This window comes from Pteronotus mesoamericanus, unplaced genomic scaffold (assembly GCF_021234165.1).
Source record: "Pteronotus mesoamericanus isolate MK-2021 breed Mesoamerican mustached bat unplaced genomic scaffold, CSHL_Meso_final scaffold_85, whole genome shotgun sequence".
Classification (NCBI taxonomy): Eukaryota; Metazoa; Chordata; class Mammalia; order Chiroptera; family Mormoopidae; genus Pteronotus; species Pteronotus mesoamericanus.
The window spans coordinates 56,694,939-56,767,027 of record NW_026555329.1 but is presented as its reverse complement, the minus strand read 5'-3'; the positions used below and the strand labels follow the sequence as shown (position 1 = coordinate 56,767,027).

The 72,089-nt window shown below is 36.5% G+C and overlaps 3 pseudogenes; all 3 read left to right on the top strand.

Moving 5' to 3' along the window:
• The first annotated feature begins 10,562 nt into the window (after positions 1-10,562).
• Positions 10,563-12,382, top strand: LOC129063209 (SWI/SNF-related matrix-associated actin-dependent regulator of chromatin subfamily E member 1-related-like; annotated as a pseudogene).
• Positions 12,383-29,678: 17,296 nt separating this feature from the next.
• Positions 29,679-33,891, top strand: LOC129063208 (general vesicular transport factor p115-like; annotated as a pseudogene).
• Positions 33,892-67,525: 33,634 nt separating this feature from the next.
• Positions 67,526-69,191, top strand: LOC129063206 (E3 ubiquitin-protein ligase ZNF598-like; annotated as a pseudogene).
• The last annotated feature ends 2,898 nt before the right edge of the window (positions 69,192-72,089 follow it).

The window sequence follows — 72,089 nt, the reverse complement described above, 5'->3', positions numbered from 1 at the left end:
AATATTACATCAATATCAATTTGTTAATACATTCTATTGTTTTTTATTGATCTTTAAACAGAAAGAAGGGGAGAAAGAGAAAGGGAGAGAGAGACCAAGAGAAACATCAAATTGTTGCTTCACCTGTTTATGTACCCACTAGTTGATTCCTGCATGTGTCCTGATCCTGCAACCCTGGTTCATGGGGATAACATTCTAACCAGTTGAGCCACTACTCAAGTACATTCTATCATTGATGGATACTTGGGTTATTCCAGTTTTTATCTCCTAATAAATAAAGCTTCTGTGAACATTATTGTTTATATCTTTTGGCCAAAATTCTCATTTATTAATCTTGGGAATACACTCAGAAGTGAAATTGTTTTTAGTTTGGTTGGTATAAATTTAATAAATATTGACAGATACTCTTTCAGAGTGATTATTTTAGCTGGCTATTCTTAAATACATAATTAAATGGCATCACTGACTTCTTCTACATTGGGATCTTTATATTATTATGTATACTGGAAATAGTCTCATTTTTATGTATATTGAAAGTAGAGAAGTCTTTTTTCGGCACTATCTCTTTCTAGGTGAAGTAAATTATAAGTTCAAGCCAGATACAAGGCTAATAATACCTGGGATGAGGGTGGGGAAGCAGGGGTGCTCTGTGGAAGACCCTGACAACAAATGGTTGCTATTTATTTGATGCTAAGGCAGAATTACAAAGTGTTCTAGAGCAAGGGTGAGCAAAATTTCTTTAACAGGATAGGTAGTGTATATTTTCAGCTTTATGGTCTTTGACACAATTACTCAATTTTATTTATGGACAATAAGCTTGAATTTCATAAAATTTTCATGTGTCACAAAATATTATTCTACTTTTTATTTTTGTACAGCCATTTAAAATGTAATGCCATTCTAATCTCTCAAGCTATACAAAAAAAAAAAAAAAGTGCCTTGCCAGTTTTAATCCACAGGCTGTAGCTGGCTGACCTAGAACAAGGAATCTAGCTAAACTCTTGGCTTCTGTTGTTCTGTTATCAGACTTCCCCTCATTTTTTAAATTGAAGAAAAATATACAAAGTAAAAAAAGGAAAAATACATTTTTTATTCCTTGTTATAAATGTGCATGATAAGGAGAAACATTAGACACATTCAAGAAGGTATTTGATATTCTTAGACAATAAGCCCTGAGTTTGTTGTAAATATTAAGACCTTCCACATCAAAGTGGTGTCTTATAAGGAATGGAGAAAGCCCATGATGTACTTAATCAGTGTTTATAAAAATAAATAAATATGCTTTGAGATTAATAATTTGTCAACAATATGTATGGATTTATAAAAGAAGCTAATATTTCATAAAAATTTTGTCACTTATTGAAAATATTTGAATTTGATTTTTAACATACATTGTATTACCTAGATCTTTTCTTTTGGCCTCCATTGAAAGACCACAAATTGAGTAATAAAGAAGTACAATCTCACCTTACTTACAGTAAAATGATTTCAATAAAGGTTTATTAAATTATTGCCATATGCAGCTAAGCGCTGGAGGGAATTTAAAAAATCACCAAATGATCAAGTGTCAGTTACCCATTTTAGACACATGCTCCCATTCTCTCTCCATATATATATATGGAGAGAGAGAGAGAGAAAGAGAGCAAGAGAGATTGTATTTCTCAATGTATTTATTGGAACCAACTAAGGTTTACTTATTGCATTCAGCTGTTAGATCTCTTCAGTCTTTTCATCTAGAACAATCCTCTACCATTTTTTCTTTTTTTGTTTTTGGTCATAACTAATATTTTGGTCATATTATATATTAAAATCTATAAGAGAAAATTATTGAAAAATGATACACATATTGTATTTTTTTAGAAACCGCTCCATGTTTTCCATTAGCTTTTGGTTATAAACTCTGTAAACTGATATTTAGAGTCTAGATAAAACTCAGGTTTATTCATGGCAAGAATACTTCTTAGGTGAATGCTTGGAGGCTTCATATTGTTTTACTTATAAAAAACATACAATTTTAGGTTGACACATGAATTAATAATGCTGTGTTTGATAATTTGATTTAATGTAAGGATTCTTAATTTACTGAGATCAATATTTGTAATTTTATTTTTTTTCTAGGAAATTATTTAATTAATCAAGCTTATTTTAAAAATACATATGTAGTTATGTTCCGTTAACCTATGTGTCTGTTTTTATGCCAGTACCAGGCTGTTTTTGATTGCCATGGCCTTGTAGTACAGTTTGATATTAGGTAGTATAACTCCTCCAAATTTGTTCTTTCTCAGGATCATTTTTGCTATACGGGGCTTTCTGTGGTTCCATATAAATTTTTGAAATATTTGTTCCAGTTTTGTGAAATGCATCATTGAAATCTTGATAAGAATTGCATTGTAAATTTAGATTGGTTTTTGTAGCATGGACATTTTAATGATGTTAATTCTTCCTGTGTTTATGAACATAGTATGCACTTCCAATTATTTGTATCTTCTTCAATTTCTTTCTTTAGTATCATAATTTTCTGAGCACAGGTCTTTTACATCCTTGGTTAGATTAATTCCTAGCTATTTTATTCTTTTTGAAGCAATTGTGAATGGGATTGTCTTCTAAATTTCTTTTTCTGGTAGTTAATTAAGACACTACAAAAAAATTAGGCTAATATCCCTGATAAAAATAGATGCTAAAATCCTTAACAAAGTATTAGCAAACTGAATATAGCAATAGATCAAAAAGATCATACGCCATGATCAAGTGGGATTTATTCCAGGAATGCAAGGTTGGTAGAACATTCACAAATCAATAAATATAATACGCCACATCAACAAAATAAAGGATAAAAACCACATGATCATATCAATAGATGTAAGAAAAAATTGATAAAATCCAACACCTACTTATAATAAAAACTCTCAGCAAAATGGAAATAGAAGGAACATATCTAATCACAACTAAGGTCATATATGACAAACCCACTGCCAGCATCATAGTCAACAAGCAAAAACTAGAAGCATTGTCCTTGAGATTGGGAATCTTGAGACAAGGGTGTCCACTTTCACCTTTTTTATTCAACATAGTACTGGAAGTTTTAGCCATAGTAATCAGACTAAAAGAAATAAAAACATCCAAATTGGAGAGGAAGAAACAAAATTGTATTTGTAGATGACATAATACTGTACATAGAGGACCACAAAAATAATGGAACAGAATAGAGAGCGCAAAAATAAACCCTCACATTTATACTCAATTAATATTTGACAAAGGAAGAAAGCACATACAGTGAGCTAATGATAGTTTATTCATTGGGAAAATTAGACAGATACATGCAGAAAAATGAAGCTAGGTTACCTTCTTATACCACACACAAAAATAATTTCAAAATGGGTTAAAGACTTAACTATTAGACCTGTTATCATAAAAATTTTAGAAGAAAACCAGGCAGTAGAATTTCAAACATTGCTCATTGCAGTATTTTATCTGCTATATCTCTTCAGGCAAGGGAATAAAAGAAAAAATAAACAAATGAGACTACATCCAACTAATTTTTTTTGCACAGCAAAGGAAACAATCAACAAAATAAAACAAGCCAAGGAATGGTAGAGCGTATTTGTTGATACATTGGATAAGAGGATGATATCCAAAACTTATAAAGAACTTATATATCTCAACACCAAAAACCCAAACAATTCAATTTTAAAAAATGGGCAAAGGACCTGAGTCGACACATCTCCAAACAAGACAAACAGATAACCAATCAACACATGAAAAGTTACTCAGCCTCACTAATCATCAGAGAAATGCAAATTAAAACCACAATTAGATATCACCTCACACTGGTCAGAACAGCTATCTGCAAAAAATCAACAAAAACAAGTGCTGGTGAGGATGTGGAGAAAGGGAAACTATTTTGAACTGTTGGTGGAAATGCAGATTGGTGCAGCCACTGTGGAAAGCAGTATAGAAATACCTCAAAAATTTTAAATGGAATTGGTTTTTGAACCAGTGATCCCATTATAGGAATATATCTGAAAAAAAACAAAATACTAACTCAAAACATCATTAAGCACCCCTATGTTCATTGCAGAGTTATTCACAATCACCAAGATATGGAAGCAGCCCAACTGTCCATCAGTAGATGAGTGGGAAAAACAACTATGGGATATTTACATAAATGGAATACTACTTGGCCATAAAAGAGAAGAAAATTTTACACTTTGCCACAGTATGAATGGACCTAGAGAACATTATACTAAAAGAAATAAGCCAGTCAGAGAAAAATAAATATCACGTGACTTCACTTATGTGTGGAATCTAATGAACAAACTGAACAAACAAGCAAAATAGAGACAGACTCATAGATAGCAAGCTGACAGTTATGGTTTGGTTAAGGAGTGGAGGGATTGAGCAAAAAGGAGAAAGGACTCATGGACATGGTTAACAGCATGGTGAATACAGAAGGGGGAGAGGGTATAAGGGGGATAAATGATAAAAGAAAACCTACAATAAAAAAATGAGAAGAAATGCATACATAGTTATGCACATTTGTTTAATAAAGTATTAAATATCCCATACCTCATTAGCTAATTCCTCCTTGGCATGTCTAATTTGGCATTTGGGGAGTATTTTCTTTTTTGTTGATAGGTTCATAATTATTTTACTTGGATAAATATCTTTCAGAAAAATCATTTACAACTAATTATTTCTACTATTTTCCACTAATTAGTTTTTATTTTATCTTTGTTTTTTTTTCTTCTGTTTTCTTTGAATTTATTACATTTTATGTTTTATATGGTTTCATGTTGAGACTTCAGTTTAATCATCTTAAAACTATTACATATTTAGATACAAATATTTAAAATGTTCCTATCCTGGCCTGGCCAGGGGTAGGTTTAAAGCATAATCCTTTACACCAAAAGTTCATGGGTTCCATTTGTGATTAGAGCGCATACCTAGGCTGCAGATTCGACCACCATTAGGGGTGCATATGGGAGACAACTGATAAATGTTCTCCAACACATTAATGTTCCTCTCTCTCTCTCCCTCTTCCCCTTTCAAATCAATAAACATATCCTCAAACAAGGTATTAAAAGAAAGCTTTCCTATCTCACTGATCATAACTTTGATTAAAACTCACAGATATTAAATATTCAGTGTTTTTATTATTAGCATGCTTTAGAAATTCTGAAATTCTGCAGTTTGGTTAATTTTAGAGTTTGTCCCAAGAGTTGCATATAGAATCATTAATTTCTCAGTGAAATTATTTTAATAAGATATTCTAATCATCATAAATTAAGCAACATATATTTTAAACAAACTTTTTTTAGAATAGAATTGTATTAACAAAAAAGTTGTGATGATAGTACACAGAATACTCATATATCCAACACATGATTCCCCTTATTTTAACATCTTCCTTTATATGGTACATCTATTACAATAAAGGAGGCAATGTTAACACATTTATTCAATATTAAAGTATTTCTGACTCTAAAATATTTACAATATTCTTTTTTCCTAGAAAATTTAATGCTTTTATCTTTTTAAATTTTTAAAAATATTTTATTTATTTATTTTTAGAGAGGAGAAGGGAGGAAGAAATGCTGGTTTACAAGCCAGCATTCAATCCACTGAGCCATACCAGCAAGGAGGAAAACTGGGTGCTTTCATTAGCATAGAGAAGTTAACCAGTATTTTATCAATATGCTCCTTCTCTCTACAATTGGACAGGAAATAATCTCCCAGCTTCAAAGGAAAATGAAAATCAAGGATTTTTTCTAAATAATTCAGAACTTCTATTTGGAAAATAGATCATAAATCAAGGAATGACAAATGCTTGAAAGTTCCCTAAATTTTTTCAATTATTCATCTTTGATTTTTTTTGTGAGTTCGTGAAGAGTTCTTGAGTATGAAATTTCAAAATATGTGAGCCTTTTGTTCTCTTACCTGTTTGACTGTTCACCTATATACTAGGATGTGACAGAAAAGTTCTTTTTCTAGACATACTTAGCTTGGTTGGATATTCAAAGAGCATAATTTTCTTTTCTCTATGGGCAGCAATGAGAGCTTTACATAGCAGAATTTTACTAGAGCACAAGTCCGCACTTCAAGTAAAATGTATTTGCTCCCCTTGTTTCTCTGTCAAGTTTAATTATGCAAATACTAGTGAATGAAACTAAACTTCCTGTGTATTCCTGTCTGTTACTTTTGCCTCTCTAAAAATGTTCTAAAGATTCCTGTGGAAATGTTTAGATAAGAGTAATAACAACTAAAAAAAAAGAAAAGAAAAGAATTATAAACTCTTTCAATCTAAACAGGGTTTATTAAATGTGCTATATGCCTATCCCCGTTTCAGGTACTACATAGTATTTAAAAATATTTCTGACTTGAACACTTTGCCTTTGAGTACTTAAGTATTTATGCAAAAGATATAAAGTGTCCAAAAATGTGTTTCAGATTATGGACACTAAGAATACCAGAGAGGAAAATAATTAGAAACCAATCATTAAAAATATGGACTCTCATCGTCAGTCACTGCATACATCATATGATCAAAACAGTACACTGAACTTGAGGGAGACACCAATGCTATTTACTGTATAATAATTTGGATTTAAATATATTCTATAATTGGTATGTAACACATGAGTTCTGGGAAACAAATGGACAAAAGTGCAAAAATTAAGTTTCTATAGGTTTGTAGGAGAAAGTATACTTAACTAAAATATAACTTTACTATTGTGCAACTATGACAAATGAGTAGGACTTTAACTGTGGAAAAAAATTAAGGAATGACATACAGAGATTAAAATGACATAGTTTAAGGGTTTAAGATACCACTAAGGGATTGTTTTAGAAAAATTGTTTGATATGACTAAAAATTTAGGAGAAATTATACATGATAAAGTTATATTGACTATAGACCACAGCATTCATTATTATAGTCAGCATGAATATTAAATTAAGTGTATCTGAAACTGGAGTATGTAGACTCATTTTGATAGTGTTATTGTGATGTGTTTTTCCAGAAAATTAAAATTAGAGAGCCAGCTCTGAAAATAATATAAAATATAAACGGGAGAGACAGGAACCATGTTAATCTGTTATTCATAAATACATTTTTTGTACAATAAGGTGTTTAAGGAAATGCTAATTTCTTGATATGTTAATAAGCGCTATATTAGATGAAAATAAAATGAGATACATTACAAGGATGTATGGATTATATAACAAAATAAATAAAATTTGTGTGGTCAAATAAGTTTGGTTGAACTACTGAATTACTAAAATGTTAGCAAAATTCTTCACGAGAATATAAACTAAAGCAGATTTTTTCAAAATGAGATTATTTCCTGGCTGGCATGGTTTAGTTGGTTGGAGTGTCTCTCACTCTCTCAAAACAATGAAAAAAAAATGTCTTTGGGTGAGGATTTTAAAAAAATACAACATAAGATTATTTTATGCAAAATTCCTATAATGTGTACATTTCCAAATATACTTTTGGAAGAGCATCTCAAAGAAATTATCATTTGATGTTTCTGTCCTACCTTTCACCCAACTCTAGAAATGTCACAAGGAACTCTTTTAATTCCTCAGTACTTTAGGAAACTTCAGCAGACACTATGCTTTAACCCTCAAGACCTCCTCCTCAGAATTTAAGAAATTACACTTTATTTACAGCATGTACTGACCTATTTGCAAAAACTAGGAGCTACTGTTGCCTACAAATTTTTGGTGGTGTAAAAACATATTGAGTATGATAGAATAGAGTATCCATCACATTTCTTCTCACTCAAAGTGGGTTTAATGTGTCTCTTTCTCATTTTTTCTTTTATTACAAGATACTTGACATTAAGTGTACTGAACACATTTAATGGGTATGATTTGATTAGTTTGGACATGTGCATACATTTCAAGATATCAGCATCACAATGAAAATATTAAATATATTCAACACATCCCCAAATTTCCTTTTGCCCTTCTTTTTGGAGTAAGAACATTTGAAAAAATTTTTGAATTGCACAGTACAGTATGGTTAATTGTAGGTATCATGCTATACAGCAGATTTCCAGGAGTTAATTCATCTAACATAATTAAACTTAATACCCATTGAAAAATAACTCCCCATTTACTCTTTCGCTATCCCAAGGCAACCACTGTGATGAGCTAAAGGAGCTCATCATCACTAAACCATTATGATATTAAATGTTAAAAGGACTTATTTAAGGAAAACATCAAAACTATGAACATTAAAATAGAAACAAATTCACAACTATCAACAACTGAATCTAGAAAAAACAAACTAAGCAAAGAGCCAGAACAGGAACAGAATTATAAAAATGGAGATCACTTGGAGAGTTATCAGCTGGGAGGGAGAAGGGGGGAAAGGGGGAGAAAGGGGGAAAAGGTACAGGGATTAAGAAGCATAAATTGGTAGGTACAAAATAGACAGGGGAATGACCCAGTGATTCCCTACTGGGACTTTACCCTAAGAACCCCAAAACCCCAATTCAAAAGAACCTATGCACCCCAATGTTCATAGCAGCACAATTTACAATAGTTAAGTGTTGGAAGCAACTTAAATGTGCATCAGTAGATGAGTGGATCAAAAAACTATGGTACATTTACACAATGGAGTACTATGCAGGAGAAAGAAAAAAAGAACTACTACATTTAGCCACAGCATGGATGGAACTAGAGAGCATTATGTTAATCGAAATAAGCCAGGAGGCAAAAGACAAATACCATATGATCTCGCCTATAAGTAGAACCGAACCAGCAAAACAAATAAGCAAGGAAAATATGACCAGCAACATTGAAAGGAAAAAGAAATCAACAGAGACAAGAGGGAAGGAGGGAGGTGGGGGGCAGGGAAAGGGAAGGGAAGGATCAACTCAAGGAACATATATCAAGGACTTACGGACAAAGCCAAAGTGGGGAAGGATTGAGGGAGGGAGGGGGAAGGGGGGCAGGGGAAAGTGGTGGTGGGAAGGTGGAAACAAATGCATTTGAACAAGAAAATAAATTCAAAAAATTCTAAAATTAAAAAAAGAAAAAGAATATAGGAAATGGAGAAGTCAAAGAACTTACATGTGTGACCCATGGGCATAAACAAAGGAGGTGGGGATTGCTGGAGAGAATGGGGTTATCAGGCCAAAGGGGGCAAAAGGGGAAAATTGGGACAACTGTAATGGCATAATCAATAAAATATATTAAAAATAAAAATAAAAGACATTGTGAATATTCACAAAAAAATATGCTATGGACTTGGAGTGCAGATTTCTCTTCAAAATCCTGATTTCAATTCTTTATTTTAAAAATTTTATTTATTCATTTTTAGAGAGAGGGGAAACACAGGAGAAAGAGAAGGAGAGAAGCATCAATGTGTGGTTGCCTCTTGTGTGTCCCCTACTGGGGACCTGGCCCACCACCCAGGCTGGAGCTCTGACTGGGAATTAAACTGTCAGCCCTTAGGTTTGCATGCCAATGCTCAATCCACTGAGTCACACTAGCCAAAGCTGATTTCAGCTCTTTTGCTTATATACCCAGAAGTGGGAATCTGGACAAATTGGACCCTTGTACCTTTGGTGGGAATGTAAACTGGTGCAATAGCTATGGAAAATAGTATGTAAGTTCCTCAAAAAATTAAATCTAGAACTACTATATATCGCTCTCTTATTGAAGAACACTCAATATGGCATAGGCAACAGAGGAGGAAAATTTTTTTTAAAAAAAGGACAAAGGGTATTAAGAAAAAAATAGAGTAATTAGATAATTTCATGAATCAACATCTGAAGCAGGGCCCAGCATTTAAAGAGCATAATGAGTATAAGGGAGTGAAAACACTATCCATACAAATTAAATAATAGAGATGATATATTTAAAAATTACTTTTCTTGTTCTTCCAATGCCCTAAGTATGCCATATTCCTTTCCTCTCTGTATCACTGTATATAGGACTCTATGCTAAATAAATCTGTCATATTGGGGCAAATTCCAGTAAGTATCACCTTTCCCAGAATACTGCATCAAGGAATATGACTTCTGTTTTTGTGTGCTATAATTTAAGCTACCATAATGGGAATTTGATCAATTGGATGGGATAAACTAGGTAACCCTTGGATGAGAAAATATTTTGTGAAAGAATGTTCATTGAAGAAATGCACATAAACCAAGATACAGTTGTTTTCACATTTTTTCAAAGTCAATGTCATGACTTGGGAATCAGTTCCTAATGTTTTACTTAGATTATAAAGCATATATCAGTTATTTACTTAGAAATATTTATTTTATCTGTATCTGAGTTTGTGTCTCTTCACATATTCTGAGGAAGAGTTTCATTTTATATTCATACAAGCTACACTTGAGGATAGACTAATAGTCTCTACTAAGTCATTCTGTGGGGAGAAACTGTGCTTGTTATAATTCACCTATATTGGGCTTTTCATTCTCTGAAGAATTTTAACTGAATGTTAAATTTGAGAAAGTGGAACAAGTTTTTTAAAAAGTAGAATTATATAAAAAGTAGGCAGAATTAATTCTTCAGGGATGCACAGAACATAATATGAAACAATGTGGCATAAACAGAAGAACACTGGGACAGACAAAAGCAAGCAGCAGCAGCCTGACTCTGTTTGAAGGAAAACACTGTGCCTGCAAGGGTAAGAAAAAGTTCTTCTGCAGATAAAAACAGGAACTCCTGGCAGAGTCTAATAATTTGTCAAATGGCTCACAAGTGTGCCAGAACAGAAGTGACACCTGGACATGGTGTATTTTATCACAGTGTACATACAAGACATAATAATAGCAACTCAAACCATCAGTTAAAGAACAAATATATAATTAAAATATAAATAAAATTATATATTCATATGAAGTACATTAAATCAGCCCTGTTATCCTAGTTAATTTTTTTAGATTTTTGTTCTATACCATATATTTGTATAACATGATATACTTAACATGTTACATGACATAACTGCAATATAATGTTATCTTTCACTAGATGTAAACTCTGTAAGTTCCAGGGCCCATGACTACTTACCTGATGTTTAGAAATGTTCGATTAATATGTACTGAATGAATGAATACTGCCTCACCTATTTTAGCTCTCATACAATTTTCTTCCACATTCAGGGGTTAGAGGAAAATTAGGAAGAAATAATTCTTCACATAATGTACTCATTCTCTCCCAACTACTTTCAGTTTATTTTTATATATAAAATTAAATAATGATTATAGAATATATTTGGAACATAATGAGGAGTTAGTTTCCTCTCACTTTAAAAAAGAAACAATTAAGTGTTGGAAGGTCACAGCAGCCAGAGAGTCAGGCAAGTTTCTTTGAAGGTGCAGCCAGGAGCAGCATGTTCAAGCTCCAAGCAGCTGGCGTAGCCCCAAGCAGCCAGGTGGCACCTCGCTGGCAAACAGCAGGGCTCTTATCACAGGGGCTTCCTGGTAGCTGTCAATCAAGAGTGCGAGGAGGACCCACGGGCCTTCAAGATAGGTTTCCACAGGAGGAGTCTATGAAGAAGTGCTGCTGGCCCAAGGCCAAGAAGCAAAGAAGACCCTCCCAAAGGGCCTCAAAGCCCAGGTCACTGCTGTGTATGCTTCCTGAATGATCTTCACCAGCAGATCTACAGTCGTCACCTCTGGATCTCGCCCTTTCCTGAGATCATCATGGTCCTGGGCAAACTGCAACCCATGGGGAAGCAGTGGTGTCTGGACAAGGCCCAGCGGGAGAAGCAGCAGTACTTGAAGGAACTGAGGGCCTACCAGCGGTTGGAAGGCTTCAAGATGTTCACGGAGAAGATCCAGGAAAAGAAAATAAAGACAACTCAGGCTCCGTGCTCATGAATATTGTCTTGAATGGACACGAGGGTAGCTACTGTGATGGCTTCTCCACCTTTGACTTCCCCATTTTCACTTAAGAGTTGTTGGACTAAAACAAAGAGCTAGAGACATAGCTGCTGTGCACCTCCGGAAAAACGAAGCTTCCCTTGGAGGAGCAGAAGGCAGAAGGTGGTGCTGCAGAGGCACGCACAGAACAAGAGCGTCGAGCAAGGCCCCGGCAGAGCAGGAGCTGCTGCTGGAGGCGGGTCAGACGCCACCGCTGCAGCAGCTCCAGGCCCTGCGCCAGGCGCTCACAACCAACTTTGCCTCACTGACCCTGCTGGGAACCAGCGAGACACCTGCTACTCAAAAGGCTGAGCTTCCACATGGGCGGGCTGCAGGGATCTATGGAACATGACCCCACCCAGCACCAGAAGCTTAATTTCCACATCAGGAAGATCTCGGCCCAGGTTGGCCACCCACCACCACCATCCAGAGAAGACCGAGCTCTGACCATGACCCCTTTCCCCATGGAGGAGGGGCAGGGGTCCACCCGCTAGAGCCAGACCAAATCCTAAACCTTGAGGGCTCCATCCACCCTAAAATTAACCCTCTATAAGATCCTTCTAGCTTTCAACCTCCCCAGAATCCCAAACCCAGAAAAGTCATCCACCATGCACAATGCACGTATAAACCATGGCCTCACAGGGAGGTCACCCTACACGGACGTGGAAACGCCACACCTGAGTAGCATAACCTTGGACACGGGGGCATCCACAGGAGCACACACACCATGTGAGGAAGATGACACAGGCAGTATAGGTCTCTAGAATCCATCCCCTCACCCCCGTGACACAGAGCAGAGAAAATCTCCACCTGGCACACTGGGAGGTGCTCCTGAAAGGTGCTGACCACAATGCCCCACACAAGCAGGCCTGGTGCAGGATAGCTCTCAGGCTCTGACGCTGCCGCTTAACCTGGATGTTTTAAATTAAAATAATAGAATTTGAATTTCAAAAGAAATAAGAAATGAAAAGAAAAACAACTAAAAATATCTTGGTGTTACTTTTGTTTATGAATATAATACAGTATTTTGAGCACTATGCAAGTAGTGTTAAGACCATTGTTCCTGGGAGTGGGGGGAGCATCTTGAAAACTAGTCAAAATATAGGGACTAGAGGAAAAAAATAACTTTTTTTTAATCATTATCACAGAGATGCTGAAGCAACTGCACTAGGAGATCTAAGAGTCCTTAAGGAGGGGAAATATGAAGATGTCAGTTCACAATCAACAATCACAATATTCTAGGCATAGGGCAAGGAGCTTGTGACCTAGGCCTTGTCAGTTCACAGAAGAACAGAGAGCTTCTGGTGGTGTCATGGGCTTGGAGTTAAAAATTTGGAGACTTACAAGGCAAAATGCTAACTACTTAGAAGCTAAAAGTAAAAAAAACAAAAACAAACAAACAAACAAAAAACCCCTGAGATTGCCATTCTTCTCTTTAAGGGAAGACACATAGTTTAGGAAGTTAAACAAGAATTTACATTAATATCCTAATGAGCATATTAGTGTATTCAGCAATTCCATTATACTGAATAAAAGATTTATATTTCAGGACTTACCAGAAGTACCATAGGGTTACACCCCATTACATGGTGCAAACAAAATGTTGACAGAATTTTACAAATAGTTCACATTAACATGATAGGTCCCTAATGTGTTTGGCTAGAATATAGTGTAGTAAACTCTCAAAAATGGAAGATTTGTCCTTAGGTAGGCATGTGAATGTGACAGAAATACAAGAGCTCTTTTAAATTACTAACATTAATATGGTCAATAAAATGGAGGATAAGGTGCATATAAAAATGTCAGAAAGATAGAAAAGTCACCAAAAAAAATTCTGTAAAATAATCAAATGGCTATTATAGAAGTAGAAATTCAAAAGCTGAAATTAAATACTAAATAAACTTAACAACTAAAGACAAAGTAGTAAAACATCAGTAGAAAAACAGATTATCAGACCAATAGAAAACCTCCAAGCTGAAGCATTAAGAAAGGAATAATCATCAAAATAAAATGGTCTAGCATGGGGAAAATTGAGATTCCAGGAGTTGAGGCAGTAAAGCCACACTCAAAGAGGTAAGGATTCTAAATATTCATAAATTGATGAGAATGTTTAACCTACAGCTTCTAAACACTCTCCCCTTTCCAGGTAGAATATGAGGAATAGTGAATTGCATGTTGGAGAGAGTTCCTCAGTATGAAAATAATAAACCAGGAAGACATTTAAATAACAAATTTAAAGTCCTGCAGAAAATAATTCTGAACACAAATTGATCTATTTAGTCAATGAAATCCCAAAGACCCCGAAGATGTTTTGTGAAAATGAGTTGACTCTAAAATGTGTGTGTAATACAAACAACCTAGAATATCCAAGTTGAGTCCAACCTAAGGAAAGGAAAATAGAGAACTTACACTACCAAGTATCTCAGCTCGGAACTATAGATGATATAGTATGATGTGGCACAATAAACAAAAGGACCAATGAAGTATAATTGGTCCCAGAAACAAATCCAATGACAAAGACATCATTTGATTTAAAACTAAAGCACTGTATAATTCAGTGGAAACACAATATGTTTCATACTTGGACTGAGGATCAGAACTGGAACCCAACATGAAAATTATATAAAACCGGGTCACTTCTGGAAAAACACAGCTGGATACAGAAACTACTTCCGATTGGCTCAATTAACCAAGAGAGCAAGGGGACACAACAGCCCATTCAGATCACTTTTCAGAGTCAGGTTCTAAGGTTTCACATTCTTTTTTTCTTTTTAATTTAATTTTAATTTATTTTTTCAAATACATTTGTCTCTGCCTATCCCCCACCATTTTCCCTTGCCCCCTCCCTCCTTCCCTCTCTCAGCTCTTCCCCTTTGGTTTTGACCATGAGTCCTTGCTATGTGTTCCGTGACTTTCCCCTTCTCTTCCTTTTCCCCGCCCCCCCCCCTCCTTCCTTCCCTCTTCTCTCTGTTGATTTCTTTTCCTTTCACTGTTGCTGGTCTTATTTTCCTTGCATCTTTCTATTATTGGTTAGGTTCTACTTATAGGTGAGATCATTTGGTATTTGTCTTTCGCCCCCTGGCTTATGTCGCTTAGCATAATGCTCTCCAGTTCCATCCATGCTGTCTCAAAGTTTCGTAGTTCTTTTATTCTTTCTGCTGTGTAGTATTCCATTGTGTATATGTACCATCACTTTTTGATCCAATCATCTACTGATGGGCATTTACGTAGTTTCCAACACTTGGCTATTGTAAATTGTGCTGCTATGAACATTGTGGTGCATAGGTTCTTTTGTATTGGCATTTTGGTGTTCTTAGGGTATAGTCCCAACAGGGGAATCCCTGGATCAAAAGGCAGTTCCATTTTCAGCTTTTTGAGGAAATTACACACTGCTTTCCACAGTGGCTGCACCAGTCTGCATTCCCACCAACAGTGGACTAGGGTTTCCTTTTCTCCACAGCCTCGCCAGCACCTGTTGTTTGATGATCTGTTTATGATGGCCATTCTGAACGGTGTGAGGTGGTACCTCATGGTGGTTTTGATCTGCATTTCTCTGATGGCTAGTGATGCCCAGTATCCTTTCAAATGCCTCTGGGCCCTCTGTAACTCCTTCTCTGCAAAACATCTGCCCAGGTCCTTTGACCATTTTTTGATTGGATCGTTTGTCTTCTTACAGTGGAGTCAAGTGAGTTCTTTATATATCTTGGAAATCAAACCTCTATCTGATGTACCATTAGCGAATATATTTTCCTATAGGGTTGGCTCCTTTTTCATTTTGCTGATGTTTTCTTTAGCCATGCAGAAGCTTCTTATTTTGATGAGGTCCCACTTGTTTATTCTTTCCTTTCTGTCCCTTGCTTTAGGAGACATATCAGTGAAAAAACTGCTGCGTGGGATATCTGAGAGTTTCCTGCCAATGTTCTCCTCTAGGACTTCTATGGTGTTGCGACTTCCATTTAAGTCTTTGATCCATGTGGAGTTTATTTTTGTGTATGGTGTCAGCTGATGATCCTATTTCAATTTTTTGCATGTAGCCCTCCAGCTCTCCCAACAACATTTGTTGAAGAGGCTGTTATTGCTCCATTTTATGCTTCTCCCTACTTTGTCTATATTAGATGTCCATAGAGACCTGGGCTTATTTCTGGGCTTTCTATTCTGTTCCACTGGTCTATGGGTCTGTCCTTGTGCCAGTACCAGATTGTTTTGAGTATAGTGGCTTTGTAGTAGAGTTTGATGTCCAGTATTGTGATCCCTCCTACTTTGTTTTTCTTTCCAAAAATTGGTGAGGCTATTTAGGGTCATTTATGGTTCCATATAAATTTTTGAAATGTCTGTTCTTTTCTGTGAAATACGTCATTGGTATCTTAATAGGGATTGCGTTGATCTATAAATTGCTTTGGGTAGAATGGACATTTTGATGATATTAATTCTTCCAATCCATGAGCATGGTATATGTTTCCATTATTTTGAGTCTTCCTTCATTTCTTTTTTCAATGTTGTATAGTTTTCTGCATACAGGTCTTTTACGTCTTTAGTTAAATTTATGCCTAGGTACTTTATTTTTCTTCTTGCTATATCGAATGGTATTTTTTTCCTGATTTCTTCTTCTTATATTGCATTTCTGGTGTACAAAAATGCCTTTGATTTCTGAATGTTGACTTTGTATCCTGCTGGTTTGCCAAATTCACTTATTAGGTTGAGGAGTTTTTTGGTGGAGTCTACAGGGTTCTCTATGTACACTGTCAAGTCATCTGCAAACAATGGTAGCTTTACTCCATCCTTTCCTACTTGGATGCCTTTTATCTCTTTCTCTTGTCTGACCTATGTGGCTAGGACTTCCAATACGATGTTGAAAAGAAGCGGTGAGAACGGACACCCTTGTCATGTTCCCGACTTATTGGGAAATGTTTCAGGTTTTGCCCGTTGAGTATGATGTTGGCTGTAGGTTTTTCATATATGGCCTTTATTACGTTGAGGAATGCCCCATGTACTCCCATTTTGCTGAGTGTTTTGATCATAAATGGGTGCTGTATCTTATCGAATGCTTTTTCTGCATCTATCGAGATGATCATGTGGTTTTTGTCTTTTATTTATGTGATGTATTACGTTTATTGACTTGCGTATATTGAACCATCCCTGCATCCCTTGGATGAATTCCACTTGATCGCGGTGGATAATCTTTTTAATGTATTGCTGGATGCAGTTTGCCAATATTTTGTTGAGGATTTTAGCATCTATGTTCATCAGCGAAAATTGGCCTGTAGTTTTCTTCCTTTGTAGGGTCTTTATCTGGTTTTGGGATCAGGGTAATGCTGGCCTCATAGAAAGAGTCTGGGAGTCTTCCCTCCTCTTGGATTTTTGGGAATAGTCTGAGAAGGACAAAGGTTAGTGCTTCCTTAAATGTTTTGTAAAATTCTCCTGTGAAACTGACCAGCCCTGGGATTTTGTGTGCGGGGAGTTTCTTGATGACTGCTTCAATTTCCCCAGCTGTTATCGGTCTGTTCAAGCTTTCTGTTCCTTCCTCATTCAGTGTTGGAAGATTATACTTTTCAGGAAATTTGTCCATTTCGTCAAGATTTTCAAATTTCTTGGCATATAATTGTCCATAGTACTTTCTAACAATCCTTTGTATTTCTGTGGTATCACTTGTTATTTCTCCTCTTTCATTTCTGACCATATTAATTTGGGTCCTCTCCCTTTTTTTCTTGATGAGTCTGCTTCAAGGCTTGTCGATTTTATTTCTCTTTTCAAAGAACCAGCTTCTGGATTGGTTGATCTTCTGAATTGTTCTTTTTGTCTCTATGTCATTCATTTCTGCTCTAGTCTTGACTATTTCCTTCCTTCTACTTGCTCTGGGATTTATTTGTTGTTTCTCCAGTTCTTGAAGTTGTAGTGTTAGGTCTTTTATTTGAAATGTTTCTGTCTTTTTTAGGTAAGCCTGTATTGCTATGAACTTCCCTCTCAGGACCGCCTTTGCTGTGTCCCATAGGTTTTGGACTGTTGTCGGTTCGTTTTATTTTGTTTCCAGAAACTTTTTGATTTCTTCTCTTATCTCATTATTGACCCATTCATTGTTTAATAGTCTACTGTTCAGTGTCTATGAGTTTGCAAGTTTTTGAAGTTTCTCTTTGAGGTTGATTTCCAGTTTCAACCCCTTGTGGTCTGAGGAAAAGATTGGTATTATTTCAATTTTCCTGAATTTGCTGAGGTTTGCTTTCTGTCCTATCATGTTTTATCTTTGAAAAACTTCCATGAGCATTTGAAAAGAATGTGTATTTTTCTTCTTTGGGATGTAAGGTTCTATATATGTCAGTTAAGTCTCTTTTTTTCAGTGTGTCATTCAGCGCCACAATATGTTTATTAATGTTTTTTTTTGGAAGATCTGTCCATTTCTGACAGTGGGGTGTTGAAAGCCCCTACTATCAGTGTGTTGCTGTCTATATATTTTTTGAAGTCGTCCAACAATTTCCTTATAAACTTGGGGGCTCCTCTATTGGGAGCATATAAGTTTACAATGTTGATGACTTCTCGATAGATTTTTTCTTTAAGTATTATAAAGTACCCCTCTGGGTCTCTCTTTATGGCCTTTGTTTTGAAATCTACTTTGTCTGATACAAGTATGGCAACCCCGGCCTTTTTCTCTTGCCCATTTGCTTGAAATATTTTTTTCCAACCCTTTACTTTCAATCTGTGTAGGTCTCTTGCTCTGAGGTAGGTCTCTTGTAGGCAGGATATGTGTGGGTCATATTTTCTTATCCATTCAGCTACCCTGTGTCTTTTGATTGGGCATTTAGTCCATTCACATTGAGAGACATTTCTGGTAGAAACTTACTCATCTTTTCTCTTTGTACCTGTGTTCCTCTCTCTCTCATTGTTTTCCTTCATCTTCGTAAACCAGTCCCCTTAGCATATCTTGGAGTGTTGGTTTGGTAGAGATGTATTCCTTTAGCCTACTTTTGTCTGGGAAACTCCGTATTTCCCCTTCTATTTTAATGGAGAGCCTAGCTGGGTAGAGCAGCCTTGGCTGTAGGCCCTTGCTTTTCAAGGCTTGGGATATTTGTTGGCATTCCCTTCTAGCTTGTAGTGTTTCTGTTGAGAAGTCAGCTCCTAGGTGTATCGGGGCTCCCTTGTTATTTACTTTCTCCTTCTCCCTTGCTGCCTTGAGGATTCTCTCTTTGTCTTTGATATTTGCCATTTTAATGATGATGTGTCTTGGAGTGGACCTCCTTGAGTCCCTCTTGAGTGGGGTCCTCTGTGCCTCCTGGATCCATGAGAGCCTTTCTCTCCTCAAATTGGGGAAATTTTCCATTATTACTTTTTTAAGGAGGTTCTCTATCCCTTGCTCCTACTCTTCTCCTTCTGCTATCCCTATTATACGGATATTATTGCGTTTCAGGTTGTCCTGCATTTCCCTAAATGCCTCTTCAGTCTTTTTGAGCTGTTTTTCCATTTCTTGTTCTTTCTGGAAGCTTCTTTGTACCTTATCCTCTATCTTACTGATTTGATCCTTGGCTTCATCCAGCCTGCTTTGGAGTCCTTCTAGTGTGTTCTTCAATTCAGAAATGGTATTCTTCATATCCTCTTGTGTCTTCTTGATCATTTCTATGTCCTTTTCCAGGTTTCTATAGTTTGTTGTAAAATCCTGATAGTTTCTCTGCAGTTTCTCCTAGTTATCTTTGCCTGGCAGAGCTCAATGAGCTTCCTTAGAGCCATTGTTTTGAATTAAATATCTGATAGTTCCCTTGCCTCTATTTCATTTAGCTCTCTCTGTGGGGAGTCCCCTTTTCCACTCATTTGGGGGGAATTTCTTTTTCTTCCCATTTTTGTGAGAGTCTGTTAAGTATTTTTGTCCTTTACTTTTCTTTCTGGGCTTGCCTCTGATGATGTCAGTTGTTGACCCTATATGACCTCAGGTTGTTTGTTTGAGCCTTCCAGGAGTCTACTGCCTGTGTCTGACTCCTCCTTGGGTCAGCTCTGTGACCCATTTGGTCAGGGCTGGGCTATTTTTTGGGATCTCTCTGCACTCTCAGATCGGCTCCTTGAGTGCGCTCTCGGCCTGGCAGGATCCCCTGCCTGCCTGGGCTCGCATGTGCTTGCCCCAGACCAAGGGTCTTATTCACGACCTCGTGTACTCAACTGGCCCTCTTGGCCAGCGAGCTCCACGGTACTGGTCAGTTTAGGGTCTTCTATTGTGTGTTTTCCCCGCTTTTGGCTCTTTGGGTGCGTTGCTTGCCCTCACCAAATGGGGACTACGGAAATGGGAGGAAGTCAGCTCCAGGACTCTCTGGTTAATCCTGTCTCCAGTCTCTCCTACAGGGATTCTGGGCAGCTCTACTAATTTTGTGGGCCACTCCGCTATCGCCCGTGGGCGGGTCAGTTTACTCCTGCCCTTACTGCTCTGTGCACTCCCTCGCAGGCCGTATAGGTGCCAATCTGTGGGAGGCCTTGCCGGCCGGTGCAAGCGTTCACCAGCCAGCGTGGGTCACACACATGCTCACCAACTCTCACCGATCACTCGGCGTAAGTGTGCGCGCCACACTGGGTGTTTGGGGTGTCTATGTGCTTTTCGGCTTTTGGCTCTTTGGGGGTGTGGCCTCTTCCCACGCAATGGAGACTAGGGCAAGGAGAAGGAGTTGGACTCCCTGGTTCCTCCTCCCGTTCTTTTCCCAACGCCTCTGTCTCCAGTCTCTCCTCAAGGCTCTCCCAGCAAGTCTGCACTCAGTCCCGCAGCTCACACGCATACAAGTTGTGTGTGGAGCGCACAAAAGGCAGGTTAATTGATTCCCTTATGCCTGAGCGAGATGGTAGCTGCAGAGTGGGAGGTGCATTGTCACCCTGCCTTGACCGGCTGCCATGTCAGTTCTCTTCACAAAGTTTTCCTCACCAGTCTTTTCCCAGGCACCAGCCCACCCTGCTGCCGCCTCTACCCAGAGATCAAGGAGGGTGGCTGCCACTGCAATTTTTGCGTTGGCCCTTTAAATGTGTCTTTGCCTCCCCAGCCACCTGTCTCTGGCAAAGAGCGCCCCTAAGCTTTTTGGGGTTGCGTTTTGTCTGTATTTTCTTGGTTTTAGCTGCTATATTTTAGGGGTCCCTGTTTATGATTCAGACCCTGTTCTTCTCGGGGGAACCTAACTGGCCGTTTCAACATCCCTCTGGTGCCAGTGCCCGTGGCCCACCCTCTTGAGCCTCCACCGCACTTCTCACCCATTGGGATGTGTGAGAGTCGAATCCACTGTCTGCGGCACCAAGGCTCCTCTCCCACTATCGTTCCATTGTTTTCCAGGTGATTACTCCACTATTTAGTCACAATTCCAGTTTGGTCTTTGGAGGAGGTCATCGTGACTCCCATTCACTCCTCCGCCATCTTCTACAGGATCCTAAGGTTTCACATTTTGAAATTGTCTCACCAAGAGTTGGTAATTTCATCAGGGCACAGAAAACTTCTCCAGTGCAGTTAGGAAACTTTACAACCACCAGACAATTGTTAATTGCTGCTATCTCTGATTACAGACATTAACCATTCAGCATCTACATTTCAAACCTGAAAAGCTTTGAACATAACAGCTGGTCCACTCTCAGCATATCCTGCTTGGACCAGAGGTAGGGTATAGGATAAGGAGAACTGCCCCAAATCACCCACTAACCATTCCTCATGCCAGCTAGGCCAACTAAATACCCACATATAAAAAAATTATGACATTCTAATTCCATCATATTATTTATATAAATTGTATACTTAATTATGTGGTAAAGGTACAAGTTGACTGGCCCTGGCAGGGTAGCTCAGTTGATTAAGCCTCATCCTGAAATGCCAAGGTTTCAGGTTAAGATCCCTGGTCAGGACACAAAAAGAATCAACCAATGAGCCCTAGCTGGATATTCATCCAGGTTCACAGAGGTTTTGGGTTTGATCCTCAGTCAAAACTCATACAAGATGCAATCAATTAATGCATCAATAAGTGAAACAAAAAATTGATATTTCTCTCTTTCTCTTCCCTCTTCCTCTTTTGGTCTAAAACCAAGTTAAAAAGCACGAGCTAACTTTTTATATTTTAAGTGACATTTTATTTAAGTACGGTTGATATACAAAATTAAATTAAGTAGTCATTAGACATTCGCATACATTAGGAAATGATCACCTTGTTAAGTCTAGTACCTCTTGATGATGCTATAGTTATTAGAATATTATTGACTATATTCTCTATGCTATATTGACATCCCCAAGACTATTTTGTAAGTACAAACCTGTATTTCTTAATTTCTTCCCATTTTTTTATTAAATATCCCTCACATCTAGCAACCATATAATGTTCTCTGTATCTATGAGTTTGTTTTTGTTTTATTTGTTTGCTTATTTTTTCTTTTAGATTCTATATAAAAGTAAAATTATATGATATTTGTCTTTCTCTCTCTCACTTATTTCACTTAGCACAATACCCTCTAGGTCCATACACATTGTTGTAGATGGCAAGATCTCATTCTTTTTTTATGGTTGAGTCATATTCCACTGCATATATATATACCACCTTTTCTTTGTCCATTCATCTATTGATGGATACTTAGGTTGCTTCTGTATCTTGGCTAATGTAAGTAATTCTCTAGTGAACATATGTATGTATATGTCTTTTTAATTTAGTGTTTTGTGTGTCCTTGAAAAAATACCCAGAATTGAAATTCAGGGTCCTCCTATGTCTCTTCTTATAGAGTTTGTTTAAAAGTCTATTTTTTCTGGTGTAAGTAATGCTACCTCACCTTCTTTTGTTTGTCTCCATTTTCATGAAATGTTTTTTCCATTCCTTTACTTTCTCTGCATGTGTCTTTTGATCTGAAGTAAGTCTCTTATGGACAGCATATGTAAAGTCCTTGTTTTCTTATAAATCAATGTCTTTTAATTGGAGCATTTAACTAATTTACATTTAAAGTTATTTCTGCTAAGTATATAGATATTGCCATTTTATTATTCATATTTTTATCTTTTTTTCCTACTCCAAGAAGTCCCATTACCATTTCTTGTAATGATTTGGTGGTGATGAACACCATTAACTTTTTCTTGTTTGGGTAATTCTTTGTCTGTCCTTTGATTTGAAATGATAGCTTTGCTGGGTAGTCTAATCTTGATTGCAGGTCCTTGCTTTTCAGCACTCTGAATATTTCATGCCAGTCCCTGTTGGCCTGCAAAGTTTCTGTTGAGAAATCAGATAGCAGTCTTATGAGAGGTGACTTATTCCTTTTCTCTTGTTAAGATTCTTTGTCTCTGACCTTTCACTTTTTAATTATTATACTTCTTGGTGTGAGTCTCTTTGATACCTGTTTGAGACTCTCTGGTCTTCCTGGATTTGTATGTCTATTTCATTTACCAGGTTAGGAAAGTTTTCTGTCATTTGTTAAAATAGGTTTTCAATTTCTTGCTGTCTCTCTTCTCCTTCTGGTATTTCCATATGTGAATATTTGTATGCCTGATGATGTCCCGGAATTCCCTTAAGCTATTCTCATATTTTTGGATTATTTTTCTTTTTGCTTTTCTGATTGGGTGTTTTCTGCTCCTTTATGTACCAAATCTCTGATTAAATAATCTGTTTCATTTAATCTGTTGATTTCTTCAAATATATTCTTTATTTCAATCATTGCATTCTTCATTTAATATTAGTTCTTTTTTATGTTTTCTATCTTCATTTTTATATTTCCTATCTCTCTGTTCAAGTTCTCACTGAGATCATTGAGTATCCTTATAACCAGTGTTTTTAACTCTGTATTTGGTATATTACTTCTCTCCATTCTGTTTAGATTTTTTTCTGGAGTTTTTTTTGTCTTTTCATTTTGGTATTGTTTCTTGTCTACTTATTCTGTCTGCCTCCCTGTGTTTGTCTCTATGTATTATGTAGAGCTGCTAATTCTCCTGGTCTTAGTTAAGTGGTCTTATGCAGTACACATCCTGCCAGGCTTAATTGTACAATCTGCCTATTCACTTGAGCCATGTGCTCCAAATACACATTTTTTTCAATTTTTTACCATATTATTTTCCATTACTATTTAATTCCCTTATACCTCATTACCCTGCAATCACCACACTGCTGTCCATGTCCATGTGTCCTTTTCCTTTTTGATCAATCCCTCCACATCTACCCTCCTCACCATTGTTGTCATTCTGCCCTCTATTGATGAGCCTCTCTCTATTTTGCTTGTTAATTCAGTTTGTTCATTAGATTTCATGCGTGAGTGAAATCATATGGTATTTGTCTTTCTCTGACTGACTTATTTCACTTAGCATAATGTTCTTCAGGTCCATCCATACTGTTGCAAAAGGTAAAACTTTCTTCATTTTTATGGTTGAGTAGCATTCTGCTGTGTTAATGTTTTATACTTGTTTTATCCTCTCATCTACACATAGACACTTGTGCTGCTTCCATATCTTGGCAATTATATATAATACTGCAATGAATGTAAGGGTGTTTAAGTTATTTCAAATTAGTGTTTTGGGTCCCTTTGAATATATTCTGAGAAGTGGAAAGCTGGGGCCAAAACACAGATCCATTTTTAATTGCACGATGTATCTCTATATTACTATCCACAGTGGCTGTACCATGTACATTTCAACCAATAGTACAAAATTGTTCCCCTTTCTACACATCCTCACCAATACTTTTATTTGTTGATTTATTCATGATAACCATTCTGACAGGTGGGAGATGATATTTCATTGTGGTTTTTATTTTCATTTCTTCGATGCTTAATGATGTTGAAAATCTTTTCACATGTTCATTGACCATCTATATGTCTTCTTTGGAGAATTGTCTATTTAGGTTCCTTGTCTATTTTTTAATTTTTTTTTGGTGTTGAGTTCTGTGAGTTCTTTATAAATTTTGGATATTAACCCCTTATCAGATATATCATCAAATATGTTCTCCCATTCTGTAGGTTGTCTTTATTTTTTTTTTTTTTTGATATTTTCCTTTGCTGTGCAAAAACTTTTCAATATGATATAGTCCTATTTGTTTAGTTTTTCATTTGTTTCCCTTGCCTGGAGAGATATAGCTGTTAAAATATTGCTGAGCAATGTCTGAGATTTTACTGTTTTCTTCTAAGATTTTTATGGTTTCACGTCTACCTTTTAAGTGTTTAATCCATTTTGAATTTATTCTTGTGTGCAGTGCATGAAGGTCATCTAGTTCTATTTTTCTTCATGTATCTGCCCAGTTTTCCCAACAACATTTGTTGGACAAACTCTCTTTAGCCCGTTGTACGTGCTTGCTGTGTCTGTCAAATATTAATTGACTATAAAGGTGTGGATTTATTTCTGGGCTCTCCATTCTGTTCCACTGATCTATGTTTCTATGTTATGCCAGTACCATGCTGTTTTGATTACTATGGCCTTATGGTATAATTTGATATTAAATAGCATGATTCCTCCAATTTTCTTCTTCTTTCTCAGGATCACTGTTATTATATGGCTTGTTCCTGTAATTAAGGGGAGCACATATAGTTTTTGTCCATTGAGTATTTGCTGATACACCTGAGACTGGGTTAATATCCAAAATTTTTAAAGTGTTTACAAAACTCAACACCAAAAAGTCAAGCAACTCAATTAAAAAATTGGCAAAGGACCTGAACAGACCCTTCTCCAAAGAGGGCATAGAGGTGGCCAATAGATATATGAAAAGATGCTCAACATCACTCATCATCAGAGAAATGCAAATTAAAACCACAGTTAGATGTCATCACACATCTGTCAGAATGGTTATCAATGATAAATCAAGAAACAAGTGCTGGTGCGGATGTCAAGAGAGGGGAAAACTTTTGCATGCTGATGGGAATGCAGGCCAGGGCAGTCACTGTAGAAAGCAGTATGGAGACACCTCAAAAAATTAAAAATGGATCTTCCTTTTGGCCCAATGACTCCACCTATGGGAATATATCCAAAGGTACCCAAAACACTCATTTGAAATAACTTAAGCACCTCTATGTTCAATGCAGCATTATATACAATTGCCGAGATACAAAAGCAGCACAAGTGTCCATAAATAGAAGAATGGATAGAACAACTATAGGACATTTATACAATGGAATACTACTCAGCCATAAAAATGAAGAAAATTTTACCCTTTGCAACAGTATGGATGGTCCTGAAGAACATTATACTAAGTGAAATAAGCCAGTCAGAGAAAGACAAATACCATATGATTTCACTCATGTGTGGAATCTAATGAAAAAACTGAACTAGCAAGCAAAATAGAGACAGACTCATAGATGGGGAACCAATGACAGCTAGTTGGGGGAAAATTAGAGGGCGGAGGGATTAAGCAAAAGGAAAAAGTACTCATGGACATGAACAATAATATGGTGATCGCTGGGGGTAGGGTGGTATAAGGTCACTAAATGGTAATGGAAGTAAGATACAATAAAAATTAAAAACAAATAAAAGTAGCACACTGTTATGAACAACTATATTGTAACAAACTTGACAATATGGAAAAATGCATAAATTCCTAAAAACATATACTCTTCTAAGACTGAATCGATAACAATTTGAAGCAGCAAAATTGAAGTAATAATCAAAAAACTCCCAAGAAACAGAAATGTTGCACCAGATGGCTTCACAGGTGAATTTTACCAAATATTCAAAGAACTAACACCTATTCTTCTCAAACTATTTCAAAAAATTCACTCAAAACCATAAAAATCTTAGAAGTAAACATAAGCAATAGAAATCTCTGATACTTCGAAGAGAAACATTTTTTCTAACATATCTTCTTGGACAAGGAAAACAAAAGAATATGTAAACAAATGGAATTACATCAAACGAAAAGGTTTTTGAAGGGCGAAGGAGACCACGAACAAAACAGAAAGATAACTTACTAAATGAAAGAAGAAATTCACCAATGATACATCTGATTAGGTGATTAATATCAAAATTTATAAACAAATACAATTCAACACCAATTAAAAAAAGGCAGAGGGTCTGCCTAAGCCTTCTCCAAAGAGGACATACGCACGACTAACAGACATATGAAAAGATGCTGAACATCAAAGTGCAAATTAAAACCCCAATGAAACATTATGTCACAGCTGTCATCATTGCTACCATCAAAAAATCAACAAACAAAAACAGCAAGTGCTGGCAAGGGCGTGAACAAAAGGGACCCCCTGTGTGCTATTGGTGGGAACTCAGACTGATACAGTCACTATGGAAAAATTATATGGTTCCTCAAAAAATTAAAAGTGGAGTTTCTTTTTGACCAAGCAATTCTACTATGGGATGGATACAAACACATACACACACATATAACCCCAAACCGCTGAAAAATGGACAAAAAAGCATGGTAATTATACATACAATGGAATATTACTTGGCCATAAAAAGGAATGAAATGTTACTATTTGTGATAGCATGGGTGGTCCTAGAGGGTAATATGCTAAATGAAAGTCAAGTCAGACAGAAAAAGATATATACTATATGATTACAAGTATACTTGGAATCTTAAAAGCCAAATAAATGAACAGCAAAATAAATACGGACTCATAGATATGGACTTATGGTAAACAGAGGGAGAGTGGTTAGGAGACTGGGTGAAAAAGTTGAAGCAATAAAGAAGTTCCAATTGGAAATTACAAAATAGTCATGGGATGTAAAGTACAGCATAGGAAACATTGTCAATAATATTTTAATAACTATATATGGTGTCAGGTGGGTACATGAAGGATCAAGGAGAACCAATTTGTAAAGTATATAATTGTCTAACCACTATGCTGTACACCTGAAACTAATACAAGTTTATATTTCTTATAAGTGGTAATTTAAAAATAAATAAAAATCATGATAACAAATAGCATGATGACCCATCAATTAGTTAAAATATAGCTGCCACAATCCATTCCTAAATAACACTGTCATATTTAAATAGTAGAATTTTGCATCCGGATAAAAGTAACTGAATGTTTATCCATTACATCAATCTCCATAAAAACTGAGCTTGATTTTATTCATTTAACATTCTGCAGCCCATAAGACTTAACCTGCAGCAGTATATATGCTCATATGTTGGTTGAAATTATTTCATTGCTTCATTTTTCTCATTAACCCCATAAATTATAATTGAGCTTGCTATGGTGCTAACCATTTTTTCTGTCCCACTCAATCATTTTTTAATGCTTCCAAGTTTGCATTGATAATTCCTAGTCTTACCAGTGATGACTACAAATTTAGTCATTGTATCCACTTTTAAAATTTTCCTCTCTAAAATCCCAGTTCTAACTATTCTGAGATCCAAAAGATATAGAATATAATAGTTGCTAAATTTCCTTAATAATAGGGACTGCCTATTTATGACTCTTGCAGTTATGGTAGGCAGCATCTTACTCAGCACAAATGTTTATATGTCTTATAATTAAATAACTTTTAATATTTTAGAGCATCGGCCGGGTAAGGAAATATGGTTCTTTTTGTAGGAAGTATAATAACAGCTGGTTTTATATTTTCATTTCTCTCTTGACAACAATTTGGATTCTGTCCTGAGAGACTGACAATGGCCAGATGATATAGAAAAATAGAACGCTGATTTAAAACATCTGCAGCAACCAACCCAGGAAGGCATACAAGAACTGCTGCAATAATTGGCCCAGAACAATCAGAATTTGGTCAATGACTGCCAGCTTCCCTAATTTTTGCCTCTGCTTCCAACTCAGGATCACCTAGAAAAAGACGAATAACGCTTCCAAATCAGTTACATAAATGTTGTTGATCTAGTTTGCCCTCCTTCTACTTCCCATGTCAATTACCTACAATCATAGCACAACTGAAACCTTCCATTTTTTTTTTCTTTCCCTATAAAATAGCTTTCCTACATCCTGGCTGCCTTTGAGTCTTTGACTGCAAGTGATGATTTCTGACACCCATGATATAGCAAGCTCTGAATAAATAGCCTCTCTTCTCTCTAAGGTTGTTTTCATTTATTTTTACAGCCCTAAAGCTGTTCTATTTTTTCAGTGTCTCATGGCAGACTGAGAATTAAGATCAATGACAAAGTGGCTTTTGTTTTTACAGGAAAAATTATCAAACAGGTTTTTATCCACCTTATTTTACTCTTTCAACACTTCCCAGCATTATACTGTTTTTAAATTAATAATGTAATGATATAATATGATCATTTCAGTAATTGATTTAATGTACATAGCATTATATGAAACAAAATGTTATTGGTATTCCAGGTATTCTAATCAATAGGGCAACTGCAAGAAGCAATATTTTCTCCAATAAACCAGACCCACAAAACTTTTTTAAATTTAAGTATACAGTAAAACTTTGGCAAAATCTTTCATAAAATGCAGACGAGAGCAAGAAAGACACTGGATCAAATCTGAGAAAATTTAATTTTCCTACAATTAATGGCTTTGGTAATTACCAAGTGTTTACATTCCATATCTGATCTCATTTAACAGAGACACAAGTTAAAGAAAATGCAGAAAAGTGGAAACGTGAGATTTATTTCTATTTAAAACTATTCATAAACTTCAATTACATGGGACCGTGTCTTTGCTTTTTAGTGTAGTTTGGATAGGAGAACAACACTCATCAATTAAGGAAAATTTTCTTTTGCTTAAAACTTCACCTTAATTTTCTGTCTCATCTTCCTGCTTCCTCAGTACTGACAATGAACATGAGCGAGATCACTCCTAGGTTACAGCTGAATATTAAACAACAAAGTTCAATAAAATTCAGCAGCAATTATAATGAATTTATTTAGAAATCATGGCAGATTTACCTGATAAAATAACACAGGAAAGAACCATATTAAGATGGCTAAAGGAGGGTCTGCAAATGTTAACAGAGGTACAAGTCACCCCAGAGATCGTGGTAAAATGCAGATTCTGAATCAGCAGGTCTTTGATACTGCTGGAGTGTTTACATTCCTAACAAGCCCCCAGGTAATGCCAGGGCTGCAGATGGCACTTTGAGTATATCAAGGGCCTACTGATAGTCAGTTAGGGAGTGGGGAATGGCATGCAAATATGCCTTGCCAATGTTTTAGATGAAAAAGTAAAAACTCTAGTTTTAGTCTCCTTCTCCACATATGTAGAGATCTTACTACTTATAGGGTTGATTGTAAAAATTACACAGAAACAATTAATATGTCTAACTCAATATTTGGTGGATATTAAGCATATTTTGAATGTTGGTCATTATTGTGACTCTGCTTTTGAATTGAGCTTTAATAAAAATATCTGATATAAAGTTCAAGTTCACTGTGTGTTAAGGCATTGTTCTACATTTTACATGCATCATTTAACAATTCAAACTATTACCAATCCCCATTTTATGAGTATGAGTGTTAATCACTGAGAGGTTACCTAGGATAAAAATCAAGAGGACAGGGGTTCAAATCCAGATAGTCCCACACTAAAGCCAAAAATTCTGAGCTAGTATAAAACACCAAACTGTTACATTAGACTCACATGAATCAGGGATTTAACCAGGGTCAAGCTTTACTCAATAATGTCAAGGACACAAAAAATTAGAGGACTCACACAAAGTAAAGATCAATAACTGCTCCCAAGTTTCTTCTCGTGTTGGATAAGCCTCCCTGGCTCTGACTGCATGAAGTTTCTAAACTAGGTTCGCAGCCTCATCTCACAAAATGCTAGAATATAAGATATCTCTATTTTGTACTCCAGAGGGTTATTATAATGACACCAATGTGACATTATCCAGGGAGCAATGCTGGTAGATGCTGAGTAACCCTTCAGGAACATCCCGCTTAGGGACATCTGTTACCAGTTTAAAGATAAAGTCTCTTTCTCATGGGCAAATATCATGCATTTGTTTACCAAAAGGTCAAGTTAAAAAGATTAGTATAAGTGACAAGTTTATTCTCCGTCCACTCACCTCCTCAAACTCAATTCACCAACCAACAGTGAAAGGAAGGACTGGATCAGAGGCCAGGTGTTTTAAAATGTTTGTCAAACCTTTAACCAACAGGCAATAGAGCCGCTCAAGATTATACAGCATATATGGTTTGAAAAGCTAACTCCTTAATAAATGGTGGTGATAATACAATTCAAAAACACAGCGGCAGGGTGTTTAAGGGCTAAGAGGACTGGAGCGGCATCCGAGGCGGAGGCAGTGGTGGCCGGGGAGTGCGGAGTGCAGGCTTGGGGACCAGGTCCTGTAGAGGGTGAGGAAGTTATCTTTTCTTTCAGCAGCAAACTGGTAAAGCAGGTGGCTGAATGGCAAGATAAATTTCCTCTGTGGGGTAATGGGAGGTCAGAATGCTGGACCCCAGAACAGAGACGCCTAGATGATTCAAAAACTTTGTGACAGAGCAACTTCATCTACTTTACTGGATTGATAGAAAGAATGCCATGCATGCTTTCAAATCATTATCTAAGAAATATCACTTGGAAGTTGCTATTCAAGGTATGCAACTTCGTATCCATGTTCTACAAAACAATTATTCAAATTCTGGAGTAATAGTTCATGCCTTAGACACACTATATGTCATCTAATGATGACTAAGAAAAAGTAGAAGAAAATTTCACAAGACAGAGTCAAGATTTGGGAAGCCAGTTTACAGAAATTTTCACTAAACAACAAGAAAATGTTACTTTCTTATTATCTTTGTGGGAAGAGTTTGATTCCCATGCCTTTTCCCTGGTGTGAAGCTTCGTTCTTCTCTTTTAAAGCAGTTAGGGCCTCAGGTGCAGCAAATTATTTTAGTCAGTCCCATGGTTATTTCAAGATTGATGGACTTATTAGCAGATTCTGGGGAATGATGTCTTACTTCTGTAGGTACTAGCAAGAAGTAATGCAACAACCAAGGAAGTTGTTGCTTTTGAATATGCTTTTGAGAGACAACTAGACATTATTACAAGGAAGGGCAATAGTGATGAAGGTATAATAATAGGAGATTGTCTGATTTTGCTCTAAAATTTGTTTAAAAAACAACAATTCCAATCAAAATTTTCTTAAGGAAGCCTCACGTAGTCAACATATGAAACCTTGGTATGAAAGTGGAGATTAAAATTCTGACTGGTCTGAACAGAAAGTACAAATATGCACCTAATGCCGCATCTTTGTTCATGTCCTGATATGTCCCAACAACCCTACTGGGGCTACCAGTAGCTTCCAGAAAGCCATGTTCCAGTGAAGCTTATTGCAGCAGCTTTGCACTATCTTATTAGCTACTGGAGTTCCTTCTAAAGAGAAGGAGAAGAACACATTAGAACAGAATGGTAGTATTGTGACTCCTTACAAAAGTGTAATTCAAGAGCAAGATCTGCAACTTGAAGTATTAAAGCAGCAGATTTCTACATTAAAATGTCAAAACAAACAGCTTCAGACAGCAGTCACACAGCAAGTACCTCAGATTCAGCAACAAAAGTATCAGCAGAATCTTCTTAAAGTACAGTTAGGAAAAGACAATCAGCATTAAGGTTTTTACAGTCATGAGGCTCAAGTGAATGGTATTCAACCAGAGGAAAATGGTAGGTAGTGAGAGGAAATAGAAGGATAAAAATAAGTAAGAGTGAGGAACTCTTTCCTTACAGATATGACTATGCTACTGTTAAATACTATATAGATTTAGAATATAAAAGAATGAGATAGATCTTCAAATTTGATAAGACATATTGCTGAATGAACAAAACAAATTACCCAACAATACACAAAGTATTAAATCAGTTACTTAAAAAGGATAGAACAGCTCTGGCTGGTGTGGCTCAGTGGATTGAGCACCAGACTGCAAACCAAAGTGTTGCCATTTTGATTCCCAGTGTAGGGCACATGCCTGGGCTGCAGGCCAGGTTCCCAGTATGGGGCTCACAAGAGGCAACCACACATTGATGTTTCCTTCTCTTCCTTCCCTTCTCTAAAAATAAATAAATAAAATATTAAAAAATAAAAAAAGATAGAACATAAAAGAAGGCTATATGTAAAAAAAAACCTGAAAGTATTCAAAGAAAAGTGATTAACTTTAGTGAAAAATTGAAGATAGGGAGGAGAATTATATTCAAGGGGGACTTACACGTAGTTAATATATGTGTGATTTTTTTAAATTTAACAATACTGTACTCCTGAATTTATGAATCACTTGTATAATCAAAAATAAATGTAAAAAAATGTTTTCAGTTATAGGAGAAAAAAAGTAATTAGGAACTTTTACAAAGTCAATTGATTGAAAAGAACTCTTTGATTAAAAAATTGAAATCTGCCCTGGCTGGTGTCGCTCAGAGGATTGAGCACCGCCTGGACACCAAAAGGTCACCAGTTTGACTCCCAGTCAGAGTACATTCCTGGGTTGCATGCCAAGAGGCAACCCATTGATGTTGCTGTTTTTCTCACACATCAATGTCTCTCTACCTCTCTTTCTTTGTCCATTCCACTTGCTCTAAAAATAAATAAATAAAATCTTTAAAAATTTTTTAAAAATTGAAATCTTCCCAAATATCCCCAGATACAAATGAAGCAACAACTGCAGCTAGAGATTCTGAACAAATTGAAGAATTAAAACAGGAACTGGCAGCATTACCATCTTAGTTAAATTCACAATTTTTGGAGATCACCAAACTACAGAAAAGCAGGAGCTGTTACAGAAAATAGAAGCTCTTGCACAATCAGTTCCTATACCAGGAAAGAATGAAACTGTAATAGCTGTAAAAACTCCTGATGTAGAAGGAAGACTGTCAGCAGTATTACAAAAGACTAAAGAATAACATAAAAGCTTTGTCTGAGGAAAGAATTGCCTTTAAGGAGCAGCTGGACTCATCTAACAGTATCACTGTCATTTTACCAAATGAGAAAAACCAGCTCAAGTGAACATTATAGATTCTTGAAAAAGAACAAAGTCCCCTCTTTGTGTTGTTGGCTGATTGGGATCAGAAAATATTGTCATTAAAAAATAAACTCAAGAAATTTGGTAATCCAGCTGAAGAAGAGGATGAACTTGAATCCACAGACCAAGATGACAAGGATGATGAAGACAAAGATGATGACAAGGCCCAGGGTGATATCTAGCTTTAAACTCTCTAGAAATGATAGAGATCATTTTGTAACTTTGAACATGGAGTCTTAAGACAGTACTTTGGTTTTCCTCCACAGAAAATAAAACTTAATAAGCTGAGTGGAAACATTCATTAATAAGACTATTGATGTATCTTTTAAACAATGCTACCCATGTTGAAAACCCATAAAACTCTAACTTTATGCAGAACACACATCTTTTATTGAAATTCATCTAAACTGTCCCAAAGTATAATCTGAAAGTGCTTCAAACACCAAAAATACACCATTTTAAAGCATGTGGTGGCAGTATTATTTGCCTTAGTTCATTGGTTGTTTACATAAACCCTGTATTTGTCTATTATTTTCACTTTTCAGATTTTGTGACTTTAAGTACTAACACATTTAATTTAATGTGTCTTGGAATTATTGCTTCTAAATTCAGTATTGAAGTCCTTAGCTAACAATTTCTTTTTAAAGATATACAGTTATTTAACGCAAGATAGCATGGGCAGTAGGTGGTGGGAGGCAGTTCTTAGAGTATATACAATATATATCACTAGCCCTCCATCTGTGTTACTCCTGAGATGAGTAGGGTAGGACAGATTATAATAAGTGTCCTGACACCTGATATGACTTCACTCTATGCCTCAGCAGAGAAACAGAAGGACGTTGACAAAGTGTTAAGGAAAGTTCCTGAAAAATTTATGCAACAGTGTATTAGCATGTTGTTGGTTTGGATTTTAAGCTAAATGTTAAAATAAAATACAAACTAAGCAGTCATACTACTCAGGTTTAGTATTGTTATTTGATTAGTGTAAAGCATATTATGTGCCTAGTTTTTAAAAGACCCAAACTATGATTTATATATAATTTATTGGCATTTTTGCTGAATAGCTTTAAGTCAGTTAATAGATTTTTTAAAAAGCACATGAAACAATGTGTCATTATGTAATGTTTTCATAATAAATATATAAAAAAGAAAATGCAGTAGCAACATTGAGGATTATTTATTTATCTGAGAGTTCTAACTTACAAGGAAGGTCAGAATTTAGTCAGATGGACAACAAAACCAAGGAGGCAATCAAATCACCAAAGCGCACGCAAGGCACGTGGTCCACAATCAGGGGGCGTGGGGACGCACACAGGTGCACCACACATCACAAAAGCAGGATTCAAAAAGTGCAAGGCAGCAGTCAACGGCCAGAGGGGACGCACAGGGGAAAAGAAACCAGTCACAGACTAGAAATAAAGGCCAGGCACACAATAATACTACAATAGCAGCAGCTATTTGACTCAGGTCCAGGCTTCCTAAATGATTTTTGATAAACGCAATGGCTAAACCCAGTGCCCCTTGCCTGGGCCTTGCAGGTGGATGGACCTAATTGTTGGCAGCTATCTAACAGCAAAATGCCGAAACTGGGGGAAGCAGCTGTGCGGGGACAGCGGCTCGGACCCAGCAGGTCTGAGAGAAACGAGGTTGGAGCCGTTCCTGAGATTAATCAAAATTGAATCATTAAAAAAAATTTCTATAAAGTCATTTGTGTCATGACTTAAATATAATTTCACTTATATCAATCAACTGCTTCATTTATACATTTTAATTTTGCCTAAAATTTTGTCTCTAATTATAAATCCTGTTTCATCTTCACTTCCTACCCAAAGTGTATCCATTAATGCTCATTTGCCAGAGTAGGAGTATGTACTCACTCATCCAAAATAAAACCCTCGAGTTGAAGAACATAGACAGAAAAATGCTCTCAGATATGGTTCTTAGTTTAAATTTAAGATTTTTGGTGTCTTGTCATACTTTAAATCATAATCTCTAATACAAAAACGCACAGCACTTCTGTGATTCTTATTTGTTCTAAGATGATGAGAAATGAATGACATGGGATTGATTTTAAAGGCTAAGTGCGTCTGGAAATTTTTCAGGAACCAGCATTAAGGGAGATTTATTTTATTGAATCTAAAGAAGAGTGAAATTTAGCATTTCCAAGCACTGCACAAATACACTTTTTCAAATGTGTAGATTAATAAAAGTATGTTTAACAATGTGAGTTCTTTCAAAACAACTCAGCATCCTGTAGCAAATGTCATATTAAAATGTACAGAGTGTTGTTGTCTTCAAACAAATTGTCATCTCTAATGTCACCGGGTGATGGATGAAAAAAACATGCACATTTACTATTGATTTAGTACACTGAACTGCCTTCCAGATCTTTCGACACTTTGTGATAAATTGTACCTACCAGCTCTCCTGAATTGTTTGTTTGATTGTTTTCTGAGTCCATAATCCCATCAGATATCTGAAGAGTTTCTACTGTCATGAATAAGATTACCATTAATTGGCACAAACTGAGTCTGCCTTGCAGATCACCCATTTCTCTTCCTATGGCTTTGTGCAAGGAACTTTGCTGAGTGTTAGTTTCCTATACTCCAAAGGAGGATACTATGTCTTGTTATGCAAAACTCACAAATGTGTGAGGCACAAAAATGCAAGTGACTGCGAAAATATTATTGAAAAAGTTAAAGCAGTATGAACATTAAACTACAGGCATACATCATTTCTTGTGCTTCACTTTATTGCACTTCGCAGATGTTGTGATTTTTTACAAATTTGAAGGCAAGACTCTCCACCAACAAAAAGATATTTACTTGCTTTATTATGCTATTTGTTCTATTGCAGCAGTCTAAAACAGAGCCCACAGTATCTCCAAGGTATGCCTGTATTATAATGTTATCTAGACATTTTTCCAATTAAATCCCTCACTACCTTCACTTCAACCTATCTTTCTGTGCCACTAAGCTAAGAGAACATAACCACTGCCTTATGTATGTGTACCATCTAGACTTCCAGTGATACACAAACAGCAGAAGGCAAAAGTGAGAGAGTCTATGCATTCTTTTAATCTAATCTCTTTGTATTTGTCATTGTTCACAGGTTTCATTTTAGTGCCTATGCATGTCAGCCCATGTTTCTTTTACTGGAGGTTCTAATGCATTTCAAACTCTTATGCATCCCCAGAAGGCTTGCATCATGCTATGATTTCTCACTTTTCTCTTAAGTTTTAAGATTTTAAAAAAGAAGCCTGAGGCAGACCAAGAGCAAACACATCTTTTCTCAGGGATGTGAATAGACAATGGGAGACAAATGCAAGAGTTTTCCCCGGACTTCTCTGGCTTAACATTCATTATTGGCTCATGCAAAGAGGGCTGTGCTAGCATTTTCACTAAGCTAACAATCTCCTTTTGATGAACTACTAATACCTAAATACACTGTCCATTGTCCGAACCAGGTACCATAATCAATAGAGGAAAATAAGAAAGCATTCTTTATTTCAAGAAAATACAAAGAACCACAAAGATGCTGCATACTTGCTCAGGAAAAAAATACTGCTCATTATTTTTTGATACCTGATATATGACAGAGAATGAAGGAACAAATCATGGGGGGGAGGGAGCAATGCCTCCAAATTCTGGCTCCACCATAGAATCTCCAGAAATTATTGTTAAGAATAAAGACTTCTCCCACCTGCAGCTCCCTTCTTCTCCCACTGAATCAGGAATTAAGGAGGAGACCAAGAAACTGTATATTAAAACTGACTCTAAAGCAGCTGCTTTACAGCCCTTAGAGTCCTGCCAAACCGTATAGTCCAAACTATTTATATTAATGGATGATGTTAAAGCTCAGAGATTAATTGAACTGCTCAGGTCCCTCCAACAGACCATTGTTAACAGGAATCCAGTTTCCTAACCCCAACTCCTTCCTCAACATTTGCTGTTTCCATATGATGGAGATGATTATGTAGATGCTATAATTACCAATATACCTGTCCTTGGAAAAATAAAAAATATCAGGAGGTCTACCTTAGGTTTCATTTTCTTTTGCTGAACCTAACACTTCATCTCTTCTCAGGAAACCCCTTTCTCCTATTTCTAGTCTGTAAAAATAAACAAACAAGTAAATCTTAACTCAATAAAAGACCTGGGGAATATATGCTACTAGAGACATCTAGCTTTTTTAGTTTAAAAAGTCTGACTATTCCTCTCCCTAAATGAAAAAAATAACATTGTTCAAAATTGTCATTAACAACCACTTTGGGAACTCTGTAAATCAATCAAAGAGCTAGAGATTAAGAAGTATTTTCTCTTACAAACTGATACAGCTGTGCATAGTAATAGTGAAACTATGTGGCCTCTTTTGCCAAGTTGTAATCCTCCCAACCAAGTTGGTGAGAACTGATTTTACAAGTCCAGGGAAGGAAAAAACTAGCAACATTGTTGCCAAATATGGTGGAATTCATTTTAACAAAGTGCTGTAACTCATTAGAGGCATTGTCAGTAAATGCAACAAACTGAGTAGGAAACAACTGGGAACACCATCTGATCTGCTAGGCTGATCTTTTAATCCAAAATGAATCATTTAGTGGTCTCTGAAGAAAAATTTAGCATGAAAATTATGTTTTAAAAGATTTTATTTATTTATTAGACAGAGGGGGAAGGAGGGAGAAAGAGAGGGAGAGAAACATCAATATGTTGTTGCCTCTTACACTCCCCCAACTGGGGACCTGGCCTGCAACCCAGGCATGTGCCCTGACTGGGAATTGAACTGGTGACACTTTTGTTCGCAGTCTGGTGCTCAATCCACTGAGTCACACCAGCCAGAGCTGAATTTTTTTTTTAATTTTTTTAAAATTTACTACAACTGGCATATTGGGACAATGCTCTAACCAACTAAGCTACCCAGCCAGTGCTAGCATAAAGATTCTTTAAAAAAAAAAAAAAAAGGTCAGAAGGCCCATGGCAAGCTCTCCACACTTTCCTAGCTTAGTGGGATGTAGTTAGACTTTAAGGGAGACACAGCAATCCCAGCTGTAAGTGAAAGCTAAAGAAAACTTGAATATCAGCTGAACTGTCAAAGTGTTAGAGTGGAAGATATAAGAGGTTGCAAATTGTGAAAAGGAAATAGAAGATGAGTGCATTTATCATACTTTAAGTCCAAACTTGCTACAAAAGAAAAAGCAATAAAGAAACAGGGGAGGGAAGGTGGGAGAAAGAAAAATAATTTTTTAAAAATCAAAATTCAATTTCACTACAATATTATATCTAAAATTTACATTTTGAACAAAAAAATCTTAAGAAATCGAGAAGTGTGACCTATATTCAGGAACAAAGCTGTTAATAGAAATTGAACTGTAATTGCGGCAAGATATTGGGTTTAATATTCGTTTTGTGTGTGTGTGTGTGGATACACACACACAAATACAGAAACTTTAAAACTAAAATGAGCATTCCCTAATTCACTATAAAAGTTCAACATCAAATTTGAGAAGAAATCAGTAAATTAAAATAAATTAATAATGATTAATAAATCCAAATAAAAAATGAAGGAAATGTGCAGAACCTCAAGTATATCGACATAATCTCAATGAAAGGAAGAGAAGGAGAAGAGAAAGGGTAAGAAAAATAATATTTAAAGAAATAGTGTTTAAAGCCTTCTCATATTAGCTGTAAAACATTAATCTGACCATTCAAGAAACTCAGTGTACTCCAAGTAGAATCACACAAGCAGGTCAATATCTAGTAGGGAATGTCCCAGCTGATGAAAAACGAAACAAGACAAAAATTTTAAAACAATAAGACAAAGTGGTCCACTGGAATACATCACTCTAAGAAGTTATAGAAATTTGTCCTAGCACCAAAAAAACCTAAAACCAAGTAATAACTATCTAAAGAAATAGTGTCAGAAATATAAAATTTGATGAAAGACACAAATCTGTACATTCAAGAATCTCAACAAATGATCAGCAAATACTTTCAAAATGATCCAAAATGTGAATCTAGTTACAATCAGTGGATAAGTGAATGAACAAATGGTGGTATACATATAAAAAATATTACTCAGTTATAAAAATATAAAAAGCACTGATAAATGCTAATGATTAGATAACCAAGGAAACCTTATGCTAATTAAGCCAGATAAAAAGGTCAGATATTTTATAGCTTCTTCTTACAATGTATTTGTCACAAAACATTTCATCATACTCCAGTCATGCATATTTGGTATATTTATTTTGGGATTTCTCTTCCTTTATGGTGGCAGATATTGAATAAGTATTTCTATAGATCAACAATACATAATCAAAGAATATAAGAAGTTTGCCAGAGAAAACACTTGAAGAACTTTTGGGGTTTTTAACATTTTTTTAAAAAGCTTACTTTTTTTAATTTCATAAATTGAAAAACCCAGTGACTCATGTATAGACTAGCTAGGGGGACATAAGTGATTTGTTTTAGTAAGAAACTGAAATCCCACTAACCTATGTTTTAATGTTCAGTTGTCTCCTTTGTATTTGGGGGCTTTTTTTCTATGTTAAAATTATTTTGATTTTAAAACTAAGTTCACAATCTCATAAAGCTGATTCTTCCAATTTTGTCAAATATAGATAAAGTCCAAATCACTAAATCTGATGCATTTTGTACTTGCAAAATACTCGGTACTTAATCATATATTAATGATATGGTATTAATGATTCTGTAGGTCTAATGTACAGCATGAACACTATGGTTAACACTACTATATTGAATACAAAAATTTGCTAAGAGAGATTTCAGATGTTTCACCACACACACAAATAATAACTGTGATATATGTTAATTAGCTGGGCTACAGTAATTATTTCACCATTTGTGTGTATGTATGTATGTGTGTGTATGTATCAAATCACCATACTGTACATCTTAAACATACACCAGTTTTACTAAAAAGTAAAAATCCCAAATACAAAAAAAAACCAAAAACAAAAAGAAGAAATACTGCTTGAAGCCAAATTTCTAAAATATTCAGACTCACATGCTCTAATACTATATTAGTAGTAAGTGATAAGAAGTATTTTTTTTAAGTTCGTTTATCTAATTTCAGAGAAAAACTGCTTTAAGTAAGCAGTATGCTCAAGTAAACCCTCTGAGACCACCTGGGACTTTGGATTCTAATAACTTAACTTATATAGAGTGTTCAAAGAAAGTCTTCTAATTTCATCTGAAATAAAATTTGTATTAAAATATATTATCCAAAATAAAGAACACTCTATCCATCTGAATCATGGAAGCTCTTATTAGAGAATCTGACACGTATTTTTTTTTTTTGGTCTCACTGTAAGCAACATATGAAATGCAGAGAATATTGAATTTGTTTTTTAACGAACTGTGAAGGGATTCTATTTCCTAGGTAGTCCACATGGTTCCAATTTCACCTGCAAAATAGTTCAGACACAATATACAGGGAATAGCTATGTAGGCAGCAGATTGAAGCTCCTTCACAACAGACAAAATACAAAAGAAATATTGTTTTCAATGTCTATTCCAACATCTCCCAAAGAATTCTGTGAATTACACCTCACACTTCATACTCATGGGAGAAACAAAGTATTTTTTAAAGATAATAACCATCATAATACAAATTTTATGCATGATGGCAGTTGATAATTCTGCTATACTGTCTCTAAGCTCTTTTAAGCCTATTAACTACCAACAAGTCAATATTATTATTGCTTCTTCACAGATAAAGAAAGCTCACACAACTGACCAAAAGAAGAACCAGAATTTGAGCCATGCTGTGTGTGACTCCCAGATCTGTGCTTTAAAATATCTCATATTTCTGTTGATAAAGTAACATGCAGTTAAGGACTAACTTCCAATTCCTATAGGTAATACGTTTTACTGGTCTACATGTCTACTCACTGGCAGAAAGAGAGCCACAAACATTAAAAGTAATTAATATTTTTAAATAAAACACTAAAGACCAAGTTAGGCCTCAGTTGTGAATTATCAGGTGAAGGGAAGATAATTGAAAATGAATAAGAACATTTTGGACTTCATATTCAAAATATACATTAGCTATTATTGTACAAATAATATAGATTATTTATACTTTCAAGACAGAAAAATTGTACATGTGACAATTCTCAATATGTTTCTGAAAAGCATTTAACTATGTGGCCTAAATGTCACATTATTTCTATGATCAGTTTTCTGTGTGCATATTTTGGTATTTTATTTACTGGTTTTGTTTTTTGCCAAAATGACATACAAACAGATGGTTGATTTTAAAAGTTTTACCTCCTGTAATAAGTGTATCTCTGTGCAGATGGAAATTGAGCTTCAGCGCCAATATTGGATATTTACCATATGGACAAGAAAATCTATGGCAGGAAACATTATGTCCAGCTTTGTACCTCAACACAAATCATGTTCAATCAATTGTCATCTGTACTTAGTTTTTGTTGTCAGAGAATTAAGAAGAAATGAACTGCTTAAGTAAAATATCAAAACCACTGTCTCCAATGGGTGGAGAATTAAGATGGCAAATGAGTGAGTGTAAGTCACACTGACTTCCTCCCAAGACCAACCTGGAATTACAACTAAATTGTGGAGAAATCACCTGAAACAAATAACTGAAAAATAGTGAGCGAGGAGCCTTTAACCTCAGACAGACAGAAGAATCAGCTTTAGCACAACCTAACTGGTAAGGAGTGTGGTAGAGACTTGAGAAGGCGGGTGGGGCGACGATGGGCAGCAGCACTAGGAGGATATTGAAAAGGCCAGTTGGATCCCCTTCAGAATAGTGGAGTCTACACCATAAATGGGGATCTCCAGCCTACAGCACAAGAGCCCAAAAAGTACACAGATAAAGCCAGCTGTGAAAAGCAGCAGGGTGGCTCTCTGAAAGAGACAGGCAACTGGAGACCACAAAGATCCGTTTAAAGGGCCAATGCAGCAATTTTTGTTTGTAGCCACTTGCCCTGGGCTCTGGCAAAGGCTGGGGAAGAGTGGGCTAGAGACTCCTGAGGAGAGACCAGGGAAGGAGGCTTTGGGGAGAGAACTGAGAGAGTAGCTGACCAGATCCCGGTGGTGACTCATCCCCAAATGGCAGCAGCCATGTTGCTAAGGCAGACCACCCCGCTGAGCTGCAACTACCAGAGAGGATCCAAAAGCCTCACACTCATGAGGCTCTGCCCCACACTGTGGTGTCTCTAGGCTGGCCTGCTGAGTACACAGTGACTAGACTAACAGCTTAAGGAGACAGACACAAACAGTAGATTCCTGGAAGACTCAAACAGACTGCCTAAGGTCACACAAGGTCAACATCTGACATCATGAGAACCAGACCCAGAAAGAAAGAAAACAGCGGTCTCCTACCATAGTAGTTCACATCACAAAGTCAGGAAATCAAGGCAGATCAATTTAAGAAGCAGTTGCAAAAAAAGAAGAGTCTCACAAATAATGGGAAGACAAAGGAACAGCCCCCAGTCTAAGGGAAAGGAGGAATGCCCAGAGAGAGAACTAAATGAAATAGAGGTAATTAAACTATCAGATATTGAGTTCAAAACAACAGTTCTCAGAGAGAACTACAAAAAACTACAGGGAAACTAAGAGGAACTTACTGCCAACTATATTGGTATGGACATAGAAACTATCAATAAGAGACCAGAGGAAATAGACAATACAATTTCTGAATTGATGAACACAGTAGGAAGAATCAAATGCAGGCTAAATGAAGAAGAGGAACAACTTATCAAGCTGGAGGATAAGGTAGCAAAGAGCTTCCATGAAGAGAAAAAAAATGAAAAAAGACTCAAAAAGAATGAAGAGGCATTGAGGGAAATGCAGGACAACCTGAAATGTAATAATATCTGTATAGTAGGGATACCAGAAGAAGAAGAAGAAGAAGAAGAAGAAGAAGAAGAAGAAGAAGAAGAGAAGCAAGGGATAGAGAACCAGTTTGAAAAAGTAATGATGGAAAACTTCCCTAATTGAAGGAGAAAAAAGTCACACAGGTCCAGGAAGCACAGATGGTCCCATTCAAGAGGAACCCAATGAGGCCCACTCCAACACACATCATCATTAAAATGGCAAATAAAAGATAAACAGAGAATCCTAAAAGAGGCAAGGGAGAAAGAGGTAGCAACATATATGGAGCCTTGATAGGTCTAACAGCTGACTTCTCAACAGAAAAATCACAAGGCAGAAGGGAATGGTAAGATACATTCCAAGTTATGAAAAGCAAAGGCTTGCAACCAATACTGCTCTACCCAGCAAGATTCTCAATTCAAATGGAAGGTGAAATAAGGGGTTTCCCTGACAAAAGAATGCTAAAAGAATACATTTCCACCAAACCAGCACTGCAAAATATGCTAAAAGGACTACTTTAAGAAGATGAAGAAAAGAAAAAGTCTATGAATACTCAGTTCCTTCACAGTCACCAATACTTGATATTATCAATGTTTTTAATACTTATTAACCTGATTGTGACAATGATGTATTATTTTAATTGTTAATTATTTGTTGAAATGAAATGTTTTTATATATTTCTTACCTATTTCTATTGTTCTTAAAACAAACTTTAAATTACTTTTTTGGTATTTTTTATCCATTTTTTGATTAAATATTTTTAGAATTTTTTCCCTAAAAAAACAGAAAAAACTATTAACCCTTTTATAGATGTGTTGTAAATAATTTCCTATTCTAGTACTTGTCCTTTATCTTTTTTTACATGAATATTACTGTATAGTCTTAAATGCTCAATATAGCCATATTGTCAACATTTTTCTTTATAGCTTCTGGGTTTCAATATGTTACTTGAGGATAAGGAAAATATTATTTTGTATTTTCTCCTAAAACTCTTTGGATGTTGCAGATTGATTTTTAACTCACTTGATGTTTTTTGTATAATGTATAAAGCAAGGCTCTATATTTGTTTTACTTCAAGTAATAGTGATCCATGCACCTTATTTGTTGAATAAACCTTATTTTCCCCATTGATTTGAAATATCAATTTAATCATATATTACATTTTTAGAAAAATATTTGCATTTGTTTCTAGAATGCTCCTTTTATTTCATTGACCTACTTGATTATTTCTGTGTAGGTGTCATGATTGTTGAGAAATTATAATGGATTTTATGTTTTTAATATTTTATAATGGATCTTGACATTTAAAAACATAAATAAATAGGGAGGTGGAAGATGGCAGAGGATTGAGTCAAGGTCGCTCTGAACTCCTCCCAAGACCAAACTGGAATTATGACTGAGTTTTGACTAAATTATGGAGAAATCACCTGGAAAACAATGGAATGATAGAGTGAGAGGAGCCTTGGAGCCATGGACAGACAATGGAATCAACTTTCACACATCCTAACGGGTGAGAAATGTGATGGAGGCTCAAGAAGATTGGCTGGGCACCCATGGGCACCAGCACCACAGGGACATTGAAATGGTCAGTTGGATCCCCCTGAGAAGAACAGGGTCTGAATTGTAAGTGGAGACACCTCGACTGAAGAATCTGAAATCAGAAAAACACACAGACAAAACACAACTGGAAAAAGCTTAGCAGCGCTCTCTGCCAGAGACAGGTGGCTGGGTAAGCACAGATGATTAAAGGGCCAATACAAAAATTTGCAGTGGCAGCTGCCTTCCTTTATCTCTGGGAAGAGGCAGGAGCAGAGTGGGCTGGTGCTTGAGGAAAGATTTGTGAGGAAAGCTTTGTGAAGAGAACTCAGATGGTGGCTATCAGAGCCCTGGTGATAACTCACCTCTCACTCTGCAGCTACCATCTCGCTTAGGAATAAGGGAATCAAACCTGCCTTCTGCACACTCCACCCAGTGCTTGAGCACATGTGGGCTGGCATACTGAGTGAAGCAGGTTGGGCAGAAATAGTGAATCCCTGGTCAAAGGGAACACAGAGCTGCCTAGAGACCCTTGAGGAGAGACTGGAGATGGAGGTGTTGGGGAAAGAACTGGAGGAGTAGCTGGGGATTCCCAGAACTGACTCCTTCCCCATTCTGTAGTCTCCATTTTGCAGAGGCAGGCCACACCTCAAAGAGGCAGCAGCGGTAAAGGAAATAATAGCCCTGTCCTCAGGACAGTCTGGCCTGGACAGGAGTTGCCTGCGGGCCTTGGTGCTGAGTGCAGAGCTGCCTACAGAGATAGTGGACCCCAGGCTAAAGGGGTCACAGAGCTGCCTAGAGACTTTTGAGGAGAGACTGAAGGTAGAGGCGTTGGCGAGAGACCTAAAGGAGTAGCTGGGGAGGATCCTGGTGCTGACCCCATTCCACAGTCTCCATCTTCATCAGGCAGACCATTCCCCTGAGTGACAGCAGTCTATAAGGACATGAAAGTCGTGCCCTCAGGAGGCACTGCCCTAATCTGTGGTGCCTATGCCTGACAGCTGAGGGCTGAGTGACTAGATTAACAATTGCTGGAGACAGACACAGAAAGTAGATTCCGGGAAGGCTCAAACAAATAGCCTGAGGTCAGAGAGGGTTAACAACTGACATCATCAGAGGCAGACCCAGAAAGAAAACAAACAAACAAACAAACAAACAAAACTGCCTACTACCATAGAAGTTTAATCTACAAAGTCAGGAAATCAAGACTGATCAATTGAAACAGAAGCAAAAAAAAAAAACAAAAAAACAATCAATCAAACAAACGAACAAACAAAAAAACTCTCACAAATAATGGGAAGAAATACCCCTGAAATGAAGGTAAAGATGGAATTCCCACAGAGCCAAATAAAATAGAAGCAAGTAAACTATCAGATATTGCATTCAAAAGAGTGGCTCTAAGGAAGCTCAATGAGCTCAGGGACCTCAAAGAGAACTATGAGAAACAACAAGGAAACTATCAGGAACTTACTGCAAACTATATCAACCTGGAAAAGGACATAGAAACTCAAGAAGACAAAAGAGGAAATGAACAATACCATTTCTGAGTTGAAAACATAGCAGAAGGAATCAAAAGCAGACTAGATGAAGCAGAGGATCGAATCAGCAAGCTGGAAGACAAGGTAGAAAAAAGCTCACAGAAAGAACAAACAATGGAAAAAAAACTCAAAAAGAATGAAGAGGCATTTAGGGAAATGCAGGACAACCTGAAACGCAATAATATCTGCATAATAGGGATACCAGAAGGAGAAGAGGAAGAGGAAGGGATAGAGAACCTGTTTGAAAAAGTAAAGATGGAAAATTTCCCCAATTTGAGGAAAGAAAAGTTCTCATGGATCCAGAAAGCACAGAGGGCCCCATTAATGAGGAACCAAATGAGACCCACTTCATGACACATTATCATTAAAATGGCAAATATCAAAGACAAAGAAAGAATCCTCAAGGCAGCAAGGGAGAAACGGGTAGTAACATACAGGGGAGCTCTGATACAGCTAACAGCTGACTCCTCAACAGAAACATCACAAGCAAGATAGAAATGACAAGAAATATTCCAAGTAATGAAAAGCAAAGGCCTACAACAAAGACTGTTCTACCCAACAAGGCTCTCAATTAAAATAGAAGAGAAAATAAGGAGTTTCCCAGGCAAAAGAAGACTAAGAAAATACATCTCCCCGACACCAGCAGTAAAAGATATGTTAAAGGGACTGGTTTAAGAAGGTGAAGAAAAAGAGTGAGAAAGAGAAAAATACAGGTACAAAGGGAAAAAAATGAATAAGTTTCTATCAATAATAACTCTCAATGGAAGTGGTCTAAATGGCCCAATCAAAAGACACAGGATAGCTAAATGGTTAAGAAAATATGACCCACACATATGCTGCTACAAGAGACTCACATCAGAACAAAGGACCTAAAAAGAGATCCAGAGGGACATGTTATAATACTTAAAGGAAGAATCCATCAAGAAGACATAAACATTATAAACTTATATGTACTCAAAATAGGAGCACCCATATATAAAAGGAAAAACTTGGAGGATTTCAAAAAAGTTATAGATAGCAACACCCTGATAGTAGGGGATTTTAACACCCCAATGTCAAAAATGGACAGATCTTCCAAACAAAACATCAACAAGGATATTGTGGAGATTAATGATGCACGGAATCAAATAGACTTAAATGATATATATAGAATTTTACATCCCAAAGAAGAAAAATATACATTCTTTTCAAATACACATGGAACTTTTTCAAAATAGACTACATGATAGGACACAAAGCAAGCCTCAACAAATTCAGGAAAATTGAAATAATAAAAAAGCTTTTTCTTGGACCACAGGGACTTGAAACTGAAAATCAACCTCAAGGAGAAAAGCGAAAACTTGCAAACTCATGGAGACTGAACAGTAGACACTTAAACAATGAATGGGTCAATAATGAGATAAGAGAAGAAATCAAAAAAATTCTGGAAACAAATGAAAATGAACAGACAACAGGCCAAAACCTATGGGACACAGCAAAGGCGGTCCTGAGAGGGAAGTTCATAGCAATACAGGCTTACCTAAAAAAGATAGAAACATTCCAAATAAATTACCTAACTCTACAGCTTCAAGAACTGGAGAAACAACAACAAATAAATCCCAGAGCAAGTAGAAGAAAGGAAATAATGAAGATCAGAACAGAACTGAATGACATAGAGATGAAAAGAACAATTCAAAGGCTCAACCAATCCCAGAGGTGGTTCTTTGAAATTATAATTAAATTCAACAAACCTTTAAGCAGACTCATCAAGAAAAAAAGAGAGGGGACCCAAATAAGTAATATCAGAAATGAAAGAGGAGAAATAACAACTGATACAACAGAAATACAAAGGATTGTCAGAAACTACTATGAACAATTATATGCCAAGAAATTTGAAAACCTTGATGAAATGGATAAATTTATAGAAAAGTATAATCTTCCAACGCTGAATGAAGAAGCAGCAGAAAGCCTGAACAGACCGATAACAGCTGGGGAAATTTAAGTAGTAATCAAGGAACTCCTGGCACACATAAACCCTGGGCCGGATGGTTTCACAGGAGAATTTTACAAAACATTTAAGGAAGAGATAATCTTGGTCCTTCTCAGACTATTCCAAAACATCCAAGAGGAGGGAAGACTCCCAGACTCTTTATGAGGCCAGCATCGCCCTAATACCAAATGCAGATAAGGACGCTACAAAGAAAGAAAATTACAGGCCAATCTCGCTGATGAACATAGATGCTAAAATCCTCAACAAAATATTGGCAAAACGCATCCAGCAATACATTAGAAGATCATCCACCATGATCAAGTGGGATTCACCCCAGGGATGCAAGCATGGTTCAATATACACAAATCAATAGATGCAATACATCACATAAACAATAAGAAAGACAAAAACCACATGATCATCTTGATAGATGCAGAAAAAACATTCAATAAGGTAGAGCACCCATTTATGACCAAAACACTCAGCAAAATGGGAATAAATGGGGCATTCCTCAATATAATAAAGGCCATATATGAAAAACCTACTGCCAACCTCATACTCAATTTGCAAAAACTAAAAACTTTCCCACTAAGATAAGGAACATGACAAGGATGTCCACTTTCACCACTTCTATTCAACATAGAATTGGAAGTCCTAGCCACAGCGCTCAGACAATAAAAAGAAATAAAAGGCATCCCAATCAGAAAGAAGGAAGTAAATCTATCATTGTTTGCAGATGACATTATAGGGTACATGGAAAATCCTGTAGACTCTACTAAAAAAATATTCAACCTAATAAGTAAATTTGTGAAAACAGTAGGATACAAAGTCAATATTCAGAAAATGAAGGCATTTTTGTATACCAACAATGAAATAGAAGAAGAAGAAATCAGAAAAAAATATCATTTGCTATAGCAGCAAGAAAAAAAAAGTACCTAGGAATAAATTTAACCAAGGAGGTGAAAGATTTGTATGCAGAAAACTATACAACACTGTAGAAAGAAATCAAGACAGACAAATAAATGGAAACATATACCATGTTCATGGACTGGAAGAATTAATGTCATGAAAATGTCCATACTACTCAAAGAAATTTATAGATTCAATGCAATCCCTTTAAAATACCAATGACATATTTCACAGAAATTGAACAGACATTTTAAAAATTTATATGAAACCAAAAATGACTCTGAATAGCCACAGCAAATTTGAGAAGGAAAAACAAAGTAGGAAGGATCACAATAGTGGCCATCAAACTATATTACAAAGCTACTATAATCAAAACAATATGGTACTGGCACAAGAACAGACCCATGGACCAGTGGAACAGAATACAAAGCCCAGAAATAAGCCCAGGTCTCTATGGGCATCTAATATTTGACAAAGGGGGCAGAAGCATAAAATGGAGCAATAATAGCCTCTTCAACAAATGGTGTTGGGAGAGCTGGACGGCTACATGCGAAAAATTGAAATAGGATCATCAGCTGACACCATACACAAAAATAAACTCAAGATGGATAAAAGACTTAAATATAAGTTGCAACACTATAAAAGTCCTAGAGGAGAAATTGGCTGGAAACTCTCAGATATCCCATGCAGCAACATTTTCACCGATATGTCCCCAAAAGGAAGGGACATAAAGGAAAGAATAAACAAATGGGACCTCATTAAAATAAGAAGCTTCTGCACAGCTAAAGAAAACATCAGCATAATGAAAAGGGAGCCAAACATATGGGAAAAAATATTTGCTAATGATTCATCAGATAGGGGTTTGATCTCCAAAATATATAAAGAACTCATTCGACTCTACTCCAAGAAGACAAACAAATTAATTAAAAAATGAGCAAAGAACCTGGGCAGACACTTTTCCTAGGAAGAGATACAGAGATCCCAGAGACATTTCAAAGGATGCTCAGCATCACTAGCCATCAGAGAAATGCAGATCAAAACCACCATGAGGTACCATCTCACATCGGTCAGAATGGCCATCATAAACATATCAACAAACAACAGGTGCTGGCTAGGCTGTGGCGAAAAGGGAACACTAGTACACTGTTGGTGGGAATGCAGACTGGTGCAGCCACTGTGGAAAGCAGTGTGGAATTTCCTCATAAAGCTGAAAATGGAACTGCCTTTTGACCCAGTGATTTCTCTGCTGGGACTATACTGTAAAAATTCCAAAACGCCAATACAAAGGAACCTATGTACCCCAATGTTAATACCGGCACAATTTACAATAGGCAAGAGTTCGAAGAAACCTAATTGCAATCAGTAGATGAGTGAATCAAAAAACTATGGTACATTTACACAACGGAATACTACACAGCAGAAAGAAAAAAAGAACTACTACCCTTCTTGACAGCATGGATGGTACTAGAGAGCATCATGCTAATTGAAATAAGCCAGAGGGCGAAAGACAAATACCATATGATCTCACCTATAAGTGGAACCTAACCAACAAAAGAAAGATGCAAGGAAAATATGACCAGCAACATTGAAAGAAAAAAGAAATCAACAGAGTCAAGAGGGAAGGGGGGCGGTGGGCAGGGAAAGGGAAGGGAAGGGCAAAGTAAAGATCATATAGCAAGGACTCATGGACAAACCAAAGTGGGGAAGGATTGAGGGAGGAAGGTGGGGGAGAAGGACGGCAAAAGGGTTGGTGGGAAGGTAGATTTAAATATGTATTAGAACAAAAAAATAAATGAATAAACTATTAAACAAAAAATAAATAAATAAATAAATAAATAAAATATTCATTTACAAAAAAACAGGAAGAAAGAAGAAGAAACTCCTACCTTTAGCGACAACAGGGATGGAACTGGAGAGTATTATACTAAGTGAAATAAGCCAGTCAGTGAAAGACAAATACCATATGATCTCATCTGTAGGTGGAATCTATTTAACAAATAAACTAGCAAACAAAATAAACCACAGGCATGGAAACATGGAGAAAACTGAAAGTAAACAGAGGAGATGGGGAAGGAGGACCGTTATGGGAAGAAGGAGAAGGGACAAAATAAAGAACATGTATGAATGACCCCTGGACATGGACAACGGAGTGGAAATTTACTATGGGATGGGGGGCAGGGTGGGATGGGTGGAAGAGGGGAAATGGAGAAAAATTGAGACAATCGTAATAGAATATGATTTAATTTAAAAATTAAAAAGAAAAGAAATAATAAGGTGACAGAAGTAACAGTTTTTACTCAAATTCAGTGAGGTTTAATTTACTTACAGTAAAAGTCACCTTTTTTAGAGATATAGTTCTGAGTTTTGACAAGGTTATACAGTCATGTAACCACCAGCATAATGAAGACAGGGAACATTTCCATCACGCAAAATAGTTTGCTTCTGCCATTTCTTAGAATGAGGAATTATATCATTTGATTTTTTAATGTTATACCAATATTGCTTCTATGGGATAAATCTTACCTGGTTTTCAGTTACACTTTTATTTGTATAATTAAATTTGGATTTAATTTACTAATATTTTGTTTAGGATTTCTGTATCTCATTGGTCTATAGTTTTATTTTTCTTGCAATGTCTTAGTCTGATTTCAAGATCATCTTAATGCTGGTCTCATAGAAGTTGGAGAATGTCCCATTGTTTTCAACTTTGGGGAGTGGTATGTCTAGAAATGGGAATTTCTTTTCTCTTAGGTGTTAGTGTTCACTAGTATAGCGGTATTTCCTGAACTTTTCATATAGGTTGAAAAGGTTCTACCTATATGTGTAACTATTTTAAGAGAAAAAAACTATTTAGTTCATTTTTTTTTGAGTTAGCTTTGATAAATTGTTTATTTCTGGAAATTTGAATATTTCATCATTTAGTCAAATTTATTAGCATACACATTTTACAACAATCCTTATTATCCTTTAAATAATGACAAAGTTTGTATTCATGTCACCTCTCTTATCCTAGATATTGGTAATTTATGTTTTCAGTATTTGTCCCATCATCACACTGAAGAGAGGTTTATCAATTTGTTAATTTCAAAAAACAGCTTTTAGTGTCATTGATTTTCTATATTATAAAATTTTTCTGCTTCAATTTCAATAATCTCTGCACTGGTCTTTGTTTTCTTTTTTCTCTATTTTCCTTATATTTTAAAGTGTAAGTTGAAGTCTTTGACTTGAGAACTTTCTTAGTTTCAAAATTAGACACTTAAAGCAAAAAACATCTTCCTAAGTATTGCAGAAGGAGCATCCCAGTCATTCTGATATGCTGTGATTTCATTTAAATTCAATTTGCAATCATTTCTAATTTTTCTTCTGAATTTTTGACCTCAAAATTATTTAAAATTCTACTATAGTTTTCAAGATCTACAGCTTTTCCAGAGAACTTTCTGTTATTGATTTCTATTTCAATATCACTGTGGCCAGAGATAATAGTTTATATGATTTTAAATCTTGAAAACTAATTAAGAATTGTTTTATAGTCCAAAATAGCAATTCTAAATCAATGTGCCATGAGAATTTTTAAAACATGCAATTTAAACATGCTATTTAGTCAGGAACACTGCCCTCTTTTTCCTTAGATTGTCAAATAAAAAAATTACAAGAGCCAATAAAACAATAGCCATCTGATTTGAATGAATCAAAATTATACCTATTTTTGATCAGATTGGAAAAAAATATATATTATTTTGGTGTGCTGCAGAATTTTAGTAATTAGTTTTGTGTGCCATGAGATGAAAATGGTTGAAAATCGCTGGTCTAGACTAGACATACTTGTGCACTACAAAACATGCATTTGACTGTTATTGGGTGTTGTGTTTTGTAAACACCAGTTGGGTAAAATTCTTGATATTGCTGTTCAAATCTTCTCTATTCAGTTATTTTTTTTGTCTGCTTGTTTTACTAGCTACTGAAAGAAGAGAACTGAAATTTCAAACAATTTTAATAAATTGTGGGTTTATCTCTTTTTCCTTGAATTTCTATCAGTTTTTGCTTCACTACTCACATTTTAAATGTCTGCTATTAGATGCATAAATTTTAGGGTCATTATGCACTCTCCATGGACCACTTCAGCATAGTAATAAAATGATCATCTCTATTCCTAGTAATAGCGTTTGTTCGGAAATTTAATTTCTCTGACACTGATATAGTTATTCTTTTTTAATACAGTAACTCTCTTTTGTTTAGTGGTATCACGGTATATTTTTCCATTCTTTGCTACTAAATTTTTATGTCTTTATAATTGAATTGTATTTCTTCTAGGGAGAATCTAGTTAGGCCTCACTTTTCAATTTAATCTGACAACCTCTGTCTTTTAATTAAAGTTTTTACGCCATTTATTTTTAATTTGATTATTGATATGGTTGTTACACTTGAAATCAATACTGAATTTGTACATTTATATTAGGAAGAGTGTATATTTTTAAAAAGCATAGCCAAAACCAATAATTCAACCAAATATTTTTTATACATAACAGAAAAGGTTTACCAAAGTTTGGTTAAAATAAAAGAACATTTTAAATCCTCTCAAACACACAATAAAGTAGAAGTTCTAAAAATACTGAGAATTATACCCTGCCTATGTATAAAGGCAGACCGTCAATGAACAACCATTTTTAAAATAAATTTAAGGGTTAAAAAGAAAATCAAACCAAATATAAAACCAAGAAAAATTAAGAATTATCACTTATGTATAGTATTTCATTGGGAAAAAATGTCACTCTTACTTTAGACAATTTTCTCTCCTTTTCAATGACTCCCATTCTGTTCAGAATGCTCCTGTTGAAAGTCTAATTTTGCTGAAAGTTTGAATCTATGCAAGCCACATTATCTGTATTATATATAACAGTATCACTTACCCACTATCATCCAGGGATCCAAAGGTCTTAAAGGTAAATTCACCAAAAAGTCCCTACAAAGTTTAAACAACCATGTACACATATCTTTCAGATGTTTTGCACAGATATAACATTCACGCATATGCATATATATGTTTTTCCCCTAAAACTTGGGAAAGCTTCAGAATCATTTTTGTTTTTTGTAATGTGACACCAATTCTAACCAATGAAGCACTTTGCCAGTGTGCTATACTGATGCAGTATTCTGTTCTTTTTAAAAATATTGTTATGATTCTAAACCTTTCCAATTTTCTCCTCTGCTAAGCTTCAATTACTAACTCTTTTTAACTGTTACAAGTTAGGAATAACTTAAGTAACCAGTTTGATGAAAATCTCTAAAATGCATATCTGATTACATAGGTTTCGATGATTCCTTTATAGTAAAGTACATGGACTTTTTATATGAACTTTGAAATTTCTATTTTATTTTTTTTTATAATTTTATTTTAATTTATTTTTTCAAATACATTTGTCTCTGCCTACCCCCCACCACTTTCCCTTGCCCCCTCCCTCCTTCCCTCCCTCAGCTCTTCTATTTTAGTTTCTTAAAGGCTACTAAAACTATTGCCACCTATTTCTCAATCCTCTTGTTATGATAAGTTGAAGATAATGAAAAGTTTTTGAATAAATAAGATATTAAATAAGATTTCAAAAGTCCCCAAGTCGATTACACAAATATATTCCAGATATTTCAGGAATAATCAAGAGGTAATCAAATTTTAAAAATGAATACATTATTAATAGTACAGGAAATCTGAGTTTAAGTGATTTCTAAATTAGATAACTTACTATATTCTAAAACTTTACAGTTAATCTATGACACAAGCAGAGGTTAAATTAGAAGTACACATAAACTAGTATAAAAATTAAAAATTTCATCTTTCACAGCATGTCATTTCTCCTTCAATTCCCTTAAAAGGGCAGCTGAAAAAATTATATATGACATTTCTCTAGAGTTTGAAAAGCACTAACATTTTATTTATCAAGAATAAATAACTTACCTTGGGGTACAGACTAACTAAAAGACTCAGAGCTAATTTTAGAGTTCCAGAATTCTTCCCCTGCCCTGGAACCTTACCACTGGGTAAATAGGGAGCCTGTACTTTCTACTCAGCTTTTCTCTACACCTGAAATTCCTGTAAAAATAAAGTAGGTATATTAATTTTATTTAAAAAGCGACAACTGCATACACTTTATTCCAGAAATGATTAGAAAGGCTGAATGAGGGTCTAAGGAAAAGCGCAGTTGTAAACATATCTAATATACGTGTTAATATTATAACATTTACAGAGTGCTACATGTGACACATACTGAATATTTTAACACTCTCCCTGGAATATAAGCATAATGATGAACTTTTAACTTGTTAGGGAGTTTAAGTTACTTGCCTATGTTTATCCAGGTGCTAAGCGACAAAATTGAAAATAAACTTTGTCTTACTCGAAGTTCCAGGGGGGTTTTTTTGTCATACTTCCTAAGATTCCAAAAAGAATCAATATCTAAAGCTTCAGTGAAATATTTTCAGATCTCCCCAGTTCAAATTAGCACAAATAGGTATTTCTAAGCTAATACATGCCCATGAATGTGCAAATAACACTCATATTTTCTGACTCCTGTACATGAAGCCCATGTATTATCAGAGAACATTATTTGTGCAATTTAATTCATTTCATTGTCCAATAGCTATAAATAAAAGGGTATATAAAAATAATTTCCCTTCTTCTTGAAGATAGAAACTTTGCAAATGTAAGCTAAAATTAAGTTTTATAGTCATCTGGAGATTTTTTAATTTGTTTTCTCTGTTTACAGTGCATAAAATATACTTATTTTAAATGCTATAAATAATAAAAACATAACATTTTTTGTCTGTCTTTTGTTATTTCGCATGATAAATGTTTTCATCAAAAGGCCAAGTACAGTACAATTATATAATTTCAACGTCTATATTTAAATCAAAAGATGCAGGAACTAGCGTCTTTATCAACCTGTTTATTTTTATGCAGGAAAACTTTTCTCAGCCCTCCAAATGAATAAATATTATCAAAATACTTAAGTGTTACAACACTTAACTTCAAGAGTCACCACTATCTCCAGATTTTAAAACTGCTATATTTACTGAGATGTGAAAAAAGGAAATGGGACAGAATACAAACCAAAAAAAGAATCCCCAGATTCTCAGTTTGGCAAAAAGAACTCTCAGTTGTGTGGGGATATTATATCCATTCATTACTGGAAAATAAAATTGGTTCTTTAGGAAAAATGAATTCTGCTCAAAATCTTGACAGGCCTATTTAACACAATGAAAACCTTTTTATTAGAACAGCCTTGGTCTTTCCAAAAGAAAACTGAGATGAATAGTATGAAATCTTAAATATTTCTTTGTTGTACTGAAGGAGAGAGAAGAGGATACCTGATCATAGAATGAAGCTTTTTCTTCACACAGCTATAAATGAGCTAAAATGATTACTGCGTAGTACATATTCCACGGAAGCCATTGGAATGCATGTAAGATGTAGCCTTGTGGGAGAAGTAGGACATCTTCCAATCCAGATAGATGGTTTAAGTCAGCAGAACATTTAGCCCAATCAAATATTAAATTAGAGCATTAATCAAAAATATTTGTAAAACCAATTTAATCGAAAGTAGATAAAATATCATTCTAATTCTAGGTAATATGGGCTTGGAGGGATCTAATTCATCTTCTTAAAGATCACTCAAAGATAACTTCACAGTTTTCTAGATTATGTTTTGTCCTAAAAAATTGAAGGTATTATATAAATTTGGGTGGAAAAGATGCTAAAACATTCTGAAAGCCCTTAAATGTATTTAACAAATGCCACCTAGATATTTCAGGAATAATGAAATTATCATCAAAAGGTGGAGTATTCTTGCCTCTCCCAAAACAAAGGGCAGTATTAAAATCTGAACTACAAAACAGTACTGAGAATAAATAAATAAATTTTTCTTATCTTCTGTTGACTTTGGTGTTTTATTTATCATTTGAGTAGAATGGGCTTAGGCAGAGTAAGAAGGCAGCAATAAAAGACCTGCCTTTTTAAGTGTTTTAGTCTTACAATGTGAAGTGCTTCAGAGTGTTATCCAAGAAGAATTTGGTCTACTGCTAGTATGCCAAATGTTCTTTTGTTCCTTTTTATACACATATATGCACATAGACACATCATAATGCTTCAGAATCTTCAGTTAGCATCCATGTCTGTAACTAGGAACTTGTTCTATGACATTTTATACAAATATTTACTATGGTTCTTGAATGTATTAGACAAATAAAAATGTAAAAAATTAGATATATTCTTTATTTCCTGAAACCACAGATTTGAATTTTCCTTTTTCTTGTCAACACTAGCACTTACTTACTTTCTTTATTTATTTATTTATTTAGTCATTGTGTGGAAATGTTGACCAAGCTCAATCCGATCAACTTAATAGATACTGCTCAAGTCAAATTTCCGAAGACCATTGGTTTCCCCAACAAAAAGGATGCATGTGTTTGATAAATGAATGTCATTTTAGCCCTTTATAGAATCCCCCATTTTCTAATCTTTTACATTTTATGCTAGATTTTGGCCCCTAATTTTTAGATGGGCTCACCAACTCTTTTCTCTCCCAGTCATCTCTCCCATTGGTCATGGGAGCAACACCTTTAGAAACACTACTATTAATTTTTTTTAATTCTTCCAATTGTTTTGAGAGGCTGGGGAATGGGAACCCAAGTATCCATGACTGTGGACTACAAATTTGTTTGGATGAATTCTTATTTATAGAAATATGAAGAACTGCTTTACTCAATCCCCTCTTTAAACAAGTTACACATAACTAAATGGAGTGTGTTGCATCCTTTAACAGACTTTTGTTATATAAAGCCCATTTCAACTCTTGAAATCTCTGCTCATCTATCAAAGACACTGAATTGAGTCACACATTAAAATATATTCTTTCAGCTATATTTTTGCTTCTGTATGACAAAGTATACTTAAGTAAACAGCAATTCAATGAATGCCTTGTTTGCTTATGTTTAAAATAACTAATTTTCTTTAAAAAACATTATGGAACTATAAATATTGGTATAATAATAATGGATAAGTAAAACTATAGCTGCTATTAATTTGGTCTAAAACCAACCACTAAACAATATCATTTATCTGCTTGGAGAAAGACAATGGGATTAAGGTTTAGAAGATGAATAAGTATCAGGCAAATCTAAGTTTGAAACCCAAGTCCATTATTAAAACCTTTGTGTTTTAGTAATGTTACTTTTTTTACTTGGAACCTGTATCTTTGGATAGAAAATGACTATATAATCTATGTTTTGTGAGAGCTAGAGAAGATAGCAAACTGAAAACCAAAATCATACTAGGCAGAACAAAATAATAAACTAAAATAAAACAAACTAGATACCTTAGAAGTGGAATTTCTGACAAAGGAAATTCTTTAATTAACTGCAGTAAATGAAAAGGGAAAAGAAAAGAATAGTAGACAAGTCAATAGAGCACAAGTGGAGAAGAGCAAAAGGGTCTGATGTAGGGTCTGAGGTAGAAAATCCAACAAATAACATTTAAAAAAGTATTTCATGTTGTAATGCAGAAAAAAAACAACATATAAGAAGAACTATAATATTACTTTTAAAAGAGTCTTAATAGATTCTGACATGAAATATTATTTTGATTTATGTGTGGGGATTTTTAAATTGTTCTTTGCATTCTTAGGTGAAATTTGGGGTAATTTCCCTATATATACTTCATTTCTCATTTTATAATAAAAGTTATTGGAAACATTTTAGTATATTTTCATGTGATAGTAGAGGTTATTAACTGAAGTATTCATTTTATTATAAATATTCTCAGACTCTAAAAATTAATTAGAAACAAAATGAATAGAAAAAAATTAAGATTTTCGATTATTTGCAGTTACTTACACATACACACAAACACACCCATTAGAATCCTTTCTCATCTAGGGATTTATAATTGCCCTTACTTTTCCACAATTTTTGTTGGTATATGCTTAAAGCCTAGCATAGGTTTAAAACCCAGAATGGTGGATATTCTATACTTGTCTACCCTATTAAATGGTGAGTTATTGGAGGAAAGATATATTATTTGTGTATCCTGAAGACTTGGTACAATGTCTGTAGAAAGACTTGTCAATCAGGAATTTAAACAAAAAAATAAAAATTAAAAACTATGAACTATTAATGAGGAAACAGAAAAGGAAAGGAGTAAAAAAAAGATAAAAATTACATACTTTTAGAAGTGTTACTTGAAATGCTGAGGAAAGTAAGTGGTGCCTTCAGGTCAGAATGTAATCTTGAATACATCTAGTACATCCATTTCTTCAACTCTGCAATTAAGTGCTATCTGGTCAATAAATATTAATTTTGAACACAACTTGTTTTTTGTAACAGGGTAGATGTGAAAATTGTTTTCCAAGGGTGGGGGCATAAAATTTAAGGAAGATTTTTTTTAATGCTATAAGAAGTATAATATTCAATGTAACACACTCCACTTGTATATTTGAACAAAAGTAAAATGAAGCATTGGTAGAATTTTTCATAAACACACAACTGAAAGCATTAGAATTTTCATTCCTATACCCTGATCCAGTACTCATTTTGGTAGAAGAAGCTTTAGCTTTTGCTTTTGAAGAATTTATTTTACTTCTCTTGAAAGGTTTTTAGAAAGAAGAAAAACTAAAACAAAAACTTAAGTTATTCAAAAGTACAAAGGGAAGGAGAAAGAGGAGAAAATAGAGAAGAATCCATCTCAAATTAAGATAAATTCTGGAATAAAAGTTTTTTCTAAATATGTACTCCTTTCCTATGTGAACTATAAAACTGTATCACATTTCCTGAACTGAAGGAAGAATTAAGTGTTTAAGTACAAACTTTTATTCAATTAGAGCATTTTCTTCCTATAATCAACAAAATGTCAAGGATAAATGATTGATTATGACATATCCCTTATTTCTTCTTCCAATGTCCTACTAAGAAATAACCTTGGCTTAAAGGTAAGGGGGGCAATGTATTCCCACAAAGTCACCCTGAGTTAAGCTCACCCCTCAAAGTTAAGTCATTTGTGGACAGAGGACCTAGCCCTGAGCGGGTCTGCCTAGAGCCAGCTGGTAGCCTGAGGATTCTTAACATCATGTAGGAAAGATTTCACAACACCAGTTCAGGTGACTTTGAGGATATTGTTTATTAACATAAAACAAGGATATGTTTAATAAAGGAGTAAAACAAGGAAGCGCTTAGCATAGAAGAAGCAACTGGGAGACCTAGGTTGGGCTGCTTTAGCTCACTAGGAAGTCAGAGAAAAGGGCAGCTTGGAGACAGATTCAGGGGGGTTAGCCCAGGATGAACTACTGCTGCCAATTGTTCCCTGTTTGCAAGTCAGCTAGAGTCCCTTAGAGTTTAGGAGATGTGTTCCTGTTGGGGAAGGAAAAGAGGCAGATGAAGGCACAGGCCTGCTCCTCAGCAGGAGAAAGAGTGCTCTGGGCCCTTTGTGGGGGATTTTTTCTTGCAGGCAGGAATTTTAGGGGAGGTCTTAGAGGGGAGTTTCACTAGAATATTCATCAGTTTTCCATGTGTGCCCTTTCAGCATCATGGTCTCTACTGATTTGTCAGTGCCAGGGCACAGGGTCATTAGTCACTGCAGCTGGTCCTGCAGTTATCTACGTGGTTTTGTTGCTTTTCTGGGCCTGGAGCTGAAATACAAATGAGGCCTAGACATTATCTCTAGGGAGGTGACCTGTGTTTGGCTGTAAATTGCTCATCCAGATTGTTCATCTATCTGCCTCAGTTCCCCCATTCTACTTGCCAAGAAGTTTTCCTAGCTTCTTACTATACTGCCTTAGGAGGTTTATATATTCAGAGACTGAGTGGACCTACCTGCTCTTCAAAAGTATTGTCTGCCATCAGGTAGTTGAAGAACATTGGTGGATCAGCTGTGGGACCAACAGGGAGTGTGTGAGCTAAAGTTTTTCAAAATAAAGGAAAGGTAACTTTTCAGGCTTGCAATAGTGATGACTATCTTAAGAGGTCTTAGGGTAGGAAGGAAAATGGGGAACAGAAAAGGGGTAGGACAAGAAATACATAAGCAAAACAAGAAAAACACCAAACCAGTATATGACATGGTCAAGAGAAAAAAAGTCATAGCAAACGCAGTAGAAAATTAGAAGAATGAAAGAAAGAAAAAGAGCAACATGGAATGAGCAGAATCACAGACAGTAAGCTTAGGGTTTTTTGATAGTCATCTGTGTTTTAAAATGGAGGCAGGCAATGTTGTTTTTCCAGCTCTGCAGGTCTGTAGTTCACAGAGCTTCACACAAAATTGACCCCTAACATTCAATTTAAAAGACAAATAGGAAGGCTTACAGTTCAAATTCAAAGACAGACCAAAAGGGGCACCTCATCATTTAAAAGCATATATATATATGCTTTTATATAAAATCATAAAAAGTCTTCCAAATATGAAGGTGATAGGTAAGTCTACTTAGGTCACTTTAGCTCTCTCTGTGCAAGGCTATTTCTTAAAATGCTCAATTTTCTGATCCTTTACTCGGGAAAATAATGTGCAGTCAGTAGAGAATCATTGTAATGTTAAGAAAAGGAAAATGCAGTTTTTAATCCATTGAGTGCTTATAAGAAACTACACAAGTTCATTTTGCAGGCATGCTTTTATCTGTTTGCTATTGAAATTGAAAATTGCAGTCAGCTACTAAAAGGAGTGCCATTGAAAGGAATTTGTTATATAATAGAGCGACTTTCAAATGTGCCATTGTATAATTTAGGGCTACCACCAGCCTTTCATTGTGCATAGTATTCAAGGAATCTGAGGCCAGCATATACAAAGATATTTAAGAATATAGTTACAGAGCAGTAATTATGGGCAGAGGCTATGCTTCTTTCTAAGAATGAGAAGAACAAACATAAATAACTTCCCTGGCCCTAAAGTATTTAAAATTAAATTGCTTTACTAGCAGTGCAATGTATCATCATAGTTGCTTTATTTAGTAGCTGCTAAGAAAACTAAAAAGAAAAAAGATAATGATTCATCACTTAACAATTTAAAAGGTTCTACAGCATGTTTTGATGACCAGGTGTTGATGACCAAACTATGGATCTGGACCAGTAAAGTCAACCTCTGGCTTTAAAATCCCAACTCTGATTCATGATGGGCCTAGCTCATTCATGCTTATTCATGTTTAATATGTTTGTTATACTAGAGAAGGGTTCTCCAGAGAAACAGAACCAATAAATCAGATAGATGACAGATTATATAGATGATAGATGATAGACAGATGATAGACAGATAGATAGATAGATGATAGATAGATAGATAGATAGATAGATAGATAGATAGATAGATAGACAGATAGGTATAATTGATTGATCAAGGAATATGGTTCACAGATTTTTGTAGGAGCTTGTGAGTCCAAAATTTGTAAGGTAGATCAACAGACTGGAAACTCAGGCAAAGCTTTTATCTTTCAGTCTTGAAGCAGAATATCTCCTTCAGGAAACTTCAGTCTTCACTCTTAAGGCCTTCAACAGGTCGATTAAGACTCACATATGTTACAGAAAGCAATGTGTATTATTTAAAATCAATTGATTCTAAATGTTAATTACATTTAAAAAAATGCATTCACAATAACCCATATATTAGCGGGTGTCCCTCAGAAGTGGCAACCAGCAAGGACCCACAGCCTAAATAATTTGACACATTAAATTAACGATCACAGTAAATCTTCAAAAACTATCTAATCTAGGGTTTAGTTTTTTAAACAGTTGGAAGTCCCCTCGGAATTTTTGCTTAATTATAATACTGGAATCAGAAATTCTAAGCAGATATTTCTATTAACCTTGTCACTTAAGACAGAGTTTAGTGAAAAATATATTGTCAAGAGAATATAAATGATTCTTTTACCCCAAAAATAAGCCTTTTCTTATTTTTTGTTCATTCTTTCTGTTTCCATTTCAACTTATAAAGCCATATAAATATCTAATTTTATTTTTTCAAAACAACTCTCTTATGCTTAAAAATATGGCTATATAAGAGGAAGATTTGATGGACAGATGTACCTAGAGCACAGTGTCAAATGGTATGAAATTTAGTTACAAAAATTGAATAAATTCTAGAGATTTGCTGTACAATATTGTATCTATAGATAGTATTGTACACTAATAAACTTGTTAAGAATGTTTTCTTCTGTGCATTCCCTTCTTTCCATGGATTTTTAGATATGAGAAAGTACACATAGGCCTCAGTTAATACTGTCTTTTATGTCATAGAGAATAAAAGAAAAATTTAAAAGAAGTTTTATAACTTTATAAGGAAGAAATTGGTTCATATTCAAACTAGCATTTTTGAGAATTAGAGGAAATACAGATCACTTCACAAACCAATAGATTTTTAACTATTCAGGTGCAGTGACTTGCATTATTACCTGGCTAGCTTTTCTCAATACCTTTACATGGTGCCAAAGGACATGCCAAAGGAATTACCAACTTTGCCTACAAGTGCTCATTCACTACCAAGAGATGAAAATTACCTGCCTCCTTCTTTCCACAGACACTTAATCTCTAAACTGAAAGTGTTTCTGGCCAGATTTAGAGATGTCCTCATATGAGGAAAGGACACCAAATCCATAGAATATGTAAAGCAGTCAGTATGCCAGCAAACCAAGCCCATGGCATAGAAAGTAAATGATATAAGAAAAGGCCCAAAAGGCAACAAGGTCAAATGATTGCTGTCAAATGATGGTTGCTTGATCAAAGGCAATGTGCCAGGCTCCTGGGATCAGATTAGAATCAAATGATTAACCGGAAGTCTTGGAAGAACTTGCTGGGATACCAGCTAGAATCCCAGTGACTTAGAGTGATTCCCCACAGACGGAAGCAGCTACTGCTTCTGCTATAAACACTGATGCCAGCAACACACAGGTTGAATTCACTTCTATTTTCTCAGCTTTTAATTAACACTATAAAGCACATACTTTTACTCCATGTTCCATCAAAATATAAACTATATTGTTTCTCCCTTTCCTCAAGTGTCATTATAAATATGCTTGAGAATTTCTCAGTATGATGCTCTCAGCAACATAGATCTCTCTCCCTTATGGAAAAAAAGTTGAGTCTAGTCCATTTCAGGCCACCTTCTTCATGTAGCAGAGCAAACTGTACTCTGGGATCTTCTTACTTCTGGCATTGGAGACAAACACATTTTCTCTCAACTGTCTAGCTCTGCAACCTTCTGGAACCGTATGGGACATGGGACTTAGTTCTCCCCTTTCTTTCCTAAGTTTCACTGCTGTGAATGTCCCATCTCATGCTGTACTTCCCCTTCTCTAATGTGTTTCTGGCTTATACAAAATTATAAGTATAGTACTTAGCAGTTTTCAAAGTGATACCATCTTATTGTTTCATTTCTGCCTTAAATTTAAATCCATTATAAGTTAAGGAGTAGATATAACTCTCATGGTAGATATGAACAAAAGGAACCACAAAATGTTAACAGATTTCCTCAAGAGCACAGAGTTAATAACAGAGAAACAATTTTGTGATCTAGGTTGGGCATTTTCTTCCTCTTACCCTTGTTTTGTGTAGGTAAAGTGTCTCCCTACCGAGAATATACATTAAAGGGCTCGGAATTCAATATGATACATATAATATGTGATCAATAATCTTGTGTAGGCTGTCTGAATTATCATTCTTTTTTTTTGTTTGTTTTGTTTTTGTTTTTTATTGTTCAAATACATTTGTCTCCACTTTCCTGCCATCACTTTCCCCTGCCCCACCCACCCCCATCTCCCACCCTCAATCCTTCCCCACCTTGGCTTTGTCCATGAGTCCTTTATACGCATTCCTTGGTTTGACCCTTCTCCTTCTTTTCCCCATTTCCTCCCATCCTTCCCTCTCATTACTGTCAGTTTGTTTATTCTTTCATGTTGCTGATTATATTTTTCTTACTTGTTTATTTTCTTGATTAGGTTCCATTTAAAGGTGAGATCATATGGTATTTGCCTTTTACCCCTGACTTATTTCACTTAGCATAATGCTCTCCAGTTCCACCTATGCTGTTGCGAAGGGTAGTAGCTCTTTCTTTCTTTCTGCTGCGTAGTATTCCATTGTGTAAATGTACCATCGTTTTTAGATCCACTCATTTACTGATAGGCACTTAAGTTGCTTCCAGCACTTGGCTATTGTAAATTGTGCTGCTATGAATATTGGCGTGCATAGGTTCTTTTGAATTGATGGTTTCGGATTCTTAGGGTGTAATCTGAGCAGTAGAATCTCAGGATCAAAATGCAGTTCCATTTTTAGTTTCCTGAGGAAATTCCATACTGTTTTCCACAGTGGCTGCACCAGTTTACATTCCCACCAAGAGTATACTAGGATTCCCTTTTTTCCACAACCTTGCTAGCACTTGTTTGTTGATTTGTTTATGATGGCCATTCTGACACATGTGAAGTGGTATCTCATAGTTTTCATTTGCATTTCTCTGATGGCTAGTGATGCTGAGCCTCCTTTCATATGTCTCTAGGCCCTTTGTACGTCCTCCTTGAGTTATCATTCTTAAAATACTATATTACAGCTGAAAAATTTATTCCTTAAGCTTAGTAAATATAAAATTTAAGTCACTTAAATGACTATGATTAGGGGAAACTGAAATAGCAGTATCAGAGAAACAGAGTTCATTTTTCTTTTTTTACTTTTCAATTGAAAATGCAATGTCATCAATGCCCTGATCCTTAGATGTCTAAAAAAGAAAATGTTGTAAATGTAAATAGAATGTTTTTATGTTGAGTTATTTGTCAAGCATTTATCTTGGTGTACTACTAGGTTTACACACAATAATAAAGGCCTATACAATGACACATGAATGTACAATGATGAAAAATTCAGCAAAGAACAAGTCCTGCTTATTACCTTTTAGGGGAGTAGACTTCCTTGAAATTTTCACACACAATTGAAATAGAACTAGGACATACAATATACCAACAATTTTCAGCTGGTCTGCTGCAAGAATTTTTAAGACATGCACTATCTGGGGCAGTGATTTTGCCTAGGAGAGGGCAGTTACCAGAAGACTGGTCACCCCCACAGGCTGGGAGGGGGCATGGAAGCCGCCATAGTCAGTGCCAGGCCCTAGAGGCAGTGAGGCTTGCACCCTAGCAAGACAGTGGGAGCTGCATGATATGCTGTGGGAACCTGGAGGTCAAGGTGCTGGGCCACTGCAACCACCCAACCACCCGATGGGCCACTGCTGCTCTCTGGTGCTGTATGAAGAGTGATACTGCTGAGCACCCTGCCTTTGCCATGACCTCCCTCCACTAGCTGTAGCATGAGAAGTATGATATCTGCTTTGGTGATGGGAAAGTGTTTGCCTTGTACAGGCCGCTGCTGCAGCACGATGTCCAAGAAGTCCTGAGCTACCACCCTTGGGCCTCTTTGGCGACCTGGAGCAGCACAAGTGGAAGCAGCATGAACTCTTCTGCCATACCCTGTGCCTCAAATAGCTCAAATCTCACATATGAGTGCAAGTGGTACTCAGACAAGGGCCTGGCCCGGCACCAGGCACTGCATACAGGAAGACCCCACGACCCCTTGTAGTGTGGGGCATCTACTCCACAAGCTCTGCAATGAGTGATGAGCTGCTAAAACACCTGCTTCCAGAACACTACTTCTGCCACTTCTGTGATATGGGTGGGGCCCAGGCCTCCTACTACAGGGACTGCACTCTTTGTGAGCATTTCCGTGAGAATCACTTCCTGTGCCAGGAGGGTCACTGCAGTATTGGGCAGGTCACCCATACCTTCTGCACCTATATCAACCTCAGCGCCCACAGGACAATCAGTCACAGCTAGAGCTATGCCCAGGCCCACCAGAGCTACCAAACAGACTTGCATTTCTGCAATGCATCAGGGCGCTTGTGTCAGAATGAAAGGATCATCAATAGCCAGGACTGAGAGGAAGTGGACAGATACAACTGCCAGTGCTGAGAAGGCCAGGCCAGTGGCTTGCGTGCCCAGGAGAACCCCTGATGAAGCTAGAGGAAGAGAGAGAAGAAGACAAAGTGGCAGCTGTCATCTGGACCTCAGTGGCTACATAGCAGCAGCAGGAGACACACGGGAGCAAGGACAGGGAGAAGGACAACTGGCAAAAAGAGGAGGCAGCAGAGGCGTGGGGACCCAAGGAGCCCCAGGGCCACGGGCACCCTGTTCACATAGAGTGAAGGCCCAAACCTCAAGGAAGACTCAACAAATGGTCCTGTAAACCAAGAGTCCTTCCTACCATCAGCCCAGCTTCAGGTGTCACACTTCTGAGCACCTTCCCACCCCCCAATGTGAAGCACAAGGATGGAGATTTCCCCAGTCTCTGCATCTCTGCTTCCTCCTGCTTTCACTGAGTGGCAGCAGTAGGCCCTAGTGGGGCTGGCACTTGTGGACTGTGCACCTACAAGGGGAAGGAGTACCTTCCATTAAGACAACTTACCTGACATGGTGTCTTCCACCTCCAAGCACAGCACAGCCACCACCATCTCTGCCTGGAATAGCAGTGGCAGCAAGAAGGTGACATGGCCCAACCCAAGGGCCAAGGCTGCCAGGGGAGGAAGTCAGTCCCCCTGGAAGGGTGGGAAGGTGAAAAAGGGAAGCAAGAAGGGTGGGTTGCCTCCCAAAAAGGATGAAAAAGAGAGGGATAGCTCCACCAGACTCACCTCCCAGGAGCTACGGTCACTCACCATGCCCACCATGGTCACCGTCTCCTCTCTACTGGCACTGGCCTCCATCAGACCTTCACAAAAGCAGATAAAAAGAAGAAGAAAGTGGGCTCCAAGAAGCAAGGTGCTGCATCACCCTTATCACTGCCCCCTGAAATGGATGAGCTCCCTGGGCCTGAGCAGCACCCCCAACCCCCACAGGCAGAGCCAAGGGGCCAGTCACTGCCTGCCCAGGATGCCCTCTCCCCTTGGCTTCAGCTCTGTGGTGCTCTTGAAAGGCGCTCCACCCTCTCCTTTGCCAGGTATGGTGCCCCCAGTCAGCAACCTGCCCCATCTGTTTCTTTGACCTACCCAGCAGCCACCCAGCACTACTACAAAAGCTCCCAGGCTGACACCAACTTTCAGTGTCTACCTGGTCTCTGAAATCTTCTGAGAGAATAGCCTGCAGCTCATCCAGTTTATCAAGGACTTCCTGTAGAGTGACCAAGCCCACTTCAGGGAGCTATAGAGCCACTCAAGAAGTTTAGATGGGTTGTGATCTCTGTAGCCCAGTATTATAAGGGCTGCTAGAATCTGCTCAAGGAGATCTTCCAGGAGAGATTCAATCAGCTATTGGTGCTCCTCACCCCCTGACCCAGCCAAGCAGCAGGAGACGCTGTCTGCACACATGGACTTCTGAGGCCAAGAGAGGCTTCCCAGCACCAAGGAGAAGAAGAAGAGAAGGTACTTGCATCTGGCAGGTCAGCACCTAGCAGGTGAGCTAGGTACTTGCACATGGTGAGGTCAGCAATCAGCCAGGCTCTGCACACTGCCCAGGATGATGAACGACTTCCCTTCCCTGCAAGCCATTTCCAGTACCTTCACATTATTAATACCTTCACATTGCCAGTACCTTCACATAGCCCCAGCTGTTTGGGCAGGAACAGCCACACCCATGAGCCTCCTTTGTCCCTGTCTCCTCCTCCTGGGCTGCCAGGCAGCCAGGTGAAGCCCTAGTAAGGCCACCTCCTCAGGCCATTTGCTTGGCCAGTCTGCCAGGGGTCACAAGAGCAGCCACCCCACCATGTCAGCACACTGTCAGGCAGGAATCCATCTGATTTCCTCCTGGGAATTGGGCAGACACCCCTGCCTTAGTGGTGGGCCAGTCTTGGTCTGTATATCATGATTTTGGAAAGTGCCAAGATAAGGAAGGGCCAGGATGCTGGTACTTGTCCATACTGTCAGAGCCAGTGGCCAAAGCAGTCCAATCTGGGACCTCCTGAGCCTGAGGCCTGCAGCCTCATAGCCCCCAAACCTGGAGGTCTGGGTTCACTGGTGCTGGAGTAAGATATTGAGTATGTCATGTAAATAGTTGGCTGTTCCATGATTCAAGAATGTTCATGATTAAAGCAGGCATAAAATTGTGTTACTTAAAGTTAAGTTTCTCTATGAGACAAGCTGAGTCTGGAATTTCCAATTCCCTCTGACTTTTACAAAAGTTTATTTTAAAATATATTCATTTTGCAATAATGCAAAAACAAAACATGCAATACCTGAATACCTAACTATTTATTCAAGGGCACTGACCTTTTTTCCTTTATATTGTCAAATAAATAAGTAAGTAAATAAATAAATAAATAAATAAAATGGCCACAACCAGCATAAAAATAGCTGTCTGGTGTGAATGAATCAAAAATATACCTTTTTTTGTCATATCAGCAAAAAATACATTTTTTTGGTGTGCCACAGAATTTTAGTAATTAGTTTATGTGTGCCATGAGATGACAAAGGTTGAAAAATCACTGCTTTATACAGTAAATCTTCACTTAAAGTCCTCAATAAGTTCTTGGAAACTGTAATTTTAAGAGAACACAAAATAAGATTTTATGGCATATTTTTTATCACAAAAATATCACTAAATTTCTAAATAAAGACCCAAAACACTTATAATATTAAGTACTGAAATATGTGAGCTATACAATCATTTAAGAAAGATTGTTTAAAACAATTAAAATAATTATTTTCCAACAGACTTAGGCCCCATCAAGGTTGTAGGTGGTCAGAGCCTTACCGGAGAGCTAAGGGCACAAGATGGGAACCAACCCTGTATTGCTGGTGGGAATGAGGCTATTTCATGTGATCACAAGAAGAGTTTTCCAAGGAACCATGCACAGGAGATTATGGGGTGGCCATGTGGTTTATTCATGTGGCAATGGAAGCTGCCCCCATGGGTTTCCAATGTCCCATCTTCCTCTATCCTACCATGGAAAAAGTCTATCCATATCCTCAGCAAGGCCAAGTCAAAAGCCAGTATTCAGAGTTTCTGCTTCATATTAAAACTTAGTCTTTTAGAGCTCATAAGCAGCTACTAAGTGGGTTTCAGTTCCCTTCCAGGTAGCTTAGCTTTTTTCTGGCTGCTCCTATGGTGGAGTCCACATGGCTGTCAGCCATGCAGCTGCTGAGGCCACATGGCTATAAAGAAAGAATGCACAAGTGCATGGGGCAAGCGCTGGTTCCTAAGTGAGAGAGAGAGAGCTTAGTCCTTTTGGAGACTACATCATCTTTTGCCAGGCCAGTAGCTGCTAGACCCACATGGTTACATGCTCCCAGGAGAGAGAGCACATGAACAAGCAGGCAAGTGAACCCAGTGGGCAAGGGAGGCAGAGAGAAAGAGAGAGAAAGAGAGCAAGCGTGCGCAAGACAGAGAGAGAGAGAGAGAAACTCTGTGTCTTCGTTCCCCTGGGATTATATTAGCTTGAGATGGGCCAGGTGACCTTTCCAGAAAAACCAATCAACTTCCCAAACTTCTGTGGGCTTTGGATGGGTTTACACTCCCTATTTAGGCTGATAGGACTCTATGATCCAGGGCCCCCAACAATCTTGTACCAGAGATGGGAAGGGAGAACTGTTAATTCCCTTGGTGGAGCATATTGCTGTAGTTCCTTGGAGTGTGAAGTTGTAGTTCCCTGGCTGAGCAAGCAGATTTCTGCTTCCCAGTTTATTAAGCTCAATGTCTAAGTTCCCTTTGCTCTCTTCCCTTTATCAATATCTAGCTAAACACCAATGATAACACCTGGACTGGATGCCTTTCCATAGCAGTGCCACTCACACATATACATCCACAGTAACTCATACTGGGACAATTTAGACTTGCCAGTTAACCTGATATGAACATCTTTGGAGTGTGGGAGAAACAGGAAGTGCTTCACCAAAAAAAAATAAAATAAAATAAAATACAGAGATAGGGAGAACATACAAACTCCATGCAGGTAGTGGAGTCAAAATGAATTCAAAGGGAAGTGCAGTAAGTCCTCATTTAATTTTGTTGATAGGTTCTAATAACTGTGGCAAACAATGTATAACTAATCCAATTTTGCCATACTCCAATTGATATAAACAAATTCTTTTTTTTTTCCCCAGTGGGAAGAGAGATGACACATTTTATATGTCGTTAGTATGCCAGAAAAATTCAGGTCTGTGTAGATGATGGGTCATAAAAAAAGAAAAAATAACCTGAGTAAAATACCATTACATGGCCTCTTCCCTTAGTATTACACACCACTATCATATTTGATTTCTTTCATCACAAATCTATACTTCCCCTCTACCTCTCATTTTTGACATCTCTTCCAGGAAAATGATATGTGCAAATATCTGTACCCTTGTTTTCTAACCTCACCCAAATGTGTAGAGTTCCTTCACAGTAGGAAAATATCACAAAATATTAAAATGTCAGGAGTTTATACCATAAGAATATAATGAGGATGAGAATTATTATTCATTACTAGCAAAAACTGGTGTTACATAAGGACTAAGAACAAGAAGTACTATTTTTTAAAGGTTTCAACTATGCCTCAAATTTTAATAAGAAGCCCTATATACACATCTATTCGCTACTAAAAATTGA